General features: G+C 43.7%; 2 protein-coding genes across 4 annotated transcripts; both read left to right on the top strand.

Moving 5' to 3' along the window:
- Positions 1 to 4,558: 4,558 nt before the first annotated feature.
- Positions 4,559 to 5,035, top strand: LOC135213325 (uncharacterized protein K02A2.6-like). The gene has a single exon (XM_064247305.1). It carries the CDS (start codon positions 4,559 to 4,561, stop codon positions 5,033 to 5,035), a length of 477 nt encoding a protein of 158 aa, XP_064103375.1.
- Positions 5,036 to 11,963: 6,928 nt separating this feature from the next.
- Positions 11,964 to 67,203, top strand: LOC135213066 (leucine-zipper-like transcriptional regulator 1). Of its 3 annotated transcripts, none has more exons than XM_064246912.1 (16): positions 11,964 to 12,080; positions 14,345 to 14,523; positions 15,356 to 15,527; positions 16,044 to 16,180; positions 43,590 to 43,704; positions 45,112 to 45,275; positions 52,719 to 52,865; positions 55,205 to 55,370; positions 55,746 to 55,946; positions 56,228 to 56,425; positions 56,731 to 56,862; positions 58,586 to 58,730; positions 59,579 to 59,757; positions 61,561 to 61,710; positions 61,941 to 62,075; positions 65,646 to 67,203. In XM_064246912.1, exons 2-16 carry the CDS (start codon positions 14,381 to 14,383, stop codon positions 65,784 to 65,786), a joined length of 2,325 nt encoding a protein of 774 aa, XP_064102982.1. In that variant the 5' UTR covers positions 11,964 to 12,080; positions 14,345 to 14,380; the 3' UTR covers positions 65,787 to 67,203. The 3 variants fall into 3 exon arrangements, with proteins under 3 accessions (XP_064102982.1, XP_064102984.1, XP_064102983.1); XM_064246913.1 differs by having other exon boundaries at positions 11,987 to 12,084; XM_064246914.1 differs by lacking the exons at positions 61,561 to 61,710; positions 61,941 to 62,075; positions 65,646 to 67,203 and adding an exon at positions 60,737 to 60,833.
- Positions 67,204 to 72,089: the final 4,886 nt, after the last annotated feature.

The raw sequence follows: 72,089 nt of genomic DNA, 5'->3' as shown, positions 1-72,089 counted from the left end.
AACTTGCTCTTAAGCACTGCAGGTTAAATTAAAGACAACTAAGAGCCGATGCAATGTCTAGAAACTTAGAATCTGGTGATGATCCAGTGCTTGGTGTTACACCTAAACTTTTTAAAACCAAACCAAAACTAAAAAGCTATCACAAAGTAGGGGAAGCAGTCGGATACGAGGCTATCGCAAGTATGTGGGGCGATCTCTTCAACAATATCCTGATTTGCATAAATGATCAAGATTCCCGAAGGGAGGTAGATAACTTCCTTACTGACAACATTCACATTCATTTTGCAGACCGTATTACGCCAGGTAACATCAGCGATGCCATAAACAGCTTACCTAATAATAAATCGTCGCCCGGCTGTGATGGTCTTCCCGCAGAGTCTTTCAAATTCTGCCTTCCGATAATTTACATTTTGCTAGCTGCCCTATTCAATGCTTGCATAATTCACCAGTTTCTTCCAGACTCCCTACTCTTAGTTCACTTGATACCATTAATCAAAAACAAGCTAAAGGATGCAGCTGACCCTGGCAACTACCGGCCGATTGCAATCACAACGATCTCATCGAAGATACTTGAGTCGGCTCTTTTAGTGAGACTTCTCCCCTTTCTACACACCACTGACAACCAGTTCGGGTTTAAAGCAAACCACTCAACCGACGCCTGCATCTACATACTGAGAGAATTGATGAACTACTACCTATCATCAGCCACTCCTGTTTTCCTTTGTTTTGTGCATGTGAGAAAAGCATTTGACAGAGTAAACTACCTGAAGCTGCATAAGAGAGGCACACCCGTATATGTAATTGGCATTTTACATTGCTGGTTCTCCACACGGTAATTCTGTGTCAAATGGAGTAACGTATTATCGTACACCTTCGGCTCCTAAACGGGCTTCTGCAAGGGGGCAGTCTCTCTCCATACTTGTTTAATACGTACACAGATGCCTTGAATGTCAGACTGAACTCACTCCCAATCGGATGCACTGTCAATGAAACTATTATAAACAACCTCTGTTACGCCGACGTTATGGTCCTTATTTCCCCATCAGTGCAAGGTCTCCAACGACTCATCGACACTTGCCGCCAATATGCAGAGGAATTTGATATAATTTACAACGAAACCAAGACCCAGTGCATGTCGCTGCTCCCGGGATCGCTTAAGCATATTGCAGAACCACAAATTTTCCTCGGAAACCATCGGCTGGAATTTGTGCACGAATTTCCGTATTTGGGTCACATTATCACCGACAACCTAAAGATACGGCAGACATTGAGCAGAGACGTCGTAAACTATGTGCAACTGGTAACATGATTGCAAGGAGGTTTCCCTTCTGTCACCGAGACGTGAAACTACTGCTCTTCCGCTCGTACTTCTACAGTATCTATGGGTGTTCCCACTGGACGAACTATACCCGAGAGACCATGAGACGTATCACTGTTGTGCACAATGACATTTTGAGATGCCTCACAAACACTCCCCGCTACCACTCCGCCACATAGATGTGCATAGAAAACCACCTGGACAATTTAAAAATTATTGTAAGGCGAACAATGTCCAGTCTGGTAACCCGAGTGAGGAACAGCAGCAACTCGCTCATACAAAGCATCCTAAGGAGTGAAGGGAGAAGTAAGATCTAAATTGTGGGAAAGATGGGAAATGAAGCCTTGTCCCCGAAAGGACTTAACCTCTGTATTGGCAAGATGTCATCTGCAGATTCTGTCATTTTTATTATATTTATTGCTGATATATTACTTTTTCATTATTACGGTGAATACTATCACCTTAAAGTTTTTTACATTAAATTTTCGTATTTAGCCCTCTGGACCTGACAACTGTAAACCACCTAAGGTCTCTAGTTGAAATTTAAGTTATATAATCTGTGCACTAACTGTTATAACTCTCAATGCATTTTTTTCTCACCAATATAATTACTGTTATTACCAGTATTGTGTTTACTATCTTTTATGCTACCTCAGCTATTTTGTGGATAAGTTGCGACTATTAATTTTTTTATCATGTCTCATGTATCTAGATTGTGTATGTTACTGTTTGTATTTCGTATATTCCGTGTATATGGCCTTGAGCTGAAGTAAAGGATATTATTATTATTATTATTATTATTATTATTATTATTATTATCACTGAAGGTTCTTTGCGGCGTGCCTTCGGACCCTATCTGCCACTCCTTTCATTACTTTTCCTGTACCTCCTTTCATATTCTTTCTTCCATCCTACTTTCCACCCTCTTCTAACAATTGATTTATAATGCAATTGCGAGGTTTTTGTTATGTATGCAAGACGTATGTAACGAGCGCGGGAAATCTTAGCTCCCGCAGACACGTTCAGTTCAGAGCTATTGCACTATGTGCATAATGCGTAAATGTTATAAGTATAACCAAGTATTATTATGTTAGTATCGAGTCCGATACAGAGGCTTCGATCTTATAAATTCTACCTCATGTATGCAGGATATGATTCCTTATTGTGTATAGAGCGTCGATGCTCATATTTTGTTTTTATATGATTCTATTATATACGCTTATTGTATTTTGTATATTCAACTACCCGCCTTCTTTAATGTAGTTTAAGCCAATAAACACAAGCAGGAAGATATTGCTTTATTATCGCCCTTCATCCCGGAACCTCGGCGACGAGAAATGAATATTACATCCAATACTAAAACACCATCTTTCCCTCTACCTACAGGTAAGAGTGAAGAATTGTCGTATGGTCATACTAAAAGCAAGACCCAAAATAATGACGACGGCAGGACCAAAATAATGAACCACAAAACATTGGCGACGCAGGTGACGAAACTCGTAGCAGCCAAATGGAGCCTATAGCCTACGCCTAATCTCCTAGCCAAGAAGCGGAAGACGACGACCCCAAACGGATGAAGTCTACCCGAAAACGAAGAATCTCAATTACCTAGATGCCTTCATCACACTCAAACCAAACAGCGCTGTGCCAAGTCAGGAGCGTCAACACAATAAAAAAGAAAAAAGGGTTGGTTTAGAGAGTAAAAGTGCAACAGGTATGTCTATGCAAGTGTAGCCCTACAGGTAGAAAAAAAAAAGAAGAAAACTTCCAAATTCCTAGCCTAGCCTAAACTTCTTAGTATCACAGCAAAAAAATGCCGATAGATGTCCAAAAGTTAGACAGCTTTAGCATCGGTGATGATCCTAAATCAGTGGTACAAGATGGAAAAAGTGGATAGGCAGCTTCCAAATTTATTTAGAAGCACTAGGGAAAATAAACGAAAAGCAGCAGAAGGCTTTGTTACTTCCTACTGCAGGTTTAGAAGTTCAGGTAGTATTCAATACTTTGAATCTAACAGGTGATTCATTGCAGGACGCAATTGGAGGGCTTACAAATTATTTTGCTCCTCAAGCAAATAAATACTTTGAACGTTATCAGTTCATAGAAGCATCACAGGAATCAGGTGAGACAATAGATTCTTTTGTAACAAAGTTAAAGAAAGAAATTCTTCAACTTGTGAATTTGGAGATCTAGAAGACAGGTTAATAGAGCAAATTATAGTAAGGAGTAACTCGCAAGAGCTTAGAAAGAAGTTACTGCAAGAAAAGAAGTTAAATTTGCAAAAGTTCTGGAAATAGCAAGAGCAATAGAAACAGCTAATTACCAGTCCAATGTCATCGTAGGTAAGACTCATAATAACATCAGTAGTCAGGTAAACATCAATAGCCTATAAAAGGAGTTACCCAACATGCAAAGAAAAGGCAAGCAAATGCAACGAGTAAGCCTAGCCCAGGTATATCCAAGTATAACAAAGGTAAACCTAATGCATACTCGCAGAAAAGTCAAAGTCACATAGGGACACAAAACCAAAAAGAAATCGTGCTTTAGATGTGGTAAACAAGATCATTATAGCAATGATTGGGATAAGTGCCCAGCGTCATGTCAGACGTGCAATAACTGCAGGAAGCGAGGTCATTAACAAGTCAGTGTAAATTTGCTAAGCAAAAGACCACAAAACAGATCAATAGAACCGTAAATTCAAACAAATGACGGCTCTAGCTCAAATGAAGAAAGTGTACACAAGACCACAGAAGTAGAACAATTTGCATTTCACATTAATTCTGTGAACAAAGATGCACAAGAACGTCTTATGGCTCAAATAGAAATAAATGGGAAACTCACAACCTGCAAATAGACACAACTGCAGATGTTGACAATCATTTCTGAAAGAGTAGCACAAAACTATACCTAACCTAGTGATAAGACCTTCAGACGAGGTGCTCAAAAGTTATAATGTTACAAACATAGAAGTAGTTGGTTCATCACGTGAAAGTTCAGTACAAAGATCAAGAGATAGGTAAGTTACCATTGACAGTAGTCAAGGGTCAAGGACAGACATTATTAGATTAGATTGGTTTAAGATGCATAAAATTAGATTGGCCTAGTATGCTAAGGGTTACAGGTACAAACAAGAACCAGCAGAAAGAAATTTCATTAATCTTCTATCAGATTACAAAGAAGTATTTGAAGACAGAGTAGGAACAGTAAAGAATGCACAAGCAGTCTTAGTTTTAAAGGAGAATGCTACTCCTAGATTTTCTGCTCCAAGACCAGTTCCCATATGCATTGAAAACAAGCTGTGGAACTGAAATTAGAAGGTTAGAAAGTGAAGGTTCATGGGAAAAGGTAGACTATTCAGATTGGTCTACACCATTAGTTCCAATTGTTAAGGACAACGGTCAAGTTAGGTTATGTGGAGATTACAAGGTGACATTAAATCCACAATTGCAAGTAGCACAACATCCATTGCCAAATCCTAAAGATATGTTCGCAACTTTGTCAGGATGCTCAGTATTTTCTAAGATAGATCTTAGACAAGCATTTCAACAACTATCCATGGATGAAAATTCCAAAAGCTTATGTACTGTAAACACACATTTAGGGCTGTATCGTCCAAAAAGACTTCCCTATGGTGTTGCTAGCAGTCCAGCAATATGCAGCAAACATGGACAAAATATTTGCAGGATGTCAGAGTATTCATTTTCATTGATGACATAATTAGTAGCTGCAAAAACAAAAAAGAACATAGAGAAAGGTTACGTGCAGTTCTAAAGAAACTAAAGGAACACAATATCAAGGTCAACCAGAGTAAATGTATTTTAGAAGTTGACGCGGTTGAGTATTTAGGCTTTATTGTAAATGGTAAAGGTATTCATAAGACTCAGATAGGTAATGCAGTGCAGTCAGCAAAGTTACCAGAAAATGTCAAGGAATTGCAATCATTTTTAGGTTTAGTAACATTCTATGGTAGTTTCATTCAAAACTTAGCAACAATTGCACACACATTGTACAATTTGCTGAACAAAGATGTAACATGGAATTGGACAAAGGAATGTCAAAAATCTTTTTGAAAGAATCAAAGCAGAAGTGACATCACCCACATTCTTAGTACATTATCAAATGGATTTGCCAGTAAAGTTGGTTTGTGACGCCTCAAACATAGGATTAGGTGCAGTACTAGCACATGTAATGCCAGATGGTACAGAAAAAACCAATAGCTTTTGCCTCTAGGGTATTGAACAAAGCAGAGAGAAATTACTCACAAATAGAAAAGGAAGCATTAGCACTAGTGTATGGAGTGAAAAAGTTCCATATGTATCTGTATGGCAGGAAAAGGTTCACATTAGTTACAGACCACAAACCATTATTGATGATTTTAGGTCCAAAGGCAAGTTTACCGACGTTAGTAGCTGCAAGACTACAACGTTGGGCAATCATATTAGCGGCATATGTTACAACATAGAATATAGACCAACTCTAAGATGGGGTAATGCAGACGCTTTGGTCGAGATTGCCTGTAGACAAAGCACCAGAGCAACATGAGGAAAGTATTCTTTTGATTTCTGCATATAATTTGTACCTATTACAGCTAAGGAAATAGCACAAGGTACAAAGAAAGACCCAGTACTTTCAAAAGTAGTGCAGAGTCTAATAACCGGCAGAGATATTTGTGAAGAAGATGCCAATTGTAACCATACAAAGAAATTTGGAATGAATTGAGTGTAGCACAAGAATGTATTTTGAGAGGATCAAGAGTAGTGATTCCAAATGCATTAAGGAATAGAGTTCTATCAGAAATACATGCAGACCACCAAGGTATTGTCAGATCAAAGTCAATTGCTAGAACTTATGTTTGGTGGCCAGGTGTTGATAGGGACATTGAAAATTTGGTTAAGAAGTGTATGAATTGTGCATTACAACAAAATAATCCAAAACTAACACGAATGCACCCATGGGAATTACCCAGATACCCGTGGCAACGTGTACATGTAGATTTTGCAGGTCCATTTTTAGGATACTCATATCTAATATTAGTAGATGCATATAGTAAGTGGCCAGAAGTTATACCAATGCAAACAACTTCATCGGTAGCAACTATAAATCACTCATGCAAATCTTTGCAACGCATGGTTTGCCAGAAAGAATAGTGACAGACAATGGCCCACAGTTTACTTCACAGGAGTTTAAGGAATTTCTGAATGTAAATGGTATACACATACATTATCAGCAACTTATCATCCATCCACGAATGGTGAAGCAGAAAGGTTTGTTCAACTTTCAAACATAATATGAAGTGTAGACAAGCAATTCTGGTAATGTAGCATTCTCACTTGCAAAGTTCCTAGTTATCCTATAAGAACAACCGTGCATAATACTACGGGTGTAACACCCCATCTTATTGTTGATGGGGAGGAGGATCATGAATAAGTTAGGTCTAATGTATCCAAGCTTGCAGAGTCAGTTAGAACAGAAAGGTTATGATCAAGTAAGTAAGCTTCCCAATGTAAGACATTTCGCTCCTTCAGGTTATGTCATGGTAAGGTCATACAATACACCAGAAAAATGGGTACAAGGAGAAATTGTCAGGAAGATAGGTAATTTACATTATGATGTTAATGTCGGTGGAAAGATTGTAAAACGTCATGTTGATCAGTTGCAGTCATTTGGTACAAATAATACAGAAGTACAGTTTCAAATACCTCAGACTTACATAACTCAGATGTGCAAACTGCTCACCAAGATGTTCAAAATCATGCAACAGCTCAGAACACACCTATAGTACTCCTAACAGAATGAGTAGAGGAAAACCTCCTGAAAGATTAGATTTGTAAATGTGAGGAACAGTTGTTTCTTAGTCACAGTAAAGGGGGATGGAGACTGTTATGTATGCAAGACGTTATGTAACGAGCGCGGGAAATCTTAGCTCCGCAGACACGTTCAGTTCAGAGCTATTGCACTATGTTGCATAATGCGTAAATGTTATAAGTATAACCAAGTATTATTATGTTAGTATCGAGTCCTATACAGAGGCTTCGATCTTATTAAAATTCTACCTCATGTATGCAGGATATGATTCCTTATTGTGTATAGAGCGTCGATGCTCATATGTTTGTTATGATATTCTATTATATACGCTTATTGTATTTTGTATATTCAACTACCCCCGCCTTCTTTAATGTAGTTTAAGCCAATAAACACAAGCAGGAAGATATTGCTTTTATTATCGCCCTTCATCCCGGAACCTCGGCGACGAGAAATGGAATATTACATCCAATACTAAAACACCATCTTTCCCTCTACCTACAGGTAAGAGTGAAGAATTGTCGTATGGTCATAACTAACAAAGCAGACCCAAAATAATGACGACAAAACAGTTTTCCTCCTGTTACACCTTTCAAACAGTGTTACAAAGTCAATCGGTTATCTGTAGCCAGTTATCCCTACGCAGAATGTGAAATGTCCCTATGTTTCTAGGGATTTTCAGAAGAATGTCCCTACGTTTTTCTTTGTTTGTTTGTTTGTATGGTGTTTTTACGTTGCATGGAACCAGTGGTTATTCGGCAACGGGACCAACGGCTTTACGTGACTTCTGTGAGGAATTCCTCTCACAACGATTTTATTTTCTAATATTTTTGTGTATTCACTTGTTTCCATGCTATTTTTTTTTATTAAAGTTAATAGTGTCTGGCCCATAAGGAAATTATTTATTGATTTTCACTGCATATTGCCGTCTGTCAGGTAATCGACAGACAGGAATATGTTACTGTATTTGTATTCATGTGAAAACCAAATATATTCGCATGCCCATATATTTTGTAAAGATATGTACGTCTACATTGCATGACATGATAAGGGTGAAAGAACCACATCTATTCGAGAATGACACTCTTAACGTTATTTTATCTGATTTTGCTATGTTCTAGTACGTAGTATCTGGGGTGCGCTTAGCACCGAAAAGATGGTTTTACACAAAGACGAAGTCTTTTTGACATAAACGTCAGTAGACGTTTTAGTAACGAAGTATAATTACTGTTTTAGTTATGATAATTCATTTGTCTTTATATATTTGAAATTGTTCTTGGTGAATGTATTGCGCATATTACGTATGGTAAGAGTTGGTGTCATTGGGTCTTGTTTGTGCCTCTCGCCAGAGAAGCCATTAGGGGAGGTCAAAAGATCACGAGGGGAAGGGAAGGGTAGTAATTCGCCCCTCTGATCGCTCCTTTGCATGCCCCTCTAAGGGTGCGTATGCTTATGTACGTAGTACACTGTATGGGCATGATATCGCCCAAAATTGTATTGACACCACCAATTAATTCACTACATTTAATAAATATGTTGAAGTTGCACACTATTATATTTGGAATTTATTTTTGACAACGAAGTGACAATTATTGTAGAGTTTTTTATGTTCATGAAAACATTGTACGTCAGTTCTACATTCGTGGTAATTGTATAACTTATCTCTTTTTCCCCCAACAAAACCCGAATGCAGGACGGAATGAACAGCTTCTTGGCTCAACTTTTGAGGTGACCTGTTATCTAGTGTTGTGTAGTGATGTGTGTGTGGATTTAGAAAGGGCGATTGCCCTGATTTGTTAAATTTTGTCGTAATTTGTTTCATTTGAGTGCCATTGATTTACAATTCCCCTTGAGTGATTAATTTCATTTGTCACTTATATGTTATTACTCTGATATGTTTAACTTTTAGTTATTAAATTAATTTTAACTTTACATTTATCAAATGTTTCAATATCCCTCGATTTTATTTCATTTTTCTTATGTTTCAGTTTTGTGGATGGTGAATATAAATTGATCTGATAAACCTTTATTGTGTTCATACTTTAAGGTTATGCAAATAACTTAGAAACGAGATAACACAGCGGTCCTCTAAGGTCTGTAAATCAACCCGTGAGTACTCGCAACATTTAGAGAGAGAGAGAGGCGTACCTCTCGTGGTATGTCGTATAACGATTTATGATCTGAGTTCATGTCTACAAGGACTGCTCAGTAAGTGAAAGTACTTAATTGTGGTACTATTCATTAATGATATTGATGTGTTATCCTCGTTAATAATGAATTGGGTTGAGAGATATCTCCCCGTAATTTAGAAACCGCAAAGGGAGTTTTGTGGAGTTGTTACGTAAGGCTTTTAGCGGTTTTTGACCAAGTAACAACGTTAAGCATATAATACAGTCCACTATAAGTCCATCTTTTTCGCCACAACTTCCGAACCACGCCGAGAGTGAACGTCTATTACCAGAAATACACATCTCTCACTCCTCAATGCAATGGCCGAGAATCGAACCCGCGACCACCGAGGTGAGAAGCAAACACCAAACCAACCACGCCACTGAGACGCTACGTTTTTCTATGGCATAATCGACCAAAAACATTAGTAGAAACAATTGAAAAAGTAATGTGTCGAAAAATATATTCTCATACTGACAAAAGAATGGTATTATCTTATTTTCACTTGTACTACATAAACAAATTCACAGAAAAGAAAAATAATGAAATTCCAGATCTGAAATGCTAAGTAAACACATACTGCAAAAGTAAACATGTATACGCTCTCATTTTGAAATGTTAGAAACTTGGTATGAACCACACACACACACACACACACACACACATATGATTGACTAGATGTGAAATTTCTACTTGTCGAAATCCTGTTTTCTTGGAAGAGATTTTTACCTTTCGAAAGTTATCCTCTTTTTGGCTGCTTTTTCTTACGATTACTTGGCTCAGCTTCAGTCATTGTAACATAGGATCTTAACAAAGTTGCTTTAAGAACCGTGTAAGAGGCCGAGTATTAAGCCAACTACACACACAAGAACTTCGACATAAATCACTGATAAGCACACATTTCCATTATAACAGCAAATGAAATCAGCTCAAGTCATCTTTTACTATATCTCGTTCCATACAAGTAATAATGCGACATTGCTTTTTTATGTATGCAATACGCGAGCGTATCAAACTTTTCAGTACACTGACATTAAGCTTTCCTGGTAAAAGAAACGTTCAGGAATAGATCGCTCATTTATGAGCGTAAACGGTAAAAATTGGTATTCCTGTTTGATTCTTGTTCTGTGTAATAATTTCTATTGAAGATTGAAAAACGTCTCTGGTACTATGGCTACGTTACTGGCACAGTAAAGGCCACAAGATATCTTTTAGAGTGGCTATTATTATATATATTACAAAATTGGGAACTTGGCTAATGTCCCTACGTTTTTGCCACAATTTATTTGGGCGTCCATACGCTGCAAATATTTGTCCCAATGTCCTACGCGTAGGGATATGTCCCTACACTTGGCAACACTGCTTTCAAACCTTTTACCCTCAATTTCTGTTTCAGAGCTGAATGACCTCATAGGTCCCAGTGCTTGGCCTTTGGCTTAGATACTATATTAAATCCAATATTAAAACATTTAAATAACGAATTTGAGGTGTATATTAATTTGGAATGATATTCAGTAAGTGTGAACTAAATGGGTGATGATTAACATCTCTAATCCACAGAAAATAGAATGCAGCGCATGAATGAGATTGATTAGAATTAAATCAAGGGACTTGATTAGACAAAGTTAACGCACTGCAGAATTACAGATTAATTAATGATAAATTCGGAGACAAAAAAAAAAAAAATTCCTGATTCTTTCAAAATGAAGTTTATATGGAATGAGTAAAATAGGTGGTTTGCGAGTGCTAAAAAGTACAACACACTGAAATGAAGCAGTTCCTCCCATCATTAAAAGGTATGATTAGTTATATTGCTTCTCAAAAGTGTGTCATCAACTGCCAATTAAGAGAGTGGACGGAGAGGAATCTCCGCGCTATTCTAATTTATACATTAAACCACAATGAGTTCTCTTTGAATTTTACTTATTTCACATTAATCAAGGGCTATTTATACCACGTTGAATAAAACATTTCCACAAGGAAAATTTTTGAAAGTAAATTACAGTAATGCGATGTTCCATTTAAGTATTTTAATAACAAACGTTGCAACAAGGTTCTACTGTTTACCGCCTATTTTTATGTTTTACAGTTTGCACCTTGATGTGTCATTTACATGGCTGACCATATTACAGCTATTGGAAATATATATTAAAATAAAAAGTGTTTACTTCTCTGCTTTTGTTGGCAACATAGCAAACTCGTGAATTTGCTTAATCTACGTATATCCAAAATTTAGGTAGTCTTTCTTTTCGCCGATGAAATCTAGTCTTATGCCGCGTTCTTGTTGTGTTACTGAATGTACAAGACTCATTGTTGATTTATAAAGCGTTTTTGTCTTACAGATAAGCCTGACATGATCCATTTCTTATTATAAGAGCACTATTTATTTTCTTGGGTGCTCTCTCCCACTCGCCCCCTTTTATTTCATTCACAAAAAAAAGCTGGCCAATCTGCAGTATTACCAAACTAAATGGTTTAAAGATCGTCTACTGAGACCAGCAGGGTCCTCTCATTGTTCTGATATTCTGAGGAACCTTTTTATGTGTTTTGTTAGCTGAAAACGTATGAAATATATCGTATTGAATGCTAGTAACTTTTACGATGATTGTCTTCTCTTAGAAAATAAACTCAACACCGGAAGAATTACTCTAACTAATACCCATTTAATCTTGATATTATGGCAATACTGCATTACCATGGCTCTTCTATTTCTCTAGTAAACAAATCATGGCTGTTGACGAAAACGAACGATATATTTAATCTGAATGCTGCTAAGGATCACCTTAAGTTGGTTGGTATGATTGGCATGGAGCTACATGGAATCAGTGTTTTGAGTATTTAATTTTAATCATAAGATCATATACCAGACGCACTAGCCAACTTAAGCTGTAGCTATTTTTCCTGCTGCTTAGCCTAGGCTAGTTATCTTTTGTAGGCATGTCCACTTTTTTGTCATTATAAATGTTTATTTTATTGCCCAAAGAATTTCCCTAAAACTATTATACCCTAACCTATCATCTTTTAACCTAACCTTACTCAGGGCATTGTACCCCCGACCGGGACTGGGTGCCCTCTCGCACTCCCCCCCCCCCCCGTTTCTAGCTAAACTTAGGCTAGCTAACAAGTTTAGTCAATAGTATTTTCTGGCATGTCTGAGGTAGCTTATTAACCCCTCCCCCCTTCTGTAGTTAGCCCGTGAACAATTTTAAGATAATCATCAAAATCACAGTAACCAGTACCTACCTAGTAGGGTAAAAAACCGCGTGGTACAGGGGTGGACCATGTACGATCAATGTGTACAACCCCAAGAAAAGTACATTATAACGCGTCCTGACACTGGAGAAGAGGTCTTTAGCTCCGTTTCTCACCAACAACAAGTCGTGTCTGATGCCCATCTCCGATGTCAGGACGCGTAATAATGTACTTTTTTTGGGGTTGTACACATTGATTGTACATGGTCCATCCCTGTACCATGCAGTTTTTTACCCTATACAATTATGAAAATTGTGTGATAGGTACTACCTACTAGCCTATGGCTTACCCTAGAATAGGCTAGCCTACTAGCTATAGCTAGCCTATTAATGTAACCCTGTAAAACTAACTTTAGATATTAGGTCTTGTAAATGGTCTATATACAGTTAGCCTATACAGAAATTGTAAAACGGGGATTATGGTTTTGGTAAATCTACAGAGCTCCTCAAGGGGGATATCATACCTGTATTAATAGATTTTTTGAGTGAACAATATACCTAGCTAGGAAATGGTATGTTTACTTCAGTACGGGTGAGGTCACATGAAAAATTTACTTAGATAATTTTAGAAATTTACTATTTTATATATATATATATATATAGTACTATATATATATATATATATATATCTATATATATATATATATATATATATATATATATATATATATATATATATATATATTATATATATATGTGTGTGTATAGATATATATATATATGTATATATATATATTCATACCTGAGGGGCTGTACTAAACCATGGCATCCAGCAAAGTGTCTCAGTAGCATTACTGTGATTCTGACAAAGGTTAATCCCTCCACACACTCCTCATATCAGCATGAAACTTGAGTTCTTACTGGGTTACACATATTTGTAAAGTAGGGGGAAAAGCAAAAACAAGAATAAGACATGGATGTAAAGTAACATTACTTAACTTAGGATACCTTGTCCTACTTGAGCTTAAAGATACGGTCTCATCACTTTGTCAGCCAAATGTATTTGACAGAAATTAGTAGTATGTAGTTGTTGGAATCACTACAGAAATGGTCATAGAAACCACATCTTGGCATTTTAGAATGTTGGTTTTGTTATAAAGTATAGAATAATGTGCTTTATGACTGTGAATATATACAGCTCTTTGTAGATTTAGAAGAAAAATTTATAACTTTTTTAACACTTCTCAGCACATGGTAAAATAGTGACTAATTACCTAAACTAGAAAAAATTTCCTTATTCATCAAAACACACAAGAATTAACAATAATTTTGACAACACAGTAAATGAAAAAGAATATAAGTATGACACTGGGCTACTGATGTCATATTTTACACCAGGTAGTAAAGTATGAGCAATTATGAAATATCATAGTAAAAATAAAGATATTGTCAGTAAAAAAAAATTCCCATAGGACTGTCTCAGTCATGACTCTTCCAAAGATTTATATGCCAAAAAACTCAGTAGATTGTATAGCATAGATATCCGGTATAACTATATTATTGAGTTTTCCTTTATTTACTAGTCTGTAATCAAGCAGCTGTATATAATATTAAAAGTAAAATGAAGAGATAATTTTGCTGTCCAGATTGTAAGTTGATGAGTTGAAGTACACTATTCTCGATGTAATGTTATATTCAGACTTTAGCTAGGTATCACCTTCCAAGTGTTATTCTTAATATCCCCAGAAGTGTTTTATTATAAGTACTATTTGTTTTGTTTAATAATTATACTCTAAACCACAATTGGTTTTAAAATCTGCAACTCACTTCTGTTGCTTAGTGGTAATATGTTGAATTCTTTCAGAGGGTGTGTTCCGGAAAAGAGAATTGAAATACAGTGATGGCCATAGCTGGACCTCCGGGACTAGAGTTTGACCACAACTGGCCTGAGTCGGCAGAGTGTCTGACTTTGGATTTTGGCCCTTTTGAAACTGTTCATCGCTGGAAATGCATGCCAGAGTGTGATGAATTTGTTGGTGCCAGGTAATGTCTCTTGGACATTGGTAATAATTTTTTACATATTACGTATATTCATATGTATTGTAGACATTAGTAATAATTTTGTTTTACATTACTTATGTATTTTGTAGATTACAAACCATTAACATATTAAATCCCACCATTTGAGTATGAAGGAATGACTGACAAAACAGTAATTGAGTTCCTGTACTCCTTGGGGTAGAGAGATCTCCTCAAGTAAAGTAAATGCTATATCTATGATTATTTCTGAATATCTCATGTTTGCTGTCATTTTATTCTTGTTTCTTAGTTTTCCAAAGATATTGGTGTTTTTCCTCCAAACCAATTCAGTACCTTTGTACTATGAGATTATTTCTATGATTTCTCCTTGATCATATTTTTTTTGCGGTATGGTGTCCTACGAGGGCCTTGTTTACTTGTGTCAGACTTAACTTTTTTCCCCCCCCTCCTTTTTACCCTCATTTCAGATTCCTGAATGAATAAAAAATAGTATATTTTTAAAATATAGTCCATCATGTGTCTGTTTTTCTGGCTACTGAGGCATGCACATGCCATACCTAATGAGATTCGTACACTTCTTTGTGGGATGCTCATACATAAAAGGTTCTTTATATACTTATAAATATTCAGATTGTTTAAAACAAACAGTAGTATTAAATCTTTAACAGCAACTGTGTGCAAAAGCTTCTCATACTATACTATTTGATACCAATAGGCTCTTAAAGTACGTAAAATAAGTCGCATTAATAAATTAATTAAAAAAAGCTCAATAGTTTTTTTGTAAAAAAAAAAAAAATGGAAGTGCCTAATAGTCAAGAATCTGAATCTTTTTCAGGAGGAGCAAACACACAGTAGTGGCCTTCAAGGATGCTATATATGTCTTTGGAGGGGATAACGGGAAGTGGATGTTAAATGATCTCCTACGCTTTGATGTTAAGGAGAAATCCTGGGGTCGAGCTTTTTCCACTGGCACTCCTCCAGCCCCTCGGTACCACCACTCGGCTGTGGTAAGTTAATTTGAAAAATTTTTCTGTATGTAACTACATCTCTCTCTCTCTCTCTCTCTCTCTCTCTCTCTCTCTCTCTCTCTCTCTCTCTCTCTCTCTCATTAATCGATGTTGTAAGATAACATGTAGTATAATTCCTTAAGGTAGCCAGGGTATTAGGATTTTACAATTTTTTTCAAAGAAAATTAGCTCTATCTTGGTCTATATGTAGATGTTTATTTGTATTTTCTTGATTGGCATGGGTTTGAAGAATACATTTAAAAAGGTATATGTAATTTATGATTGTTACATACTATTAGTATTCCATACACTTTATTGTGTATTATGGTTTTTTTTTGTGATACCTATCATGTTTAATTGTATGCTTATTCAGTAGGAAAACTTGTCAAGACAGTTAGTTATTGATACTCCATTAGTAAATTTCCAAAATAGTAGTCATAGAGGATTAATCATAGGTGGTTTATACTTGGAACCATGTAATTTAACTTTTAATTTTACTTTGTTTATCCCTTCTAGGTTTATGAATCTTCTATGTTCGTATTTGGGGGCTTCACAGGGGACATTCATAGCAACAGCAACTTGAAAAATCAGAATGACCTGTTTGAATATCGTTTCCAAACAGGACAATGGACTGAGTGGAAATTTACAGGAAGGTAGGCTTAATTTGTCTCATTTTCAAGTTATATTGTATGTTGTATTGGGTTGGAGGATCTTGATAAAGTTTTATATATTTTCACACCTGTTTAATTTTGGTAATACATAAGTGCAGATGTGGTTATCCAAATAATTTTTTTGTATTAGATGTAGTACTGTATTACCTTGTTATTCTTTTGGGGGATAACAGGAAGAAAATATTCCCTAGAGATTGTAGGCTATTGTGTATTTTTTTCTGATTGGAATAATAATACTAGTCTGGATTACCAAATCTGTCACTGGCTTTAAATTATCATTCATCTGGTTTCATATTAGGTACCATGTATCCTGGAGTCAAAGGTGCTCTGACCTCGAAGATGTACCACAATTTTTACTAGCAAAATTATAAAAAATAAACAAAAATAAAGGTTGAACCACTTTCATTAGTTGCTGGCATTGTTTTAAATGGTGTACTGCATTCATTTGACTGCCTCGGTGCATTGAAGGATCATGGCTTTGGCTGGCAATATTTATATATTTTTTGCAGAGGTCATATACATGAGTTCTGATTACTGTTTAGCAAAGATAACCTTCTTTTGGGGTTAGGGTAAGCCTATGAAAGATTTAACCTCAGCCTCTAGGAGGCATACTAAATTTCAGAGGTGTATTTTAGGAAAAATATAGTGCCTCTGATACCAGGAAGTACAGAAGGTCCCACTATCACAGACTATTTCTGTTAGTATTCTTAATCTATACAAAATATGCATTCCCTTTTGTTCTGATACGTATACAAACTCTCGGTCCTTTAAGAATAGGAAGGTACTTAGTGGCAGCTGAACCGGTCGTAAGCTTCGAACTAGGGGGTTCAGTAGTTAACTGCTTGTCCGGCAGTTGGCGGTCAGCTCGACTGCGAGGAGAGGAGTTACTTTGCTTTCGGCCGCATTGGTGGATGGACGTGTTGCTCGCCTCTCTGCCCGCTTCAGTCGTATGCTCTGTTTTTTTCACTTTGTGAAGGCTGTTTCTCTTTTTCTTTTACTCGGTGTGATTGTACTAAGCCTGCGTAAGTACGTATCTGTGTTTTGTATTTCATTCTCAGTGAATTTTGCAAGTGATTATGGATTCCCAAGAGCCGGAGAGACCCCCTCGCCCCCCCATCAGCCGCAGATTGTGCCCTGGTGTGGAGGGCCATAAGTGTGGGGCCTCTGTAGAGGTTGATCCTCACGAATTTTGTACTCGGTGTCGAGGGCGTGAATGCTCTCGCACCGAGCCATGTGGTGTATGTGTTATGTGGTCGGAGGAGCAGTGGGAGTGCTATGGGGGGAGGGAGAAGCCGCGTAAGCTGGCCAAGGAGTCATTGGAGTGTTCTCCGGCTACTCCCTTGGTCATGGACACGTCTTCTTCTTTCTTCCCTCCATCTCAGCTCCCTCGTATGGCTCCTTCCCCTTCGTGGGAGGTATCACACTCCTTCTCCTCTCTCGATCAGTCAAGCGTTGAGGGGGTGGGCGAGGTACCCCGACATCCAGTTGTATTCGGGGTCTTCTGTTCGCTCGGGGTGGGATCTGTCCCCCCCCCTGGGCAAAGGGAAACCCTCCCCCCCCCCCCCCCCCCACACTGACTCACCCGACTTTTCCTTCCTCAGATCTGCTTGCCACGGGGGAACGATCTCAGACGGGCCTGGTACTCGCTGGGGCTCCAAGGGACACCGACGGTTCAGTGGCTGCTGAGTTACCTGGCGAGGGGGGCCATGCCGGTAACCCACGGCCCGACCACCACAACAACCACGACGGTTTCCACGCCTGGCTATGCTGCTCCGCCGCACCTGGTGTACACCCAGCACGTAGCCACGGTGACCCCGACAGCTGCTGTGCAGGCGCCGCTGCCGAAGGTGATGATGCCCGCTGTGACGCTGCCACCTGGTTTTGCTGCTCTTGCTTCAGCCCCTGACTTCCGGTGTCCCAAGAGCTCTCCCCTGGACCTGCCTCCTGTGCAGAAGATGCCGCTGGTTCCTGCCCCGCCTCCTGTTCCTGAATATGCTGCCGCTCCAGTGCCGGTACCAGTTCCTGCCGCTGTCGTTCCTGCCCGTGGTGTTGCTGCGCCCACCCCAGGTCCTTCCAGACAGGTGCAGTCGGGCCCTGTTGCTTGGGCAACTGCCCCAGCTCCGTCCTAGATGGAAGACCTGACAGTGGTCCTGAGGAAGGTGACGAAGAAGAAGAAGGGGAGGAAGGTGTCGTCATCATCTTCATCGTCGTCTTCGTCGTCGTCGCCTGCCGCCGCTTCCCCTTCGACTTCTAAGGCCCCACAGCCGAAGAAGAAGAAGGTAGCCTCCTCCCCCCCTAAGAAGGCTCGTCCTGAGACTTCTAAGTGTCCGACCCACTCCAGTGGGACAGTTGCGACTTCCGCTGGTCCTCCTGTTTCTTCGGGAACGGGGCCCGTCTCTCCTTCCGCAAGGAAGAAGAAGACTGGGACCGGAGGAGCGCCGGCTAACAGCGGTACCTCCTTGCCTGGCACCAGAGGTTCTGCCTCGACGCCAGGTACCGTCTTGGCCTCTCGTTCGCGAGAGGTACCAAGTGTACGGTCACCTGCGGGTGACCGTACAGACAAGACCCAGGCAACCGAGTTCGCTCGGTGCCAGGATCCAGGCACGGAGCAGAAGACTGGCAGGGGTCACTCAGGTGACTCCCACCAGAACAGCGATCGCTCTCGTGGCGATACGCTGGTACCCAGGGCTGACGCGATGGTCCCAGACCAGTCGCAGGCTGAGGCGAGGAAGCGGTCCCCTCGGTTGCCTGAACTAGCCTCGTCTGGTCCAAGCCCCATGGTGCGCCGTGAGGACAGGCCTCACTCCCACCGCGACAGCGGACTCTGCAGGTCCCCTGACCACCGCTCCTACCGGGACCGGGCGGAGAGGGGGACCAGCAGTAGCTCTTCTGACGCCCGGGACCGTCGCTGCTGTTCTCGGTCCAGCCACTCTCCCCGGGAGAGCCACTCTACCAGGCACTCTACCAGGCCTGCAGCTCGGTCGCCACCATTGGTTGGCGATCGCCTGCAGCCCCCTCAGCACACCGGTTCTGCCGGTGGGCGCGGGGGGGAGTGTCAGGTCTTCTTCTCGTATCCCTTCAACTTCCTCAGGCTACACCAGGAAGACCAAGGCGATCAGGAGTGATCGCGAGGAGCCCCTCGCGATCCCGCCACGACGCCCTACGAACCTGGCGCAGTCCTAGGACCGACCAGATCGTATGTGCAAGTGGCAGGAGGAGACCATGAGGGGTCTGTTGTGGTTCCTCCTGTGAAGGAGGAGGGTCTCGGGAGGCGTTCTCGCTGGATGGGCTTGACGGTCCATCTCCGCAAGATGCAGTCACTCCTGAGATTCAGAGGTCGTTCACGGGAACCTCGTAGGAGGAGTGCCTCTTCGCACTCCCCCCCCCACCGATGTTGCTGTTCTCAGACGCATCGACCGAGGGATGGGGCACACACTTGGAGGAGTTGCTGACTGCAGGTGTGTGGGACCATCACGACAAGCACCTTCACATCAATGTCCTGGAGCTCAAGGCAGCGTTTCTTGCTCTCCAAGAGTTCCAAGTTCGTCTGGTGGGACACTCGGTGGTGTTGATGAGTAACACCACCACGGTAGTGGCGTACGTCAACAAACAGGGAGGCCTAGTGTCCCTCCTGTTGCACCAGTTGACATTGCAGGTGCACGAGTGGGCCGTGGCACACTCGGTAGAGCTGTCAGCCCGCTACATTCCAGGCAAGAGAAATGTGGTAGCCGACAAGCTCAGCCGTCGGGATCAGGTGATAGGAACCGAGTGGTCCCTCCACCCAGACCTGGCGGAAAGGCTCTTCAACCTGTGGGGGCGTCCAGTCATGAATCTGTTCGCCACCCGGCACAACAGAAAACTCCAGGTTTTCTACTCAGTTGTGCCAGACCCATGGGCAGCTACAGAGGACGCTCTTCAACACCCGTGGGACAACATCTTCGTATACACCTTTCCCCCGTTCTGTCTGATTCGCAAAGTGATCAGCAGGGCGCTGATCATCGCGAATCTTCAGATGATCCTGGAGGCACCCGGTACCCGGACCTGCTGGCTCTGCTCGCCGAAGCACTGAGATTCCCCCCTGGCACCTCCTGTGCCAGCCACACATAGAACGGTACCACCGGTCCGTCGAGTCCCTGTGTCTTCACGGCTGGCTGTTATCCACCATCTCTTGCGAGCGAGAGGCTTTTCTCGCAGCGCAGCAACAGAGATGGCTGGGTACCTCAGACAGTCCTCTGCAGCTGTCTACCAGGGGAAGTGGTCCGTCTTCTGTGGTTGGTGTCGTGGACAGGGCCTCTCTCCTCTCAGAGCCACTCTTCAGCAGGTAGCGGATTTCCTCGTCTTCCTTCGCCGAGAGAAGCTCCTCTCTGTCTCTGCAGTTAAAGGATACAGAGCAGCCCTGACCCTAGTCCTTAAACTGCGAGGTGTGGATATCTCCTCCTCTTTCGAGATCTCCCTCCTGATGAAGAGCTTGGAGAGGTCTTGCCCACCCAGGGAACTCAGGCCCCAGGGGTGGGATGTGACTCTCGTCCTTAGGAGTTTGACTCGCAGACCCTTCAAGCCACTCCGAGAGTCGTCAGACAGGGATCTGACCCTCAAGACCCTCTTCCTGTTGGCCCTGGCATCAGCGAAGTGAGTAGGCGAACTTCATGGTCTTTCCTTCGACATCAAGCATTCCAGGGGATGGGGGTCTGTGATGCTCGATTTCGTCTTGAACTTCATAGCGAAGACTCAGAATCCTTTGGTCCCTGACGACCGGTTCGAGTCTTTCACGATCCCCTCCCTGAAGGAATTCACCGACAATGATGCGGATGAGATGCTGCTTTGTCCTGTGAGGGCGCTACGGCGCTATCTGAAGAGAACTTGGCACCTCAGGCCTAAGTGTCGACGCCTCTTCATTAGCACTGGGGTTACCAAGAAAGAAGTTTCCAAGAACACTTTCTTTCTGGCTGTGTGAGGTGATCAGGAGGGCGTATGACACGGATGGTAGTGACAACACCCGTACCCTTTGTCCGAGAGCCCACGAAGTCAGAGGTATTGGTCGAACCCTTGCGTTCCACAAGAACTTCTCCCTGGCGCAGGTTCTGAAGGCAGGGGTTTGGGCCAACCAGACCACCTTCACTTTATTCTACCTTCGGAATATTACCCACAGGGCCTTGGACACTTTTTCCTTGGGACCCGTGGTGGCTGCTCAACAAGTTGTGTAGTCTACCCAGCACCTGAGCGGACAGAACTGCATCGGATCCTTGTGTGACTGCATGAATGGATGAGTGAAAGAGAGTGTGACTGGCTTCTCTTCCTCCTCTACCTGTGGGCAGAGGGCCGCGGTCGTCACTACACTGAACAGGAGGCCGATGCAGGTAAGCTACTCAACTGAACTCCATCCTATCCCTTTCAGTAGTGATAGGAGTATTTATCCGCCACTCCCCAACAAGGGTGGGGGGGGAGTGGAAGCCAACAAGAGACAAACCCATGACTTCGTTTTGGCTCTTGAAGTAGGAACTAGTTCCTGCCTTTTGCTATTTATAAGAGGTATGCTGGCCTCCATCTTATAAATTTGGTCCAGAAGTCTGACCACTGATCCTGCGGTGCACACCCCGATCAGCTGGGCAGAGGCTAGGATCCCTCCCTCTGCTCTTACGACCAGGGAGGGAACCAAGGTAGGACGAACACCAGTCTGTTCATAAGGCTCAGATTCCACCCACCAATAAGTGAGTCTTCCTATTGTTAAAGGACCGAGGGTTTGTATAGGTATCGGAACAAATAACAATTTGTCGAAAATTGTATTTTTCCTAACTATACAAACCTGAGGTCCTTTACACAATGTCCCACCTCATGCCACCTCTCACTCTGCATATCCTGGCCCTAAAGCAAAGTGACTCCTCTCGTCGCAGTCGAGCTGACCGCCAACTGCCGGACAAGTAGTTAACTACCGAACCCCCTTGTTCGAAGCTTACGACCAGTTCAGCTGCCGCTAAGTACCGTCATATTGTTAAAGGACCTCAGGTTTGTATAGTTAGGAAAAATACAATTTTCGACAAATTGTTATTTTTGTCATAGTAACATTTGATCACCAGAATGACTAATGTATGTCTGGTGTGCAAATTGAGTATTTTTAGTTGTCAAGGCAATTTCAATAAATTTACCAAACATTTATCTAGCAAAGAGAGATGTATATCTTAGTTTTACCAGACCACTGCGCTGATTAACAGCTTTCCTATGGCTGTCCTGAAGGATTAGATATTTTTATTTGGCTAGAAACCCATTGGTTACCTAGCAACGGGACCTACAGCTTATTGTGGTATCCGAACCACATTAAATCGAAATGAATTTCTATCACCAGAAATAAATTCCTCTAGTTCCGCGCTAGCCGAGCAGAGAATCGAACTTTGGACTACTAGATTGGTAGGCGAGCGCGAAATTCACTCGTCCGACGAGGATTATTAGCAAAGAGAGAATTTTACAAATTTATCAAAGGAAGAATTGCACATTTATACTACTTGATTGAGCTGGTAGCCTCATTCTTTATTATGTCACTTGTGTGAGAGTTTCTCTTCTCAGAGCAGTGCTGGTGTAAGGAATTTTTCTCTGATAATTTGTGATCTGTTGCTGAATTGTTGTTTTGTTCATGAAACTTACCTGTCAGATATATATATAGCTGTATTTTCTGACGTCCGACAGAATTTCAAAACTCGCGGCACACCTAGTGGGCGGCCAGGTGGTAGTACCCATTCCCGCCGCTGGGAGGCGGATATCAGGAACCATTCCCATTTTCTATTCATATTTTTTCTGTCACCGGTGCTGGAAACAACTGTTTGCAGTACCTCCGTCTAGGATTTTTGATTTATCTCGCTTTAAATTATCTGGATTGACTTTTGGTATCGACTTCTGGATTGTTGGATTGGCACGCGTAATAGTGGATTGGTTGTTGATTTTGGATTGGCTTTTCTGTGTACATGATGTCGGGATCAAGTACAGGGAGTTTCAGAGTGTGTGTGAGGAGTGAATGTAAGGTGAGGCTTCTTAAACCTTCAGTTGATCCTCACACAGTTTGTATGGAATGCAGGGGGCATGTTTGCTTGGTTGATGATCGGTGCAATGAATGCAAGGATTTGTCAGATGATAAATGGAAGATGTATGAGACCTATTGACGTAAATTGGAGCGCGATAGAGTCAGGAGGTCTTCCTCCAAGAGCAGTTCTACAAAAGGTAAGGAATGTAATATTTCTCCTCCTCTAACACCGGTAGATTTTGTTCAACCTAATCCTGTTTTGTTGCCTTCGGGCCCTATTGCTGTGTCTGGAGAAGGTAACGCCCTTTCTCTGATTCTCGAGTCTATTCGCGCTCTTGAATCGAAAGTGTTGGCCTTAGAAACTGGCCCTGTGAAAGTTTGTGATAGTGCCCCTAGTGTTGTGGAGGGGGCGTCAGATCGGCCCCATAATGCCTCTAGGCCTAGACCTCTATCGGACTCCCAGGACTTAGGGAGTGGGTATGCCAAAAGCCGCAAGAGGGTTACGGGGGCTCCCCACCGATCTGGCGTCCCTTCGGCAGGCCTTGTTGCTAAGTCCCAGGCTGCCAAGGAGCGCGCACGAGCGTGCATCCTGAAGGATTGCTTTTCGTCCTCCGAAGCGTCCTCCCCGCGCAAGGGGTGGAGCGCTCGGAGAGACTCGCGTCCGTTTGAAAAGGACTTTTTCGTTTTGAGGACGCTTCACGTCCTATGTCACCACTTTCGTCAGAGGACGCGTTATGACGCTTTTCCTCCTCAGAAGAGAGGTAGAGTCTCAACCGACGAGGACGTTGGGTTGCGCGCACAGGCGTGTTCACCTGAGATGCAGGTAGCTGTACCTGCGAGAAGGAAGGAGGCGTCCCCTCGCCTTCTCGCAGGGTCAGTCCTGCCCCTTCTTCTGCTTCTTCGTCACCTACGAAGAATATCCTTGTGTCCCTTCAGGACCAGATTTCGTCTCTCATGGCTCAAAGGACTCGCCCAGCAGCAGTCGAGCCTAAGCGGAGAAAGGACGTTAGGCTGCCCGTCAAGAGGACGAAGCAGTCTCATTCTCTCTCGTCTCGTTCGTCTCTCTCTCCGCCTCCGGATCGTCACCATTCGGCTTTCTCCTCGAGTAGATCTTTCGCACACGCTTTGGAGGACGCTCGGCAGGACGCTCGCCGTTCGAAGCAGGACGCTTTGCGCTCTCGGCAGGGCGCTTTTGAGGACGCTCGGCAGGACGCTCGCCGTTCGAAGCAGGACGCTTTGCGCTCTTGGCAGGACGCTTTTGAGGACGCTCGGCAGGACGCTCGCTGTTCGAAGCAGGACGCTTTTCGGACGAGGCAGGACGCTTTTGAGGACGCTCAGCAGGACGCTTGCTTGGCTAAGCAGGACGCTTTTGGCGCCTCTCGTCAGGAAGCTCGCGCTTCCTCTCGTAGGGACGTGTCTGGTAAGACAGTTCCCGTTGCTTCAAAGGACGCGCTACGTTCACAGGATGTCCGTCCTTCAAAGGATCGTCGTAAGGGCGAGTCCGTACCTGAAGCGGTGACTTCCAATCAGCGGAAGTCTTTGTTCAGGCCTAAGCCTGCTGGACGTACGCCCTCTCCAGATGGACGTTCTCCAGTTCCTCTTAGAGAGGAAGGGGAACTTAGTAGTCCAGGGAGTTCAGTCGAAGAAGAACCTCCTGTAGCTTCGGCTGTCTCAGACTATAAGGTTCTTGTGCGGCTGTTACGTTCGTCCTTCGGGGATAAGTTTCAGCCGGCAGCCCCTAGGTCTCCTCCCTCTCAACTTTCGTCTTCTAAGTCAGTCAAGACTCCTGAGTTCGTCGAAATGAAGACGTCGCTTTCGACCAAGAGGGCTTTCAAGAAGCTACAAGATTTTATGTCTCGAAGGAAGGACCAGGGCAAGACCACTTTCGCCCTTCCTCCCTCTAGACTCTCCGGGAAAGGAGGAATTTGGTATGAAACCAAGGAGGACGTGGGGGTAAAGGTTCCTTCGTCCGCTCTTGGGGACTTCTCCAGTTTAGTGGACGCTCAGAGGAGGTCCCTCTTATCTTCTGCAAAGGTGTCCTGGACTCCTGTGGAGACGGACCACCACTTGAAGGGGCTGCTGCGCACTTTGAGTGTCTTTAATTTTCTTAGACTGGTGCTTGGGAGTTTTGACCTTCAGTCTAAGAAGCCCTGATTCTCTCTCTCAGTCTGGGGGAGCTGTCCAGCGTGTTGTCATGTATGGACAAGGCCGTCAGGGATGGTTCGGAAGAGCTGGTTTCTCATTTTGGAACGGCTTTCCTGAAGAAAAGAGCTCTTTTATGTAATTTTACCGCGAAGTCGGTTTCTCCCGCTCAGAAAGCGGAATTGCTCTTTGCACCTCTTTCGGACCATCTCTTCCCCCCAGGCTATGGTAAAGATCTTGCAACGAGTTTGCAGGAGAAGGCGACCCAGGACCTCTTGGCACAGTCTTCAAGACGCCCAGCAGTTCCTTCCACATCTTCATTTCGTTAAACCCCGAAGAAGTCAAACCCTTTCGCGGGGCACCCCCCTGGAGAGCAGCTCCTCGAGGGAGAGGTTTTTCGAGAGGAAGAGCTTCATTTAAACCAAAATCCACCAAATGAAGATCTTGTCCTTCAGACGCCAGTCGGGGCCAGACTGAAGTTCTTTGCAGAGGCATGGAGGCAGAGAGGGGCGGACCCTTGGACTCTCAAGATCGTAGAGCAGGGGTACAAGATCCCCTTTTTACATCCTCCTCCTTTAACATCAACTCCCAGAGACCTCTCTCCGTCTTATCAGGGAGAGAAGAAAAGTATCCTTTTCGATCTTTTAGACCAGATGGTCGAAATAAGAGCGGTGGAGCAAGTCTTGGACCTGGGGTCACCGGGCTTCTACAACAGGATTTTCCTGGTGCCGAAGCAGTCGTCGGGTTGGCGCCCAGTCCTGGATGTGAGCAGGCTCAATCTTTTTGTGGAGAAGAACAAGTTCAAAATGGAGACACCTCAGTCGGTGCTTGGAGCCTTGAGACCTGGCGACTGGATGGTGTCTCTGGACCTGCAGGACGCGTACTTTCACGTCCCCGTCCACCCTCTTTCAAGGAAGTACCTGAGATTCGTCTTAGACAACAGGGTTTGGCAATTCAGAGCCCTTTGTTTCGGTCTCAGCTCGGCCCCGATGGTTTTTACAGTTATAATGAAGAATGTAGCGAAGTGGCTCCATTCTTCAGGGATCAGGATATCCCTCTACCTCGACGATTGGCTGATCAGAGCGTCGTCGAGACGAAAATGTCTGAAGGACCTTCAGTCGACGTTAGCCCTAGCAAAGTCCCTGGGTCTTTTGGTCAACGCCGAAAAGTCGCATCTGACCCCGACACAGTCCATCGTGTATCTGGGGATTCAGATGGATTCAGTGGCTTTTCGGGCGTTTCCATCCCAGGAACGTCAGCGGCTGGGTTTAGAGAAAGTCGCAGCCTTCCTAGGGAGAGAAGCTTGTTCGGCGAGGGAGTGGATGAGTCTGCTGGGCACCATTTCCTCGCTGGAAAAGTTTGTCTCGCTGGGAAGACTGCACCTCAGGCCTCTTCAACTTTTCCTTGCGGAAGAATGGAAGTCGAAGGAGGACCTGAATGCGATCCTAAGGATCTCAAACAAAGTGAAAGACCACTTATGATGGTGGCTTGACCCTCAGAAGTTGCGAGAGGGCTTCTCCCTAAATCTTCTGAACCCCGACCTAGTGTTGTTCTCAGACGCTACCATTTCCAGTTGGGGAGCAACACTAGGGGGGGAGGAAGTGTCAGGCTCCTGGAGAGGGGAACAGGTAGCCTGGCCATCAATGTAAAGAACTGGCAGCGCTATTCCTGTCGCTGCAGTTCTTCGAAGACAAACTGTCAGGCAAGGTCATTCAAGTCAACTCAGACAGTACCACAGCCCTTGCATATCTAAAGAATCAGGGAGGAACTCACTCCAGATCCCTTTTTCTCCTTGCGAGGGAAGTTCTGCTATGGGCAGACGCAAGGCACATCAAGATCCTGATGAGATTCGTGGCAGGGGTACAGAATGTCAGGGCGGACCTTCTCAGTCATCGAAATCAGATTCTGCCAACAGAGTGGACCTTGCACCAGGAAGTCTGTCAGCAATTATGGAGATTGTGGGGACGTCCTCTAGTCGACCTGTTCGCTACGTCGAGGACGAAGAGGCTGGTTCCTCTTGTATTGCTCCCCGGTTCTGGATCCAGGGGCAGTTGCGGTGGACGCGTTGCTCTGGAGCTGGACAGACCTAGATCTTTACGCCTTTCCCCCATTTCAGATCATGGGGGAGGTCATGAGGAAGTTCGCAGCTTCAGAAGGGACAAGGTTGACTCTGATTGCCCCGATGTGGCCAGCAAGAGAGTGGTTCACAGAGGTCATGACTTTCCTTGTGGACTTCCCAAGAACGTTGCCCTAGAGGAGAGATCTACTCAGACAGCCTCAACTTCAAAAGGTATCACAAAACCTCTCTGCTCTGGCTCTGACTGCGTTCAGACTATCGAAAAGTTGGCAGAGCGAGAGGCTTTTCAAAGGCAGCTGCGAGAGCAATCGCTAATGCTCGAAAGAGCCTCTTCAAGAGCTGTCAACCAGTCTAAGTGGGCCTCCTTCAGGGCATGGTGCAAAAGGAAGGAATTTCCTCTTCCACGACCTCTGTGAACCAGATAGCAGATTTCTTGCTCTATTTAAGAAATGTTGCAGAAAACAATTGGCAGTTCCTACAATTAAAGGTTATAGGAGTATGTGTCTGCCGTTTTTCGCCACAGAGGACTGGACCTCTCCGACAATAAGGATCTACACGATCTCTTAAGGTCGTTTCGAAACCTCCAAGATTCCACAGGCAAGACCACCCTCTCATGGAATCTCGATGTGGTTCTGAAACATCTAATGCTAAGTCCCTTTGAGCCTCTCCACGAAGCTTCTCTACGGGACTTGACGAGGAAGCGCTTTTCCTAGCTTCTCTGGCGACGGCGAAGAGAGTTGTGAAATCCAAGCGTTCAGTAGCCTAGTGGGCTTCAAGGGGGACAACGCTGTCTGCTCGTTGAGCCCGTCTTTTCTTGGCAAAAAACGAGAACCCGTCTAATCCTGGCCGAGGAGCTTTGAAATCAAAGAGTATGTCGGGTCTCTGTGGGTCAAAACCAGAGAGAGCCCTGTGCCCTGTCAGGGCTCTCAAGTTCTATGTTAATAGAACTAAAGAGATAAGAGGTCCCTCAGGTAATCTCTGGTGCTCGGTGAAGAGACCAGTTGTTCCGACACGGCATACAAACCTTCGGTCCTTTTACAATAGGAAGGTACTAGCGGCAGCTGGATAGGTCGTAAGCTTTCGAACAAGGGGTTCGGTAGTTAACTGCTTGTCCGACAGGCGCGCGCGCGCGACTGGAGGTAAACAAATCACTTTTGCTTTCGGCCTCACAGCGAGTGGACGTGTGTGTTCGACGCTCTCTGCCCGCTTCTCGTCGTTTGCTTCTTAAGTATTTGGTGTTGTGTATGAAAGAGTTCATTGTAAGTACAATCATTCTCTCTTTTCATATTAATTCAACTAAATTTGATAATGATGGAATCTCCTCGCCTCGCTACCCCACGGAGACTATGCCCGGGTACCGAAGGGTCGACGTAAATGCGGGAAGTTCCGCTCTTTCCCGGAGATAGACCCTCATATTTGTGTGCTCGGTGTCGGGGCGCGAATGCACCCGAGCCGAGCCTTGTGATGTTTTTGTAATGATTGGTTACGGAGGCGCAGTGGACTTTGTATGGGGAGGGCAGGAAGAAGCGAAGGCCTGCAAAGGAGTCGTCGGTAAAGCTCTCCCGCGACTCCTTTGGTGACGGACACTTCGTCTTCTTTCCTGCCGCCCGCTACAACTTCCATGTCTCGCGCCTTCCCCTTCGGGGGGGGTGGGGGGTGTCTAGGTCCTTCTCTTCTCCTGACTTGTCGAGTGTGGAGGAGGGCGCTAGATACCCTGACGTCCAGTTGTACTCTGGGTCCTCTATCCGTTCGTCTTCGCGCGAGCGGGTAGAGGATCCCCCTAATCACCCGACTTTTGCCTCCTCAGGTGCGGTTGCCGCGAAGGATGACCTCGGACAGGTGTGGGCATCGTTGGGGTTGCAGGGCGTGCCGAGTGTCCAGGGCTGCTCTACCATCTCGCTGGCGCTGTGGCGGTCACCCATGCAACGGTCACGACCACCACCACGACCCTTACAACACCCGGCTACGCTTCACCTCCTCACCTGGTGTACACCCAGCACGCGGTCTCTGTGACACCCACTACATCGGTGCAGGGGCCAGTCGCCGTAACTCGGGGGAGTGTGATGCCGCCACCTGGTTGCCGTGCTGCCGCGACCGGACTTCGTGTGCCCGAAGACTCGCCCCTGGACCTCCCACCGGTACCTAGGATGTCTGTGCCGCTGGTCCGCCCCATCTGGACCGCCTACACAGTCTGCCGTACCTGCCGTGACCACTGCTGCCGTTCCTGTACCTGCTCCTGCTGTCTCTTCTGCCGTTCCTGTGATGCCTGCACCTGCTGATGTTGTTCCTGTTCCTGGCGCCGCTGCTCCCGATGCTGATCTGTTCGACAGGTGCGTCCGGGCCCTGTTGCTTCGGCAACAGCAGCCCCGCTCCGTCCTGGATGACAGATCTGACGTCGTCCTGAGAAGGTTGACGAAGAAGAGAAGAAGAGGAGGAAGGTGTCGTCGTCGTCATCGTCGTATTCTTCGTCGGTCGTCGTCTGCCGCCTCTTCCCCTTCGTCTTCTAAGGCTCCCCCGCCGAAGAAGAAGAAGGTCGCCTCCCCCCCCCCTAAGAAGTCTCCTTCGGGAAACTTCTAAGGGCCCGTCTCGCTCTGGTGAGACGGGGGGTTCTTCCGCTGGTCACCCTGCTCCTTCGGGGGCAGGACCCGTCTCTTCTTCCGCAAGGAAGAAGACTACGGGGGACCAGAGGAGTGCCGGCTAACACGGCACTTCCTCACCTGCTGTCAGTGGTTCGGCCACAGCAGCAGGGTCCGTCTCGGCCGCTCGTTCGCGAGAGGTACTGGAGTGTACGGTCGCCTACCAGCGACCGTGCAGCCAGGAACCAGACCTCTGAGTCCCGCTCAGCGTCAGGTTCACGGCACGGAGCGGAAGATGGTGACAGCCGCTCACGCGACTCTCACCAGACCAGCTCTCGCTCGCGGCGAGCAGCTGGCTACCCGGGCGGACGTGACGGTCCATGATCCGGCCACGGGATGAGGCTGGGAAGAGGTCCCCCGTACGCCGGCACCAGCCACGGCTGGTACCAGCGAACTGACGCACCGTGAGGATACGCACCGATCTCACCGTGACAGTGGAGCTCGCCGGTCGCCTGACCGTCACTCTCACAGAGAGCGATCGGGTACGGCGACCAGCACCAGCTCCTCTGACACACGAGACCGGGGCCGCTGTTCTCGGTCCAGCCGTTCCTCCACAGCGAGGACGGCTCGACTAGGTCTGCAGCTCGATCGCCACCGCGGGTTGGCGATCGCCTGCAGTCTTCCAAGCCCGCTGGTTCTTGCCAGCGAGCGAGGAGGGAGCAGTCAGGTCTTCCTCTCCCATACCTTCAACCTCTCGGTTACACCGGGAGGGGCGAGGTATTGAGGAGTGATGGCGTGAGGGGGGTGCGCCCGTCAGGATCCCACCACGTCGTCGTACGTACCAGGCTCGGTTCTCGGACCAGCCAGGTCGTACGCACAGGTGGTTGGAGGAGACCGAGAGGGGTCTGTCGCTGCTCCTCTCCTTGAGGGAGGAGGGTCTCGGGAGGTGCTCCTGTTTGAGGGACTGGACGGTCCGACTCCGCAGGACGCAGTCACTCCTGAGATCCAGAGGAACTTTGCCGAGGTTATTGCGCTGATTCGTCAGCACAACGACCTCGCGGAAGGATCGCCGCTCCCACCATCCGAGCCCACGTCCCGGCTCGAGTCGTTCTGGGGCCCGAAGAGGGAACCCAGACCGACGGTGGGTTTGCCGCGTTCTGAGCTTGCGGACTCAGTACTGGACCAGGTTGAATCGCTTGTCTCCGGACAAGACGGTTCTCTCAAGTCTGGCAGGTCAAGCAAGCTGCTTCCACCTCCTCTGCTGCGACAGCGGCGTTTTTTTTTACGTGCCATCTGAAGACCCTATGCCGCCCAACAGGTGAACCCGGAGTTAGCCAGGCTAACTCCGGGTGTGTCTCTGCAGCAGACTCCTGTCCGAGAACCTGTGGTTCTCGCAGCAAGAGGCACTCGGCCTGGAATCTACCGCCATGGCAGCTTTCCAGGCCGTCTCCTGGCTAGATCTGTGGTCCCTCACAGTATCTAAGGTCGCAGCCAACTCCGGGGAATTTCTCCCGAAGATTGACTCGGCCTTCAGGAGACTTTGCCAGTCTGGGGGAAGAGCCATCTCCTTCCTTGCCCACCTAGACGGTTGAACCTGTGGGCCAACCTGGTTCTCCGACGCAAGGGACGCTGTCCTTACTCGGGTTTCCAGGGCGGCTGGGCGTGAAGCGGCGTTGGGACTTCGCAACGGACCTTTACGGAGTTCCACGTCTCTCTTCCCAGGAGAGATGGTGGACGCTGCGGTGGACAGACGGCGCACTGACGACAGTGACCGGCTGGTTCACCAGGCGGTCTCGAAGGCTTCTGGGCAGCCTCGGACTGCGGCCAAGTCTAAGAGCTCGGCTAGCGCTTCCTCGGTGGCTAAGACGGTAGCTGCGTCGAAGCCCCGGGGAATGACTCTGTCTTCTTCGACTTCTGGCAAGGGGAGCCTATAACCAGCCCTCCTCCCAGCCCTCCTCCTCCCGTGGAGGCTCTGGGAAGAAGTCGAAGAAAGGGGGGAAACGCTAGGGACGGCGTTCCCCCTCACCTGCTGCGGAAGTGTGCCTGGCCAGCCATTGGGCAACTTGGCAGCGCTACGGCGCCGAGACCTGGATTGTAGATGTCCTTCGGGAGGGATATCTATTACCCCTTCGAATCTCGGCCACCCCTCACCTCCAACCCGGTCCAACAGCAGTCGTACGTTCCAGGGTCATCGAAGGACGTAGCACTGAGACAGGAGATCAAGACCATGCTGAGCAAGAGAGCTGTAGAAATCGTCACGGATTCAGTCACCGGGCTTTTACAGTCGACTCTTCCTGGTGGAAAAAGTCTACGGGGGGGGAGGCTGGCGCCCGGTGATAGATCTCTCTCCCCTGAAACCGGTTTGTTCGCCAGACCCGGTTCACGATGGAGACGGCACGCTCAGTGCTCGACTCCATCAGGGAGAACGATTTCATGCTTTCAGTGGACTTGAAGGATGCGGTATTTCCAAATACCCATTCATCAGTCCTCCAGAAAGTACCTCCGCTTCATCCTCGACGGGACGGTGTACCAGTTCAGGGCACTTTGCTTCGGTCTCATCAACCGCCCACAGGTGTTCACGCGAGTTGTTCACTCTGGTGTCTGCTTGGGCCCATTCGCACGGGATACGTCTGATGAGGTATCTCGACGATTGGTTAGTCCTGGCGAGCTCCCGCTCGCAGTTGCTACAGGACAGGGATCGACTGCTCGAGGTCTGTCGCGATCTGGGGATCGTTGTGAAACTTCGAAAAGTCCGATCTCGAGCCCAAGCAGAGGATGAAGTACCTGGGTATGCTGATCGACACGGTAGCAGGGCGAGTCTTCCCCGCAGACTCGCGGATCAGCAGATTCAGGGAGGCAGCCAACCAGTTCCTGTCTCGGCAGGAACAGGCAGCTCAGCGATGGCAAGTCGTGATCGGACACCTGTCGTCACTCGAGAAGTTAGTCCCTCACGGGCGTCTTCACCTGCGGTCTCTTCAGTGGAGACTAAAGGAGAGTTGGTCACAGGCGACGGATCCCCAAGCTTTCCAGTGTCACTGACACAGGAGGTGAGGCAGGACCTAGCCTGGTGGCTGGACGACAGGAACCTCTTAAGAGGCGTGCCCCGCCTGCGCACTCCCCCCCCGGACATGCAGCTGTTCTCAGACGCATCGACCGAGGGATGGGGCGCACACCTCGAGGAGTTGCTGACTTCAGGAGTGTGGGACGAGAACGACAAGCACCTTCACATCAATGTACTGGAACTCAAGGCAGCGTTCCTCGCTCTCCAAGAGTTTCAGGACCGCTTGATGGGACACTCAGTGGTGTTGATGTGCGACAACACCACGGTGGTGGCTTACGTCAAACAAACAGGGGGGACTAGTGTCTCTCCCGTTGTACCAGTTGACTCGGCAGGTGCACGAGTGGGCCGAGGCACACTCAATAGAGCTGTCGGCACGCTACATTCCAGGGAAGAGGAATGTAGTAGCAGACACGCTCAGCCGTCGGGATCAGGTGATAGGAACCAGAATGGTCTCTACACCAGGACGTGGCGGAAAGGCTCTTCGACCTGTCGGGGCGACCAGTCGTGGATCTGTTCGCCACCCGGCACAACAGGAAGCTCCATGTGTTCTTCTCGGCCGTGCCGGACCCACATGGGCAGCTGCAGAGGACGCTCTTCAACACCCGTGGGACAACCTCTTCGCCTATGCCTTTTCCCCCGTTCAGCCTGATTCGCAAGGTGATCAGTCGAGCACTGGTCACCCCGAATCTCAGGATGATCCTGGTGGCTCCCAAATGGCCACAGGCCATTTGGTATCCGGACCTGCTGGCTCTTCTCGCAGGAGAACCGAGAGAGATTCCCCCTTGGCACAACCTTCTCGCCCAGCCACACGTCGAGCGGTACCACCGAGCAGTCCAGTCTCTACGTCTTCACGGCTGGCTGTTATCCACCATCTCTTGCGAACGAGAGGCTTTTCTCGTAGCGCAGCAACAGAGATGGCTGGAAACGTCCGTCAGTCCTCTGCAGCTGTGTACCAGGGGAAGTGGGCCGTCTTCTGTGGTTGGTGTCGTAGACGGGGTCTATCTCCTCTCAGAGCCACTCTTCAGCAGGTAGCGGATTTCCTCGTTTTTCTTTCGCCGAGAGAAGCTCCTCTCAGTCCCCACAGTCAAAGGATACAGAGCCGCCTTGGCGCTCGTCCTGAAACTGAGGGGATTGGACATCTCGAACTCGTTCGAGATCTCCTTGCTTATGAGGAGCTTCGAAAGGTCTTGCCCACCCAGGGAACTCAGGCCCCCTGCGTGGGATGTGACTCTCGTCCTTAGGAGTCTGACTCGAACGCCGTTCGAGCCACTCCGAGAGTCGTCAGACAGGGATCTGACCCTCAAGACCCTCTTCTTGCTGGCCCTGGCATCGGCGAAGAGAGTAGGGGAACTTCATGGTCTTTCCTATGATGTACGACTACTCCAGGGGATGGGGATCTGTGACGCTCGATTCGTCCCGAACTTCGTTGCGAAGACTCAGAAACCGTCGATCCCTGACGACAGGTTCGAGTCATTCACGATTCCCTCCCTATTGGACTTCACCGATAATGATGCGGATGAGATGCTGCTTTGTCCTGTGAGGGCGCTACGGCGCTATCTGAAGAGAACTCGACACCTCAGGCCTGAGTGTCGACGCCTCTTCGTTAGCACCGGGGTGCACCAAGAAAGAAGTATCCAAGAACACTCTTTCATTCTGGCTGCGTGAGGTCATCAGGAGGGCGTATGAGGCTGATGGTAGTGACGACATCCGTACGTCCCGTCCGAGAGCTCACGAAGTCAGAAGTATTGGCCCCTCGTTGGCGTTTCGTAAGAACTTCTCCGTGGCGCAGGTCCTGAAGGCAGGGGTCTGGTCTAACCAGACTACCTTTACGTCCTTCTACCTTCGGGATATTGCCCACAGGTCCTTGGATACCTTTTCCTTGGGGGGACCCGTGGTGGCTGCTCAACAAGTTGTGTAGCTAACCCAGACCCTCGCAGGCTGAACAGCATCGAGTCCTGGTGTGACTGTGTGGATGGATGTGTGAGTGAGTGAGTGACTGGCTCTCTTCCCATCTTTTCCTCCTCCTCTACCTGTGGGCAGAGGGCCCCACGGTCGTCACTACGCTGGATGAGAACGAGATGCAGGTGAGCTATATGACAGAGCCCCATCCTATCCCCTTCACTAGGGATAGGAGCAGAATATCCACCACTTCCTTCTACAAGAGGGGGAAGTGGATGCCTACAAGAGTCAAACCCATGACTTTATATTTGCTCCTGTACAGGAACAAGTTCTTACATTGCTGTACGAAGAGATACGCATGCCTCTCTCTTAGTACTCGGTCCAGAGGTCTGACCATTGATCCTGCGGTGCACACCCGATCAATCGGACAGAGGCTTGGATCCCTCCTCGCTCTTACGACCAGGGAGGCTTCCAAGGTTGGGCGAACACCAGTCTGTTCACAAAAGACTCAGATTTCCTCCCACCCAAGTAAGTGAGTCCTTCCTATTGTAAAAGGACCGAAGGTTTGTATGCCGTGTCGGAACAAATGACAATTTGTCTAAAATTGCATTTTTCCTAACTATACAAACCTGAGGTCCTTTTACACATAGCCCCACCTCATGCCACCCCTCACTCTGCAGTTTTTGCTTGGGCCAAAAGCAAAAAGTGATTTGTTTACCTCCCAGTCGCGCGCTGCGCGCCTGTCGGACAAGCAGTTAACTACCGAACCCCTTGTTCGAAAGCTTACGACCTATCCAGCTGCCGCTAGTACCTTCCTGTAAAAGGACCTCAGGTTTTTATAGTTAGTAGGAAAAATGCAATTTTTTAGACAAATTGTCATATGTGCCGTTGTCGAAGAATGCTGTGGCTTTCTTTTTGAGGGACGTCATTAAAGAGGCTCATTCATCTTGCCAGAAGACTGATTTGAGTCTCTTTAAAGTGAAAGCTCACGAAGTCAGAGCCGTAGCTACTTCTCTTGCCTTCCAAAGGAATATGTCTATCAAAGATATCCTTGATAGCACCTTTTGGAGACAATTCCGTATTCGCCTCACATTACCTCCGGATGTGAGAACGATTTACGAGAACTTGTAGTTCTTTGGGGCCTTACATTTCGGCAGACACAGTTTTGGGGCTGAAGGTAGCTCTCTCCCTATCCCTTAGCTTAGTTTAGGTTAGTTTTTTATTGTGTTTTTGGTTGGATGGTGAGATCTTCTGAAATCTCCCATTCTTTAGTTTAACTGTCAGGGGTTTTTTGGTTAGTTGGTCAGGTGGTGGTCGTTGCTGTGTTACTCCCATATGTTTGGCTAGATGGTCTTGTCACATTGATGGTCACGTCCCCGTTGACAGAGCATCCAGAGTGCACCAGCACTACAGGTCTACACCTGGCTGGCAACTCTGATAAAAGCAGAAGCAGGCTTAAGTGACAGTAATCACAGAGTCTACTTTGCTAACAGGTAAGGAACCAAGAAGTAAATCTTTTACTTAATTTAAGTTTCCTAAAAATCCTATTCTGTCTCTACCCACCATCCGAAGGTGGGATTCAGCTATATATATATCTGACAGGTAAGTTTCATGAACAAAATGTTATTGTTATAATACAATTAAGTTTTATGCATGACACTTACCTGGCAGGTATATATATAGCTGTATTTTCTGAAGTCCGACAGAATTAAAAACTTCCGACACACGCAGTGGTTCTTGGCCAGGTGGTTAGTACCCATTCCCGCCGCTGGGAGGCGGGTATCAGGAACCATTCCCATTTTCTATTCATAAAATTTTCTGTCGCCGGTACTGAAAACACCTGTTTTCAGTACCTCCGGCTTAGGATTTTGGAAACTTCATTTGCCGCTAAGTATCCTAATTGTCTTTTAATTTATTTACTTGGATTTGTGGCTAGGCATACGCTATCTTAAATTGATTTGAATTTGATTCATTTTTGCATAAGATACCTGAATCTAGTTAAGCTAGTTTCAGAGGGTGTTGTCTGCAAAGATAGGGTGTGGCTACCGAAAGCTTCGGTAGTTCCGCACTTGGGGGGGCGCAATTAATCAGTAAACATGTCTATTTCCGTAAAGAAAAAGTATGATTCGTATGTACGCAATTAATCAGTAAACGTGTCTAATTCCGTAAGGAAAAAGTTTGTTTAGTATGTACGCAATTAATCAATTACGAAAGTCAGGGTAGTGATACTGCTAACCTTCGGTATAGAATTTATTTTGCCTAACGCTGTAGTATGGCCTACGGGTTATGACTATGTCTGCGAGAGGTGATCGCTCTCCTTCATTGTTGTGAAGAGTTCTACTTCTGTTTTTGTTACGCCTAACCCTGTAATGTTGCCTTCGGGCCCTAAAACAGTGTCTGTAGAGGTTATTGCCCTTTCTCTTATACTATTTCGATTCGTAACTTAGAATCGAAAGTGCTTGCTTTTTTAGAGAGCAATAGTGAAGTGGCTAAGTGCAGTGACAGTGCCCCTTGTGTAGTGGAGGGTGCGTCAGATCGGCCTTATAACGCCTCTAGGTCTAGACCTCTGTCGAACTCCCAGAACCAAGGGAGAGGGCATGTCGAAAGCCGAAGGAGGGTTACAGGGAACCCCACCGATCTGGCGTGCCTTCGCAGTTTCTGATGAAAATCCCCAGACTGCCAAAGTGCGTGCACATGCACGAATCCTGAAGGATTGCTTCTCGTCCTCCGAGGCGTCCTCCCCGCACAAGGGTTGGAGCTCTCGGAAGGACTCGCGCCCTCTAAGAAGCTTTATAGAAGAGGACGCTTCACGTCCCCTCTCCCTCGTTATGTGTTTCAGTGAGAAGTAAGAAGGCGAAAGTTGCCTGATCACGTGTACTTCTTTCCAACCAAGAAATATGAAAAAGAAGGCAGTTTCTCTCGCTTGTTTTGACGCCTGTCAGGAGCGTGACGCTTTTCTGCACGCTTATTTGGACGATCGGCTTGAACAGGACGCTCGGATGGACACACTCACCAGTGGACGCCGAGCGTCCTCGCCAGTGGCCGCCGAGCGCGCACCAGGACGCCGAGCGTCCTCACCAGTGGACGCCGAGCGCGCACCAGGACGCCGAGCGTCCTCGCCAGTGGACGCCGAGCGCGCACCAGGACGCCGAGCGTCCTCGCCAGTGGACGCCGAGCGTCCTCGCCAGTGGACGCCGAGCGTCCTCGCCAGTGGACGCCGAATACGCACCAGAACGTTTCTGTTGAACTCTTCAAGCTCTTGTTTAAGATTTGAGCCTCAAGAAAGTGAACAGAACTTCGTCTTCGAAACCCAGCAAGACCTCGGTTTCGTGAATTCAAGAAGTCTCTGTCAATATTATATTGCTTTTCGCAAAGGTGGATGGAGTTAAGGAAAGCTCAAGGGAAGATCTCTGTTTTCTCTACCTCAGTCAAGACTTTGAGATAAGACAGTTACGGGTTATGTAAAGGCTCGACGTCCTGAACGTCAGGATTTTCGGCAACGTTCAGTAGGATTCTTGCAAAGGCACTCATCAAAAGGACGCTCTTCAGGAAAGCGCAAGACAGGACTTCCTTTGCCATACTGCCAATAAATTTAAAGCTTTTTAGACCATCTGAAAGGGTTTTCAGATGATAGATTTTGTTAGTTTCTAGTCGAGACTTCCATGCCGATTGAGCATCGTCGTTCTACCTACCGTAAGCCCAGTCTCTTAACAGGATTCTTGTCCCTTCCTTGTTTGAGACGGGAATCGAAAAATAAAAGGCTCGACTTCCTGGATTACGTTTTGTCAATTCAGTGACTTTCCCCCATTGACAATATACTATCGTTTTGTCAAGTAAGTGGGTCTCCCCTCATTGACAAAATATCTCTCTGTACCGTTAATGGGTTAGTTCTCATTGACAAACATCTCATTAACTTGATATTGCGTAAGCGAATAAGGACAAGGTTCGGAAGAGCTCTCCTTCCTCATTCGCAGACTCGTACAAGAAATAGACTTGTAGACTTCGTCAATGAACGCTTATGTCCAGTATCTTAAGAAGCTTGAGCTGTCTGCTTCGATTCTCTAAGTTTTGTTCATGAAACTTGCCTGTCAGATATGTATGTAGCTGTATTTCCGAATTCAGCTATATATATGTCTGCCAGGTAAGTATGAACAAACTTTATTGTGATATAATAAAATTTTTTTGCCTTGCGTTATTTTACTACTGGTTGGTTCAAGTCATACACGCTTGCTGTAGTTTACCTCTTCGGATGGCAACCGAGAGGTCTATTGTCTACTATTTTAAGGACATTTAATCGTCACTCCCTGCAGCCTTCCAGGAGGTTTCCGATTTATCTTTTACCGTTGTATGTAGTGTTCTGACGACACAAACGCATCTATATATTTAGCGTTTTCTGTTTCGCTTAAATATACCAGCTTGAGAGTCTCTTTTTGTTCAAAAAATAACGGACCTATTTCTTCGTAGAATAGGGTAGCTGGCAACCCAGACATAAAGTTAAGAGACGACGTTCGTAAGCTGCTGGCTGCTGCTGTGTCTGACTGTCCAAGTTCCAACCGAGCCAGTAACAGATCGTGCGCTGTCATGCGCGGTAGGTTACGTCTCTCTCTCCTGTGGGATTGACTGACTAACCGTATCTCTGTGCTGGCGGTTACGTCTCTCCTGCGGGATTGACTGACTAACTGTATCTCTGTCCTACAATCACGGACTTTAGCCTAAGATTGAGGGGATTTCTTACGTGAATGAATAAAACGTTGCATTAGTTTTGCCTTACTATGTTCAACAGAGTTATCTCTTAATCCTTTCGGTGCTCGTTACCGCACGGTATAGAACTACGAGTCTACCGCAACATTGCACTTTTATATGCTCTCCTGCTTAGGCAAAGCGCAGCCTTATAGGGAAGTAAGCATACTCGGGGAGGGAATGGATGAGCTTGCTGGGGACCATTTCCTTCCTGAAGAAGTTTGTTTCCCCGAATAGACTGCAATTCAGACCACAGTTTTTTCCTACCGGGAAACTGAAATATTATTCAAGATCTAGGAATTATGCTGAACATCTCTCAGTGCGTCATGATAGAAGAAGGTGCCGGACATCTGGATAGTGTTTCAGATGTCCTGGATCTTAATCTGAAAGAAGTAAATGCAATTGGTCGTCATCCCCTCCAGTCCTCGAAACGAGTTTTTGGAAACCAGTGGTCCCACATCAACTCTGATATTCCACAGCTCTCTACATATCTTAAGAAGTATCTTCTCTCGGTCCCTGCTCGAGTTTACGAGAAAGAGCCTATTATAACAACAGGCGTAGAATGTAACGATCATCTAGAGGTTCGTTACAGGATTGCAAAAGTCCGTACGAATCGTCTCGATCGACGGCAGCAACGATAGATTACTAACATGCTAGGTATTTAATTAAGTGGTGTTCTTTTTATGGTTGTCTGAGAGGGTTATTTCCTCTTCAGTATGTGAAGTGTAATGTGTTACGTTAGCTTTGTGTGTGGTTCAGGTGGTCTAACTTATTCTAGCATGAATGCCCCTGGTAAGAGAGGGCTAGGGTTTCCTGTCAACAAATTGTCCCGTCCAGTTGTCAGACCCTTGTTGTTAGCTTTCTTAACAAACAGGTCACATCCTAGTTGAGAGCTACTAAGGTTTAGCAGGCTAAGAGGCAGGACCTACGAAGTCAGCTACCTTAGCAGGTAAGGAACTTAATAAATAATTTTAAAAATTAGTTAATTTTTGATTATGACGATGTTGCTGTCTGTGACCCACCTCCAAATGTGTCAATCAGCTATATATATACCTGCCAGGTAAGTGTCATGCATAAAAATGATATTGTTATGATACAATAAAGTTTTATGCATACTTACCTGGCAGGTATATATAATTAAATTCCCACCCTCCTCCCCTCAGGAGACAGGGTTCAGAGAAAACAAATCTGAGGAAAACGGGAATAGTTCCAAGTACCAGCGCCACGGGAACGTGGGGGAGATCACCTGAACTACCAGTGGTCTAGCGGTTGCCGAGAGTTTTGAAAATTCTGCCAGTGCGAACAGACAACAGAGAATGTTGTTTGACAGATTTGCATCTGTCAAACAACAAAGACCTTCACGATCATTGAGGTCTGTGGAATCTCGATTCTAGCTCACCATCTACTTTTTGTCTCGCCTGTTTTCTCGGAGTCAGACACTCGTGCGAGATCAGGCGAACATATAGTAGCCCTGAGTTTCTTATTGACGAAGTCGATTGCGGACGACGTTGGGTTGCGTTGATACACCCCAAGGTTTGCTTAGATTGAATCGCCCAGGCAGTCCAGACACTCATCCTTCAGCTAAGAATAGTGCCTTTTGGTCTTCAGGGTACAGCCTTGCTGTCCTTGATTCGTCTGACTGGTCAACTGGTCGTTCACCTGACTTTAGTACAGACTGTGCATTTCCGGATCGAAGCTTTCAATATGGAACTTAGACGTAGTCTGAAGTTCTTGATGTCAAAGCATTCGAACCTCTCCTGCCTGTTAACTTCTTGTATGTTTGATCAGGAAGGCCTTCTTATAACCACCCTAGATACGACAAAGAGGGTTAGTGAGATTTAAGCCATCGTCACAAGTTTTGGCTTTAGAGAACACAAGGAGGTGTGCTCTCTAAGCCTTTTGTTATGGCCTAAGAATGGAAACCCTTTTTGTCCTTGGGCCAGGATCTTGGTGAAGCAATGGATGGCACAAGTTCGTGGGCAGGAGCCAGAGAGAGTCCTGTGCCCTGTCAGGTCTCTCAAGTTTTATCTACTTAAAATCAAGAAGTCGAAGTCAGTCGGCAATCTGCAGTGTTCCGAAAAATAAAAGACCAGACTTGCCCATATCGAAGTACACCCTTTTTTGGTTTTTTAGGGTTAAGGAGTTCTTTCAAAAAATGCTCCTTCATTTGTGTTTGCACAAAGATTTTGAAGCTTTTTATCTGAATGCTCACGAGGTGAGGGCGCGGCCTCGGAAGCATTTCAACAGAGCATGGCACTCGGCAACATCCTGAGTACCATGTTTTAGCGAAGCAACTCTGGGTTCACTTCACACTCCCTGCGAGATGTGAAGATGGCATATGAGATCTGCTGCTCGCTAGGGCCATACGTGTCTGCAGACACAATCTTGGGGGCAAGAAGTACTACTCATCCTATCCTGTAGAAAATGGTTAGGAAGAGCTCTTAATTTAGTTGTGGAGTCGCTGACAACGGCGACTTCTTAACTCTGAAGCCATTAGTTTAACACACATTAACTTTGGCTAGGTGGTCATGTGGTGATATATAATATATATATATATTTATTTTACTTCTTAGCCCTCATGGTATGGTTCAATATGGTCTAGTCACATTGTGGTCACGCCCCCGTTGACAGATCATCTGGAGTGCACCAGCTTTATAGGTCTCTACCTCGTGGCAAACTCTAGTAAAGCAGAAGCAGACTTGGGGGAGCAGTAATCACGAAGTCAGCTATGCTAACAGGTGGAACCAAGATGTAAATCATCTGCATGCATTTGTGTCCCAAAATCCTTCTATTCTGTCCCTTCCCACCTCCAACGGTGGGGTTCAACTATATATATATATCTGACAGGTAAGTTCATGAGCAAAATGATACTGTTATGATACAATAAAGTTTGTTCATACTTAATGGGCAGATATATATATATTCAAGTACCCACCCACCTCCCCTCAGGGGACAGTGGAAATAAAAATTATGAATAGAAAATGGGAATGGTTCCTGATACCCGCCTCCAAGCGGCGGGAATGGGTACTAACCACCTGGCCGACCACTGCGTGTGTCGGAAGTTTTTTAAATTCTGTCGGACTTCAGAAAATACAGCTATATATATACCTGCCAGGTAAGTATGCATAAAACTTTATTGTATCATAACAATATCATTTTGTTCATACTTACCTGGCAGATATATATAATTAGAGTGCCCACCCTCCTCCCCTCAGGAGACAAGGGTCATGAATAAAATATGAATAGAAAATGGGAATGGTTCCTGATATCCGCCTCCCAGCGGCGGGAATGGGTACTACCACCTGGCCGCCCACTACGTGTGCCGCGAGTTTTGAAATTCATGTCGGACGTCAGGAAAATACAGCTATTATATATATCTGCCAGGTAAGTATGAACAAACTTAATTGTATTATAACAATAAAATTTTTAGTGACAATATAATCATCTGAAATTCCAATTAGGATCTGAGCAGCAAAGGATTGCTTGAGTAGATTGTCTAAATTAAAGTGTGATGACCACACACACACACTGAGGATTAAATAGGCCAGACTTGTAATTTAGAAAAATAGATAAAATGAGTGTGAAGATTGCCCATTTGTAAAGAGACAAAAATTAAGACTGACAGGGTGACAATAGCACTTTGTTCTAAAGTTCCTTACAAAGAATAAATATGCATTTGAAAGACTCTGAACACTCTTCCTGAACACTCTTCCTTCATATGGAAAACAATAAATTAAAATTCATTTCACAAACAGTTGTCCGGAATATAACTCATGTGTAAGCAGGGTGGTGTCTATATCCAGTCTTTTTTTATTTTGTTACTTTATTAGTGGAAAGATGTAATGAAGGAAGCCAAAGTCATGATGTTTGTACATTAACTCTTGCAGAGCTCCAGTACCTCGGTCTGCACATGGTGCTGCTGTGTATGAAGGGAAGCTTTGGATATTTGCTGGGTATGATGGAAATTTCAGGCTGAATGATATGTGGACCATACCACTTGTGGTAAGAGTATAATCTTTTTTTTTCATTTTGCCTTAGTTTTCATGCTCTTTTCTTTGTTTTCTCTCCCATTGAAGCCTCAGTTCTCAAGAAGAGTTTTGAAAGTATAAGGGTGATGCTGAAAATTAGTCTTAAGTCTAAACATTTAACTCTTGGATGCTGATCAGTAAGTTGTTCTATTAATATGGAGGTCAGAACTCTTGTCTTGTAATGCAGGTCTCATCCAATTATTGGAAAATTTAAGTATACTGTACTATTTTCGAATGATAAAATTTAAGATAAAATTTATATTTCCATTTTTATTTATTCATAGCAGTGCCTCTTGTTAAGAGTTTTGTTTCAGTTTAAAAATACTTTGTTTCAGTTATTAAATACTAAAAGTGCTTGCAGAGGGGTGATAGATCAGTTTTTGGGAATGTTAATGGAAATAGAAATGAAGCTGGTAGCACTTTGAATTGTTGGGTCGGTATCAGAAGCAATAAGTGGCCAACAGTGCCTAATGCCGTCTATAGTAAAAATCTTCAAGATGAATAAAAAGGTCATTCTATAATAGGGCTTACTTTGCACAAATATCAGTGTGATTAAAAACGGGGATTTGAAGCCAAAGTTCATGAGAAATATGAAGGTAAGCAGTTTTGATAACATAAAATTAACGTAAGTTGAAGGTATATTGCAGTAGTTACAGAGACCAGGCAGTAAATCTTTTGAGGAGTAAACCAATGAATGTCATGATTAGGAACATACATACTACTGCACATCAAATTCTGTTGTTTCACATCCTAGAAAAGCCACTACTCTGTAACAAGTTGAATTCAGCAGCAAAAGGTACCTATCTATCACTTGCAAGCAAAGTGCTCCCCCTAGGACTAATATTACCATTTACAGTGTGCTGTTTGTGGTGCTCTGTAGATGGTACTGAATTCTCCTTAGCTCTCAGCTGCATGCTGTATGGCTTTTACTTTTCATCCATTCCATGAAGTCTCTTTACATAGCATATTAAAACCTATCAGTTGCTTTTATATAAGAGGTTTTTCTTTGAACTACAAGAAAGGCATTTTAGTATTTGTCAGTTCATCATGTAATATTAATCTGTACAAGGTCTTTTAGTGGAAAAAGTCACTTATTATTAACCCATCCTGTCAGAGATTTTAATACACTCAAAAAAATTTTAATGCATTGTAAAAATTATTTTAGTATTTCTTTGACTCTAGTATGTTCATTTATTCATAGCTTATTACTCTTAAGAGGTTTGATGAAAACTTTGAGTATTGAATAGATTTCCATTCAGACATATTGGTCATAGGTCATAAATTTTCTCACTAGAGATTATGAAAGTAGTAATGATTACAATGCATTATTATGCCCCTTTTTTCTGAAATATTATGCAAATCTAAGGCAATATCTAAACAGGGCGAAACAAAAGCATGGGAAGAAATCACTCAGACTGGTGACTGCCCTCCAACATGCTGTAACTTTCCTGTTGCTGTGGCAAGAGATTCCATGTATGTCTTCAGTGGTCAGAGTGGCGCCAAGATAACAAATTCCCTGTTTTACTTTGCCTTCAAAGATAGATGGTAAGTTTATAAATCCTTACCAGTGTTCTTGCTTGCAAATTTCTTGTTGGGAAAACTTTTGCAAAGATATAGGAAATAGTTATGGTGTATGGAAAATAGTTATGGTAAAAATTTGTTTTTATTATCAGTAAGTAACTTGCATAGCAAGCTCCTATAGTAGAATATCTGAATGTGAAAAATAGAAATGGAGGATGAGTAATGAAAAAACTTATTAACAATACATTTGAATTTGTGTGATCGATAGCAAATGGCAGTAAGTATAGTTGTTCATACACGAAACAAACCTTCGGTCTTAACATTAGGATTTACTAGCGCCAAGCTGGAAACCGGTAGAATTAAAATTACACTTGTGAGATCAAGGGACTAATGGCATCTATACCAGGTCACGGGGCATGTATACCCAGAATGCCCACGGCTACCTGTGACCCATCAGTTATTTTCCTACCGCCTTTAAGATAAGACGTGTTACTGTCTATCTCATTTAAAGCCGGTTTTTTCAGTTTGCCCGTTCTTTATCCATTTCATTTTTTAGTTTTTGTCATTCCTTTTCTTTCTCCAAGTGTGATCAGTGTGTGGTAAGAGTGTATACGTGGTATGATGGAGAATTTTGCCTCAACATCGGGATCGTCTACCGTTTCGAAGAGGAGACAAAGGAAATGCCCAGGAGTCAGTGGCTTTCCATGTTCTAGGTTCCTAACTTCGGTGTCGACGGATCCTCATCCAACGTGTAGTAGGTGCAGGGAAAACGTATGTACGGTTACTAATCCGTGTTCTGTTTGTCGCGGTTGGTCGGTGGAACAGTGGAAGAAGTTCTATGGGAAAAGCCAATACAAAAGGAAGGGGGTGACGCCATCTTTGGATGACCAAACCTTACCGGCTTCTTTTGTATCGGTAATAAACCAGGCTGCTCCATATGTTTCTCCACCTGCTTTTGAATTGTCTCATACCCCTTCGGTTTCTCCTAGCGGTTCTGTATCGGAAACGTCAGGAGGGGCCTTGGGTAATTTTATGAATAATTTGCACTCTCCTTTGTTCCCAGCAAGTAGAGTGGGAGATCCGCCATCTTTGTTCCAGGCTCCTGCTACTCAAGCGCATAGGTTAGATGGTACGTGGTCAGCGCTAGGCCTACCAGGCGTACCAACCTTGGATGGTCTGCTTGCGCATTATATGACGTCACGGTTCCAGCAGGGTCCGGCAGCGCTGAATGTTCCTCATCCCCCGGGCTTGCAATTTATGGGAATTAATGCCGCGGCTTCACCATCCCACTCAGTATTTACAGCGATGCAGAACGTGGGAGGTAGTTTGGCAGCAAACGTGCGGTTGCCAGCAGAAACCTCTCAGTCTCTCCCTACGAGAGGGATGACGTCACAACATACGTCACACTCTGATATGGCAGGCGTGATGACGTCACAGACCGATTCTCGGCCTTTTTCGCTGCACCCAGATGCTGATACGCCTTCTGAACTGTCAATGCAAGCTGTAATGCAGAAATTACAGGATATAGAGAAGAGAATGAATAAGAGAGACAAAAAGAAAAAGTGTGATTCGCCTTCTTCGTCTTCTTCCTCTAGTTCGGCGTCATCGCTAAGTCCGATAATGGCACGGCGAGCGCCAGTCAAGCGTTGGAGGAGGATTCGGGAGTTCCTGGCGGATCCTCGGGCTAAGAGGAGAAGAATCAATTCTTCCTCTTCTTCGGACCAAGACTGTCATTTCCAAGTCAGCAAGAAGGTCGGAAAATCAGTGGCTATTAAGCACAAGGTTGGCAGACGAAGCCGTTCGCAAGAATCCGAACAAGCGAGAGAGGTGACGGCCGGCGAGCTAGCGGCCGAGGCGGAGTTGCCAGTTCGGATCGCAAAAACTGCGATACCTCTGCTAAAATCGACGTTGGCGGCGAACGGTGCAGCAGAGGATGGAATGCAGGTCCCAGTTTCGCCCGTAAGGCCGTTCAAGATACGTACGAAGGACGATAAGGCTCCTATTAAAAGTACGAAAAAATAGAGAGTTGGCAACCTCGGCGGATACGTTCGTGGAAGGCAGTGTCCGTCTGGATAGAAGGTCGAGGCCGGGCTCGCCGACGCTCGAAAACGATGCCAATGCTAATAGAGATGAACTTATCTCTGTCTTAAGGGAGCCTTCATCTTGGAGATCTAGACGAGATTCTCGCTCTAGATCCGTGAGCAGAGAAAGAGTGAGACGTTCTCGTTACCCCTGCTGACTATCCGGGATCGAGCCAACAGCGGCCAGCAAAGATCAAAGAGACCGCGGCCATAGGGGCAGGCGGCCGTGGAATTCCGGGCCGTCTGTCAGAAGATAGAGGCGAGACAACATCCCTTGTGACGGAGAGTGGTACACTAGAGCCGGAGGAAGGAGAAAACCAAGAGTTTCTGGCCTCGTATGCAGAGGTTATTGATTTGATTCGTCAATTCAATAGCCTTTCGGAGAAGACAGAAACACCGGCCAGTATGCTTCCTCCTGGAATTGACATGGCGTTTGGACTAAAGAGGGATACCAAGGTGTCGTATGAATTGCCTTGTTCGAGTCATGCGGAATCGGTCTTGCAACACGTAAACGCAAAGATTGCAGGGAGGGATAATTCCTTAAGATCTAATAGATCATTTAAATTTATTCCCCCTCCAATGATAAAGCAAAGGAAATATTATACGACACCGAAGGTCCCTTTGCTGTCTAGACAAATGAACCCTAATGTTGTAAGGTTAAGGCCTGGATTAACCTTGGATCAGGTTAAAATGGAGTGCCCTTCGATGACGTACCAAGAGGCTGCTACGTTAGAAGCAACAGCTTCTTCTGTCTTTCAGGCTGCTTCCTGGTTAGACCTTTGGTCAACAGCAGTGGCGAAAATTGCATCCTCGGAAGCAACAAGGAAAGTAGTAGATGAACCATTGTTCATTAGATTACTACAGTCAGGTTCCAAGGCAATTGCGTACCTGACAAACGTAAGTGCCAATGTCTGGGCAAACATCCTGCTAATGAGGAGAGATGCAGCATTGGCTAGACTAAGCCGCAATGTGGATTTGGATTCCCTGTTAGCAATGAGGAATGGGGATATCTTGGAATCGCAACTGCTGTTGCCAGAGGTCATACTAGAAGAGGCGATAGATAGAAGAAGGATGGACACTAACGATAGGTTGGTGCAACAGGCAGTTAGGAAAACGTCTAACAGTCAAACTACTCCTTTGGAGGGAAGACAACAGCAGATGTCTCGGAAGAAGACAGTGAGACATAGCATCCCTAATAGAGTCACAAGACCCTCTTCCCCAAAGAGGATAACTCATCGGCCCTTTCACAATAGAAACAACAGAGGAAGGGGCAATAGGGGAAGAGGGAGAGGCTCAAGAAGATAGGATGGGCGCCTCCCATCACTCGGCCACACCAGTGGGGGGTTGCCTGGCAAATCACTGGAAGGTGTGGCAGGAACTAGGGGCAGAGCAGTGGGTGGTGGATGTTCTCAGGATCGGGTATTTGATTCCGTTCGAGGTAACCCCGCCCCTGACAGGTCAACCATTACCCCACGTCACTTATGCCCACAAATCTCAGAAGGCCACTATTCTGCAGGACGAAGTGAAGAAGATGATGGAAAAAGGAGCTGTGCAACAAGTATGCAGTCCGACAAAAGGCTTCTACAGCAGGATTTTTCCTGGTACCCAAAGCCAACGGGGAGTGGAGGACAGTAATAGACCTGTCAACGCTGAATCTGTTTATAAGGAAAACCAGTTTCAAGATGGAAACTCCGAAAACGGTTCTACAAGCAGTCAGAATCGGAGACTTTATGCTGACAGTCGATCTAAAGGACGCATACTTTCAGATACCAGTCCATCACTCTTCAAGGAAATTTCTCCGCTTCAGTCTTGCAGGGAAAGCTTTCGAATTCAAGGTCCTGTGCTTCGGATTGACAACGTCTCCTCAAGTTTTTACAAGAGTGTTCACCCTCGTGTCAGCGTGGGCGCATACTCAGGGGATCAGGCTAATAAGATATCTGGACGATTGGCTGGTGATAGCAAAGTCCAGGGAGAAATTACTCAGGGACAGGGCGGCCCTCCTGCAGCTTTGTCACAGCCTAAGTATTGTGGTGAATCAGCAGAAGTCGCAGTTGGATCCAAGTCAACGTTTGGAATATCTGGGAATGGTGATAGACACAACACAAGCCAAAGTATTTCCGACAGACCAAAGAGTAGAGAAATGCAAACAAGTGGTGAATGCCTTTCTGGGAAAGCAGACACAGCCAGCAAGACAGTGGCAGGTGGTGCTGGGAATCCTAACCTCCCTGGAGAAGCTAGTACCACAAGGAAGGCTACACCTTCGGTCCCTACAATGGAGGATGAAGGAGTTTTGGTCACCAACAGTAGATCACCCGTACGAGCAAATTCCCTTGTCGGCAGAAGTGAGGAAAGACTTGCTGTGGTGGGTGAACGACGACAATCTGACAGTGGGTGTCCCCCTTCAACAATCCTCCCCAGACCTCTTGCTGTTCTCGGATGCGTCACTAGAAGGCTGGGGAGCCCATATGGAGGAGTTGATGGTGTCAGCAAAATGGAGTTGCAAGGACAGAGAACTCCATATAAACGTGCTGGAGTTGAAAGCAGCTTTTCTGGCTCTACAAGAATTCAGGGAGAGAGTAAAGGGACACGCAGTGGTATTGATGTCAGACAACACCACAGTAGTAGCTTATATAAACAAGCAAGGAGGCCTAGTTTCTCGGCAGTTACATGTGATGACAGTTCAACTTCACCAGTGGGCTATAGAGAACCTGGTAGACATCAAGGCCAGGTATATTCCGGGAAAAAGAAACATAGTGGCCGACAAGTTGAGCCGCTGGGATCAGATTCTGGGAACGGAGTGGTCCCTACACCAACAGGTAGTGGACAGGATGCTCATGTTGTGGGAAGGACCGATCATAGACCTATTCGCAACCAGGTACAACAAAAAGTTGGAAGTGTATTGTTCAGTAGTCCCGGACGCAGAGGCAGTAGCAGAAGATGCGCTACAACACCCCTGGGACAATCTGGACGTGTACGCATTTCCTCCATTTTGTCTAATCCGTCAGGTTCTGAAACAGGGTAATGCGGTCTCAGAACCTCAAGATGACCCTGGTAGCCCCGTTATGGCCGAAAGCAGAGTGGTTTCCAGACCTACTGGAACTCCTAGTAGATGTGCCAAGAGAGTTACCTCCATGGAGCAACCTTCTGTGTCAGCCTCACGTGGAGAGGTACCACCAGTCGGTGAAGTCCCTATCGCTTCACAGGTGGAGACTGTCAAGTATCTCCTCCGAGAGCGAGGGTTTTCGCAGAAAGCAGCAACTCAGATGGCAGGTAATATCAGAAAATCATCTGCGACAGTATACCAAGGGAAGTGGTCAGCATACTGTGATTGGTGTCGTAGGGGGAACGTGTCTCCACTCGGTACCACTATTCAGCAGTTAGCAGACTTTCTGATATATCTCAGAACAGAAAAACATATGTCTGTATCTGCAGTGAAGGGGTACAGGGCGGCTCTAGCCTCAGTCTTACGAATGAAAGGAGTGGACATATCGTCTTCATGGGAGTTGGCCATGCTGATGAGGAGCTTTGAACAGTCATGCCCACCAAAGGAGCTAAAAGCCCCAGATTGGAATCTGACCAAGGTACTGAGTAGTCTGACAAAACCCCCCTACGAACCACTAAGGCAGTCCACGGATAGGAGCCTGACCCTGAAGACAGTCTTCTTATTTGCCCTGGCTTCAACCAAAAGGGTGGGGGAGCTACATGGCCTCTCATATCTCATAAAGCACTCGAGAGGTTGGAGATCAATGGTATGTGAGTTTGTCCCAGAATTCGTGGCCAAGACCCAAAATCCAACAATAGTAGACGGCAGATTCGACTCCTTTACCATACCTTCCTTGGCAGACTTTGTAGACAACGACAAAGCTGAGATGCTCCTGTGCCCCGTCAGGGCACTAAGGGAGTACTTAAAGAGAACAAGGCACCTCAGGCCGGGGTGCCAGAGGTTGTTCGTAAGTACAGGACGGAACAAGAAGGAAGTGTCCAAGAATACAATATCATTTTGGCTAAGGAGACGATCAGAGATGCTTATACGGCAGAAGACAGAGGGTCAGATAGCCAGGTGGGAGCTAGAGCTCATGACATCAGGGGTGTGAGTGCTTCCCTGGCGGCATTTAAGAAGAACATGTCTGTGGATAAAATTCTGAAAGCTGGTGTGTGGAAGCGCCAAACAACTTTCACCTCATTTTATTTGAAAGATGTTGCCCATAGATCCTTGGACACCTTTTCCTTGGGTCCAGTGGTGGCGGCCCAACAAGTGATATAGTTCATCCAGTGCCCCTGGCGGGTCAGTTTGCGTCTAGTCTAAGATGAAGGTATGAAAGTAGAATGAATGGGATGATGGTCTTTTTTCTTTACTACTTTCTTCCTACTCCTTTAACTACGGGCAATATGAAGGAGAGTACCGTCATGTGCTGGAACGGACTAGATGCAGGTGAGATGGTCAGCCATACTGTGAAGCTATCTTAGCTGATGATATACTTTCAGTAGCAACACACCCCTCTGGATAATAGGGAAAGAGGGGTGAAGGTTGGATCCAGTTGCAAGGGACAAGAGTAAACAGTAGAATGGTATCTACACCCAGTGGGAGAAAACCAATAGATCCGCTTATATCTTTGGTCCTAGGTTCATTGTCCATTCTCTTAGAATTTCCCTATATATTCGGAAATGGATAAGGTGGCAAACTCCCAGTCAGTTGTAGAGACTTACCTCCCTCCAATAGTAAGTCTATCCTAATGTTGAGACCGAAGGTTTGTTTCGTGTATGAACAAATACCAAATTTGTAACTAATTTGTATTTTTCATAACTAACAAACCTGAGGTCTTAACAGTTAAAGGCCCACCTCGAACCACCCCTCTAGCAGTCTAAACTGGGTTAGAAATATAACTGATGGGTCACAGGTAGCCGTGGGCATTCTGGGTATACATGCCCCGTGACCTGGTATAGATGCCATTAGTCCCTGGATCTCACAAGTGTAATTTTAATTCTACCGGTTTCCAGCTTGGCGCTAGTAAATCCTAATGTTAAGACCTCAGGTTTGTTAGTTATGAAAAATACAAATTAGTTACAAATTTGGTATTTTAAGGATGTGTGATGCAAACAAATTCTGTAAATAAAAAGTGTATAAACTAAAGCTGGAAAAATAAATATTAAATAAATAGGTATTGCTTGAGGGTACCCCCAAGTAAGGGAAGTGGAACCAAAGACTGGAATGTAAATGCTTAGAGGCCGTTGTGCAGCCCTAGATGTGAACATTAGAAAATTCTGATCTCCAAATTTTCCACCAAATTTTCCATGATATGCCTGCCACAGGATATTTGTCAAAACATCATAGGCTTGTTCTTTTTTAATATGGTATTTCTTCCATTTATTTTTCATTACTTTGCAGTTGGACCCGTATTTCAACAGAGCACATTTTACGTGGTGCCCCTCCACCACCAACGCGGCGATATGGCCACACAATGGTAGCCTTTGATCGTCATTTATATGTATTTGGTGGTGCTGCTGATTCTACTCTTCCAAATGACTTACACTGGTAAGCACATACTGTTTTCATGTTAGTGATTCACTTGGCATTGATTTAATAGTTCTTTTGCTATTAATAGCAAAATTCACTTACAGTTAGCTGGTTTTTTAAATGCATATGTATTCCCATTTTCTTATTCAACCAAAGCTCCTGTCATTTTTAAACATCACTTTGGTCATCTTATAATATCAGATAGTACTTCTGTACCTTATTTGTAGTTCCATAACAACTTTAGAATGAAATATTTTCTTTCCTATACAGTTGGAAAATACATTACGTAGAAATTCATCATATTTTCTGTAGTTCAGGGTCAATTAACTTGAAATGATAAACTGTTATCTAACCAATTCAAGGTATTTTTACCTTTTCACATTAGCAGACAATATCAGGAAAACTAAACTTGAATGTCACACATAGCATGTTGGTTAATGAGGCCACTACTATAACAACAATCAAGTACCCCGGGTTACAACGGTCTCGGCTTACGACGTTCCGAGGTTACAACGCTTTTCAATTATATTCATCAGGCATTATTTCCAGGGTTACGACGCATGTTCCAGGGTTAAGACGCCTACAACGCTCATCTGGCAGATGACATATGACACCAAAAATGCAAAATAATCAATATTTGAATTTTTTTTTATGAAAAATGCCATAAGAATGCAGTTTACATAGTTTTCAATGCACCCAAAGCATTAAAAGTAAGGTTTTCTTAGGATTTTTTTGATGTTCTGGCTTTCAACGATTTTCGGCTTACGGGGACTGCCTGTACATATGCCATATGCCACCTAAAACTTCTTTCCTCCTTATATCACCTCTCCTCACCAGCACTACAGCTCCTCTTTGACCCTCTGTCTCTGAAGATGAAGACGAAGGCTATTGGCACTTCATTCTTAGCCATTTATTTTGCATTGGTATACATCACACTTCACAGTGTTAGAGTTATGTAAAAAGGGTCTTCATTTATTCTCTAACCTCCTTGTATTTCTTCATACAATATTTCCTTTGAATCTGGCTTTTATCCATTATTTTAGGTTGGTGTATTCAGTTGAAGTGTATTTTACATACATATGGGTATAGTATTTGTTGTCAGAATTTTCCCCATTCATATTCACTTGAAGTGTAATTTACATATATGGGTATATTTGTTGTCAGAATTTTCCCCATTCAGGACCTACGCAATTATCCCATGTGTATCCCAATTGTCTTTCTCAAAAAGACACTGAAAAATGTTACATATCTAGAGCTGCTTTGTATAGATGGGGCATCAATGAATACAGTACTGTATTATAAAATGTTCACCACATTAATGCTCTTCAAACGGTAACCTAAAGGTAATGTGGTCAACCACCAGAGTATGATTATCTATCCTCATATTTGGTCCTAACTTTACCATGGTACATGGCTACCTGTCCTGAATAAATAAACTGTAAGCCATTAAAACTGATAAAGTATAAGAAGCAAGAATTCATCATTTGTTTTTCCAAATATGGCCTAATTACATTTTTGTACGGCTCAGGCAAGTCAAATAAATCCTGGAAAAGAAGACAGAGGTATTTGAAAAAAATAATGAGAGGCAAAACAATGAAACGGAAAGTAAAATTATTTTAACTCCAACCAGGTCACACATTTCAGTGTTACAAACATGTGAAAGGAAAATTTTATTTAAAAAATCTATGAAGGCTCAGCCTAACTGTGATATTACTTGAAACTGTAACTGTAACATAACCAATATGATTACTGTTCTGGCATGTGAGATTGAGGGTAAAGCTAACCACAGGAGTTATGACTCTGTTGTACTCATAATAATTGTAAATAGATTGCATTCACTGAGGTAGCACCTTTTGGAGATTTTATCTCTGCATGTTTGCTATTTGGTCTCTTTCATAGTTTTCAGCTTCTTTAATTTTAACTCATTCCAGTTTTAACTTTCATTGAAGAACACATTTTTGATAAGTCCTGTTAGGGTGCAAAAATGTAGGTAAGTGGTCTCAGTAAACTACTACATATGTATATCTAATTATACTAATAATGAAGCTTGTATCAAGCACTTTTACCATGACCAAAATGATGATATTCTGAGCTGATAGAGAATGCTTTTCTTCGCTGATTTTTGTCACTGACAAGGAATAATTTACATCTTGAAAATGTGACCATGCAGTAGTATAATGAGGTTTTTAGAAAATTTTCTTCTCTGACTCATGTTGAGAAAATTTAAAATGGCTTTACACAATTCCTGATTTTCACAAAAGTGGGAAGTTAATACAGTATTTCAAGTTATGAAAGGTGCCATGGATCTCTACATATACATTTTGTTGAGTTATCAAGCTGTTTTCTATTGTTGACAGCTTTGATCTGGACAACCAGACCTGGTCTGTAGTAACCCCAGCACTGGACTCTCAGATTCCCAGTGGGCGTCTTTTTCATGCTGCAGCTGTTGTTGCAGATGCCATGTACGTGTTTGGTGGCACTGTAGATAATAACGTACGGAGTGGCGAGATGTATCGGTTTCAAGTGAGTGCTTTTAAATTTAGATACAATATAAAAGGCTATAGTGCTAGGAGACTTCCAGATTGTGTGCTTTGAAAATATATCATGACTGAAGTAATAGATTTTTAGTAGATGTTAATCTATGATTGGCATTTTCAATTTACTGATTAGTGACCACTCCTGTGAATGTGGTTTAATAGAAATATAAAATACTGTGTAGTGCTGTAAGAATTCCAGATTTTGTTGCTTTAAAAAGATCATGACTAATGTAAGACAGATTTTTTGTACTAGATGTGTATTGATTATCTTTCAGTGTACTGATTAGTTGACATTTATTTTTACAGTATATTTTCATTTAAAAGGAAAATGGCTGCTCATATGACATTCTCTCTTTTACAGTTCTCATCATACCCAAAGTGTACCCTCCATGATGATTTTGGAAAGCTCCTCGAGAGTCAACAGTTCACTGATGTTGATTTTATTGTGGGGTCGGAGGAGCAGAGAATTTCTGGCCACATTGTGTTTGTTGCTGCTCGTTCCCAGTACCTCAGAAATCGAATACGTCAAGCCATGGAGGCTAGAGAAAAGCATTTAGAAAAGGTGGTGATGTGAATTTTATTGTTATTTCTGAATATATGTACAATATAATATTTAAAGTCTATTTTAATGTCTCAGTTTTCATAGTAATTTCAATTAAATTGAAGAAATAGGATTGGATTTGGTTTTTTTTTTGTTAACACAAACTATTAAAAGATGCATATGAAAGAGTGTGAGTCTATATATTCATGAATTTTCTTGTATTTTTACAATTAGTAAAGTTTCTTTCTCTAAATAATGAGATACAGTATAATAATGATTTTGGTGATATGATTTGTTACCAGCTCTTTGGAACAGCACCCATTCCACCACAAGAAATCCCTCCATTGGAGGTCAAGCTTCCAGATGCTGTCCCTGAAGCCTTTGAAATGGTGCTCAATTATATATACACAGATCGCATAGATCCATACCATTGCAAGAAGGATCAGAGCCCCAACAAAGTGGTACTCATCATGATGGATGTGTATCGCTTGGCTGTCCAGGTACTATTAAGAAGTTGGTTGCATATAATTCAAGCTATTTTATTAAACTATTACAGTTGTTGATCGTGTTATTTCTTTACTTTTATGAATAGTTGGAGTTTTTAACTACTTTACATTAAAACTTAACTGTTTTGGACAAAGAACTAACTTACTCTGTTATTTGTTATACTTTCAGCAGTTATATTTGAAGCTCATTGGGATCTGTCTTACAGTGATAATTAACTTTTATAGGCTTTTGACATTACTAGTATGTAATGTATTGTTTTTCATATAAATAATGTAACATTATGGAATCTGTTTTCTAGTATCACATGCAGCGTCTAGAATTAGTATGTATCCAGTATTTAGAAGCAACTATCAACCATCGCAATGTATTGGTGGCTCTCTGCAATGCTGCTAACTTGAAACTGTATTTCATCAAAGAATTCTGTCTCAAGGTACGTTCCTCCGGAGGCACTCATATCTGCTAACCAGGTGATTTTCATTCATCCCAAAAACTTGTATAAACAAAATTTATGTTAATGCATAAGAAAACAAGTAGTGACTACAATGAAAGGTCTTTATTCAAATTATGAAGATCATGGAACCTAATTCTTGCAACATAAAAACACCAAACAAACAAACAAACAAACTATTTCTTTTAATTTCCACATTTTTTCAATTGACCACATTTAAAAAAGTTTAAATATTATACTTTCAATCAAATATGAATAATTTTTTATGGAGCAGTAACTTTAGGTGAAAAAAAAAAATGTTTTACTGAAAAATAGTTAATTTTTGGTACAAACCCATACTTTTACAAATCATCTGGGTGCATAACTTCCTGCTCCATACACACTCAGTAGAAAAGAACTTGTTCATCTGCACATCCAGACTGCAAGGTTCCTTGAGCATTGGAAAACAGTCATTCCAAGTGTTTCCTGACCAATCTGTAAGCCATGTAGGGACATTTAGGCGGCATTGTAGTGTTTAAAGTGAGGATTTGCTCCAAAAAGTCAGTTTTGTTTTATGTTATGACAAACATCTTGTGCCTTTCAAATTCTAGAGTAGCCTTTTATTTGGTAGGAATTTTGCTGCTTTCCAGAAGTCCAAAAGTTCTGAAGACCAACAAGGGACCATTAAATGAGCTAGTACGTACCTTGTTAGTAAAACTATAGGTTGTACTGAGGGGCTGGTCCAAGAGAAAATGAAAGCAGTTAATCTCTCTATGTTGTATAGAAAACAAGATCACACTGCATGAATGGTGACCAAGATTAGAAGGGAGAGGAATCAAGTCAAGAGCCCCAGTATAGAATGAATCAAAGGATTTGTATGTTAGATCACATAGGAAAAATGTGTTAGGTCACATAAGAAAAATGTACAAAGATATTAGTGGCCCTCCATGAGGAAAAATTGATAATGGGGCTAATCTCCATATTCCTTTGAAAAGGCAGAAAAGTAGATACAGCCCTAATTTTATGATCTCTTGATTTAATAACGCTGTTAGCTTGATGTTGGATCTATTTGTAGAAGCCCCTAAGATGACTTTTCTAAGTCAGAATGAGAGAAAATTTTTGGACACTTCCATATGCTCTAGTATACAAAGACAAGTGTCTCCTCCCCCCCAACCCTTTTTGAAAGCTTTGGTCTTCCAAATATAAATCCAAAGATGTATACAGCAATAGGCTATATGTGGGCTATGGTTAATATTTAGTACTAATTACAGTGTAAGATTTAATTTTAAGTATATTTCTTTGGATATAAAACACTGACAGCTGAGCTAGTGGTATCTACAAAACAGAAAGTATCTTTCATTGTAGCTCAAGATATGAGTAGAAAAAATCCACCTATACATAGATAAGAAGTTATAATTTCCATAGACACAATCAGAAAGTTTTGCTTAAGACATTTGCCATCTTATGGTGTGGTACAATCAAAAACTAAATTATTGAAGGTTTCAATTCAGTATTTAGTCTTTTTAGAAGAGTAATAATTTATTTGATGTATGCATACTGATTTAATGAAGTATTAAAGTTGTAAAAAAAATTTTCTACAGTTCATTGTGAGGGAGAGTAATTACAATCAATTCAGTATTTAGTCTTTTTAGAAGAGTAATCATTTATTTGATGTATGCATACTGATTTAATGAAGTGTTAAAGTTGTAAAATATTTTTTCTACAGTTCATTGTGAGGGAGAGTAATTACAATCAGATCGTCATGTCTAAAGAGTTTGAAATGCTTGATAAGTTGCTCATGGTTGAAATCATCCGGCGAAAGCAGCTGCCTCAAATAAGATCCCTGCAAGAACCTCAGTTTGAATCATCAGGTTGGTTTCCATTTAGTTAGAATTTTCTGGTTTCTTTTAATTTTTTTCTTGTAATGCTTTATTCCTTGTATACAACACAGTTGATAATTCTGTTGGTTTTTTAATATTACTTGGACAAAATTTGTTAAGTTATGATAGGCTGGACTGTTTTTTCTATGAAAGGTCATTTGTAACATCCATTTGGTGCCAGCTGCATTGCTTTGTGCAATTTAGCTTTTGTTGGCTTCTACTAAGCTGTCCAGCTTATTTAAAAGTTGTTATTCGAACGTTTTATATTCTATTTTCTTGCATTATTCTAATGTTTAATGTGTATGTTTGTGAACAATAAACTAAGTTATTTTTGGGAAGAAACATTACAAAAAGTTAAATATGTAAGTATATGCATTACATGGTATGTTAAAGGGATGATGAGGCAGTTAAACTTGGACTCTTCTGGTGCCAGTAGTGTTAATTTAGTGAAGTTGAACCTATACTATTGTGATATTTTTGAACTTGCAGTAAGACTTATGCATTTTGTTTTCTGTGTCTTGTGGGTCTTTTCACTGCACAAAGTTAAGCCCTTGAAAATGAATTATTGTTTTTCCTGCAACCATTTTTATGTGAAATACTGGTAGAAGAGAATTATATTTGAGTTAAATGATATCTTGAATTATTTTTAGAGAATTGATTAACAGTATTCTGCAATGAATCACAAAAGATTTAATTGACCCATGTATTGTCGTTAGTATATTTGGTTTAGTCAGTTTTAAAGATTGAAACGAAGATAATCATGTTGCAGGGATTGCTTAGTTAATGAAAGTTACATGGTATTCTGCATAATGTTATATGATAGAAAATTATTGCTTCAGGAACAACTCTTGAGAATGATATGGCTCAGTTACTGAAAAATGTGGGTCAAGATTTTTGCGACATAACGCTGATGTTGGACGGAGCACCTATCAGAGCGCACAAAGCTGTCCTTGCAGCAAGATGTTCCTACTTTGAGGCTATGTTCCGATCTTTCATGCCAGAAAATAGTATTGTTCAGGTAGGTGTACAAGTCATGAAGCCTTAACAGCAACATTGGCAATGACAAAAAAGTATTTTCAGTAATATGTTTCTTAACCCTTATGGATGAATACCCTCATATGAGTAGGTTTTGGATGGTAGAGGAATTCACTCATGGTGAGCATCAAAATCAGTTCCCATCGATTTGAAGGAATCAGGCAGGAAAGAGGTTCCAATACTTCTATAGCCCATAAATTCACTAATGGCAACTTTAGTTGGTTGTCGTTGTTTTGCAAAGAAAACTGCAAAGAAATATTAAAAAGAACATTTATAGTCCAAAAAAGTTATTGCATCTTCAATCTCAGTAAATTTATGTAAATATTTTACAACAAATATACTCAGAATTTGTTACGGATTTTAGTTCTTGTCTGTTTTGATGTTACATGAGTTGTAATTACTATAATTTACATAATAAAATAGAATTATTTATCAGAAAAAACATGTATTTAACTTGATAAAATGTACAATTGTCTTGTAAGTGAGGCCTCTCAATGGGTTGTAAATAGTCATTTTCAACTTCTTTTAAAAGGCAGGGAAAATTTGTGGAATTTTTTTTTTTTTACACCTTTTGTATTTGCATATCTTCCTCTTTCCACTGATGTATTTTTTTTCTTTTAATTGGCCAACCTCAAAGTTTTCCTTTGGGTGATTGCGCTGGGGGTAGTAACCTCAGCATAACTATGTTAGCTTTTTCTCTGGTATATAATAGAGCTATTTATACTGGGAAAAATGAATAACAGGGATTTTTCATAGGGCGACACAGGTCTTCCCCCAGAAATAGATTTTTCCTACGTCAAAATCCCTTTTTTAGACCGGCTCTTAAGGGTTAAGGAAAGTAAAAAGATTCAAAGGTTGTTGTCTAAAAGTATTGTAATTATATAAAGAATTATTAAGATATTTATTTCACAACAAACCCATCATTTACATTGGCCCACATTTGTGATCTTCATATATTCTAGACACTTCATTCCCAATTTAAAGAAAGAAAGTGATACTCGGCCATCTGGACAGCCATATTTGCCCATGCCCCATAGTTCCTGGGTTTCAGACAGGTAAGAACCCTTTGTCTCATGCATGTGGTTTGTTGACAACAATCTGTTTGTAGAATTAATAGATTTCATTATTTAAACCTATATAGATACTATAATGAGAAAACAATTACTTTCTAATGAAAACACTTTGTTGCTTACAAAAAGTAATTTTCTCCAGTTTTCCCATGGTACTAGTATTTAACTCTGGACTTTGGCAAGTTAATGATTGCCAATTTTCAAGTTAGTACTCTAAAATTTTTTGCACTATGAAAGAGTATGCTGCTGTCAGCAGGAATCTAGCAACAGAAGTTTACATATATCCCACCTTGAAACATACTGCTCGCAATTTAAACTGCACTGCTGACTGGAGCTGCTCTACAGACTGGGCTGTGCTGCAGAGGTGCCTGTGTACTTGCATCTCGTAATTAGACTCCCAACCCAAGTGACTACTCAGAGCTATAATGTTGTAGACTGCACAGAGAAGTGAGACTATTACCTGCATGGAACTCAGAACCCATGGGATGCCTGCCGTTTTAAATTGGTATTGGAGTGTCAGTGTTTTGTAAGGAACCTCTTAATAGGTTAATATAAATGATTGGTTTTATATTTATTTTATAAAAAATAATGTTATTTGTCATTTTGTTTGTGTTCTTGCATTTCTCATTAACTTTCAGAGTTTGTGCTGAGTAATCTATTGTTAACTTTGAAGGTTTTATTGGTCTGTTGTACATCATGTTTTGTTATTTTTACAGATTGCTATTGGAGAAATTATTCCTTCACCTCAGTCCTTTGACTCCTTGCTAAGATATATATATTATGGTGATGTTGATATGCCACCAGAAGACTCCCTCTACTTGTTTTCTGCCCCTTATTTTTACGGGTTTACAAATAACAGACTCCAGGTGAGATATTTGACTCAGGTTATTAGTTTTGCTGAAATTTTCTTTAATCCTATATTATGGAGTGCAATTTTTGTAATTTTTTATACAGCCTTCTCATTTAGAGCTTTAGCAACCTTACAGAGAAGGAAAATTGGATGAAGTATATAAAAAAGGCACTTTCATTTTCCAATATCCATACACTCATAGCTATTGCTCAAGATATTAAACTTGATAATTATTCTTCTCACCAGGCTTTTTGCAAGCAGAATCTGGAGATGAATGTAACATTTGAAAATGTCATTCAGATCTTAGAAGCCGCTGACCGCATTCAAGCATCAGACATGAAGAAATACGCTTTGAACCTTATTGTTCATCACTTTCCAAAGGTGCTGTGTTTTTCTTTTTTTGCAAAGCTATTGTCTTATTTTTCTTATGCCTATTTAACTTGTTGCTCATTTTACATCTGATCCCTGCATATTTTAGTTTAGGTACCAGGACTTCTTGAACCCAATGTGTTGTTAAAACTGCATTGTTGTATTCCATGATCCTGTAACATTGTCGGTAAAGCATATCGTTTTACTATGGTGTTTGATGTGTGGTATACCCAAATGGCATACTGAAGTGGAAAGTCTGTAAATTTTTTATGCTCTTTTAAGAAACCATGTATTTTATTGTAAGTGGTACAGGATTTGCTGCAATATTGTGTAAAGGAAAAATTACAGTTTTCTTTCTCATGATGCATCATTTTTCACAATGGGATTGACAGTAACATGGTCACCAGTAATGATTATTGAAAACATGCCACCAGAGAAATTTGTCATTTTATGTGACTGTTGAAGTGCTGTAGAACCACTTGAATATTGTTCCCATGAAAGTCCCTAGGTTGAGCCACCTAGGTTTTCAGTCCACTTGCTGTATGAGGTTGGCGTAAACGTTGAAATATGTTGGATTCCTTTACATGCAGCCAAAGCTGCAATTGGTGACTTGTTAACAATAGTAGTATGCTGCTTCTGACAGTGAATTTTTTATTACTGTGTAAAACATATCTTTAGTAAATGGCAGTTAAGGCATAATGAATCTGGAGATGAATTATAAGATAAAAAAAAAAATAATATAACTTGATGGAATTCATTCCAAAATGAATGCCACTTATTTTATGAATAACCCACATGGTCCAATCCCATAATGCAGGCAATGCAAAACAACATATGCAATCCAACTTATTTATTAGGATTGCCTAATTTTCATTCCCCATCCCATATCAAGTGCAGTATTGAAACTAAATCTTCAAAAGAAATATTGTATGTTGACCTAGTCACTGAATTTTTAAGAAACAATATGTTACATAGTAAGCTCTTGGGATATTCATGAAGAACAAACCCTTCAGATCAGCTTTATAAGAGTTAAGACTGTGAACTCAGTGGTTTGGTTAAACCGTTTATTTATGATATTGATGATATTGATACTCAATATTGATACTCTATCTTAAAACACAAATGAGAATTTTAGGTTACAATTTTTATACAGTGCACTATTCCAGTACTACTGTATTCATATTTCCCATTATTATATGCTTTCTTAAAATTTATTTATTGCAGTTTATATTAATTGTGTAATTTTGTGATAGTCACTTTAAAATGACAGATAAATTATTACACATGCAAACACATGCCAGCGACATTCTCTCTCTCTCTCTCTCTCTCTCTCTCTCTCTCTCTCTCTCTCTCTCTCTCTCTCTCTCTCTCTCTCTTGCTAAGAATTAGAATAAACTTTCTCTTTTATTTCTCTAATTTGAGCAGTGATTTTCATAAATAATTAGAAATTTGTGTATGCTTTTTAAGCCAATGTACAGTAATATGCAATAGCTGGGGTACTGAGCAATAAACTGTATGTTACAGGAAAGACAATTTAACAGTTTTGCAGGGTGCCTAACAAAGTTAATTTATCTATAGCCATCTTTTACCATTTTTTAACACACTGTAATTATGTAAGTATTCTTTTTCGAAAACAAGGAAAGTATCACAAAGCACTATGCAGGCCACTTGAGTCAAAGCTTTTTTTTTTATTGAATCATAAGAAATTGTGCTTCCTTTGCCTTATGCTTTATTGTGCATTAGCTGGCTTATATACTAATATACTGTATATACTAATTGAAAAGACAATTAATCATGATAGTGCATGATGTAAAAATATTTATTTAATGATAACCTCTTATCTGCATTTCTTCCATCCACACAATGCCTTTAAGTGCACTCTTTTTGGTATGAAAGATTATATACATTGATTTGTACAAAATTACTAATGTGTGAATCAAGCTGCATACTGTGCAGATGTCTCAAGATTGAATGCAGAGCAAACTCTGCATGCTCTAGTATGGAAGGAAAAAATACTGTTGTAATAACCCTTGCTCATCTAATGAAGCTCTACTTATTGCGAATTATGCCAACTCATAGGCTTTTTGATGTTGATTAGGTTGGGGGAAGGTATAAGTAACATGACAGCTCTTGTGTGGAAGGAACACAATGAGTTTGCCTCAATCCCATTGTCCCTCTTGGTAATGAGGTGTGCAGTCTAACTTTTAGCACATGCAAACTGTATTTAAGAAGTGTAGATGATGTTGGTGTTTAATTTCATCTGTGGACTTTTTATTGGAGCTATTTGTAAGAGTTTTGATAAGACAGTGTAGTACTATTAAGTAGTATTAATGAGAAGAGAAGGCCTAATCGTTATAGAGTGCAGTCATTGTTGAGTGTCTTGTATGCAACTTGTGAGTTCATGTCTTCCCATGTGTACATACTGGGTGTAGTACAAACATACATACTTTTCATACACTGTGCAGTTGCTGTTGATGAGTCCACTCCAGTATTGGATCAGTAAGCACTACTGTAAAATGGTATGAAATGGCAAGTCCTTTCCTCAGGCTATTTAAACAGACTTACATCACTACAAAAATCATTCGATGAATAACTGATCATTCACACACTATGAAATATGTCTGTTATTTTTGTAAATTCCATTATTCGTTTTCATTTATAAACCCAAAAGGAATTATACTATCATTATTTTTTTGGGTTCAAGATAATTTCATGTACGTAACCTATTTCATTGCAAGCCATACTTTTTAAAACTGTTACTAGATACAAAAGTTTTTTTAGCTTAGTGCTCAGTCATGTGTTCATTACACCCACATGGGTGATGCAATTACATGAGGACTCTACCACCTAGTGGAAAAACTCTTTGAGTCCTGTTTACCTCCTCACCCAACCATGCTTCACTTCATTAATAACTTTTTCTCCTTTCCTTTTCTATTTCATCTTGTAACTTTTTTTCTTTTGTTAATTTTACGTTTTATTGACAAGGTTAGGTATGTGTACATGTACTGCAAAATAGGTGCTTAGTGGTAGGCTGGGGGTCTCTTCAGTTTTATTATTTTGAAAGGAATATATCCCAGATGGTCAGATCCCAATGATGTAATAAAAGTTTCAGTAGCAACTAGTTCCTACAACCAACTTGTTTTTTTTTTTTTTATTATTTCAGTCAGTCAGATTGCTAAAGAGCCATTACATTCCCCCACCTAAGTAATGGCTTTGTATAAATGAAGTAGAGTAATAGGCTTTTATATTTTACAAAAGAACAAAATTTTTGTTAATGGTTTCTATACCCTAATGATTTTGATCTTCAGTAGGCCATATTCGAAAGCGCTAACATTAGTCCCACCTTTTTAACTTGTTTTATTTTATTTTTCATATGGAAGGATTATGCAAACCCTTCTCATAAGAATTACTATCACCGTGCTAGCCAGAGGTATATATGAAATACAAAAATTATTTATTATTGTATTTTCACTGGTTAAAAAAAAAAAAAAAAAAAAAAAAAAAAAAAGAAAAAAAAAAAAAAAAAAAGTCTTCAATTTTCATAGTGACAGAATACTTGAATAATTATCTTCCGACTTGCAGGTTGCACAGTTGCCAAAGTTGCGCTGCCTGAGCCGTGATCTCCTCTTGGACATCCTGGAGGCACTTGCAGAAGACATGTCTGACTCTAAACTTTGCCATGACATGAGTTCGATTTCACTTAGCACCACTGACTCGGGATGAACCCTAATTAAGCTGGGTGGTCTGGTGAATACCTTACCTGAGACATAAAGGTTCTCAAGATTTTTACATATACAGTATTTGTCATTGTTAAGCAGGGAGTAACAGCTTGAGTGATTTTGATCACTGCTGTGACTAAGGCTTATATGCTTTTGATTGGTTGTAAGGTGTATAAAGTGGAAGTGTCAATTGTTTTGTGTATTACATTTGTTGACATAATATATTAAGCTTAAGCTATAGAGAAGCTTAGAGGGCATATGACAAGAAGAGTGACAAATCTTGCCAAATTTGTCTGGCAGAGAACATCAAATTTTAAAGATGATATGAATTCAAACTTTATAGACTGTTGCTTTGCTGTTATGCATAGAATGACTGAAAAAGCCATGTTGCATGAAAATGACTTGGATGTATCATATTTTAAAACTAAAACGAAACAGATGTTCAGCTGTATGATAATAAGCGTTTCATCTCTCAGTTATTGCATACGCATAATCACTATTACAGTATCTGGTTAGTACATAAATCATTAGTACTAGGGGATTCTTTATTTGAGGGACCACTGAGAGTGGGAAGTGAGTATGAGCAATAGTTTTAGCTGGAAAACAGACAAAGCAAATGACAACTAGGAAGATAGACTTACATATTTTTACTTTATGTAGCCATGGTTTGAATAATGAATCCTAAGTAAGGGTATAGAGTTCTTACTTGGGGTTATGCTAAATTACAGCAAAAAATATTAAACTATCCATAAGTGACTGATGTTAGGTGAGAAAATGGAATTACTTTTGAGAGTGGATTTGGGTATTATTATTTACTCAGTAATTTGTGAAGTGAGGTTGCCAACAAATGTAAATTAGTAAGGACTTTAATTTTTACGAATTATTTCTAGTCTTTGAGGGCATTTTTCATGGGAGGCAGAATATTTTAATTTGTCAGGTTTGGGCAAAAGGTTCTCAATACCAGAGCACCGTGCTCACACTTAATTCATTAGTTGTGAAGGGTTTCGATTGTGTCATATGTCTTAAGACTTATTTATTTATTTTTTTTTTTAATCCTTGCAACTTTCTCTTTGACTGAATCTTAAAACTTGAGTTGGCCAGTTGTGCTAATATGCAGATGCAGATGTAAACTATGTATATGTACTATAGTAATAGTTTACTCAGTCTTTTAATTAAAATCTAAAAGTAAGTGTCAGCAGTGTAATTGGTATGGATGGCTGAATTATTTATTGTCAAATTATGCAAAATTTGAGATTGGAAGAATGTTTCCAAAGTTGTCGAATTCTGGAAGGACCCATGAAAACAAACAATTACGTACATACCTTGTTTTTGACTGTACACTTTTAACAGGTTTAGCATTCTTTTTGTTACATGTACTGTCATATTGGCTATGACTTGGTAATTTACATCATCTAAAATTATGTTGTTTTTTTTTTTCATACCATACAAAAATAAGGAATTTTTTATGGAAATATTGCTCATCAGTTACCTGTACTATTAAATTCATATCTGTTTTATGTTACGTACTTTTCTCCAGTTTTTTCAAAAGCATTATTAGATTGCTTTCCAGTTGGAAATAGTCGTTTTCATTTTATGGCTAATGCCTAGGAAGTCCGTACATTTCAAGAATTTTAAATGATCACATTATTTCTCAGTTATTCACAAGAAAGTGTTTCCTGAAACTATGAGTAAAATAATTTTTTTGGTATTTCTAGAACCAGTAATTATGTTCAAAACTTAGTAGAATTTCCTACTGATATGAGTATTCTGACCATGAAATGATGTTCCACTATAAGAACTTATATTGAAAAGCATTAAGTGCTTTATATTTGTTCCGATACGTATACAAACCCTTGGTCCTTTAACAATAGGAAGGTAACTTAGTGGCAGCTGAACCGGTCGTAAGCTTCGAACAAGGGGGTTCGGTAGGTAACTACTTGTCCGGCAGTTGGCAGTCACCTCGACTGCGAGGAGAGGAGTCACTTTGCTTTCGGCTGCGCTGGTGGAGGGACGTATTGCTCGCCTCTCTGCCCGCTGTTTCATCGTATGCTGGGTTTGCTTTATATCGTGAAGATATTTTGCCTTTCTCTTTATCTAGTGTGCTTGTGCAAAACAAACATGAGTACTTGGTTGTGTTTTGTATTTTCATACTGTGTTTTTGTTGGAATTATGGATTCCTGAGAGCCGGAAAGACCCCTTCGCCCCCCCATCAACCGCAGATTGTGCCCTGGTGTGGAGGGCCGTAAGTGTGGGGCCTTTCGGTCCATTATCGAGGTAGACCCTCTTGAATTTTGCTCTTGGTGCCGAGGGTGCGAATGCTCTCGCGCCAAGCCATGTGAAATTTGTATTGTTTGGTTGGAGGAGCAGTGGGAGCGCTATGAAGGGAGGAAGAAGCCGCATAAGCTGGCCAAGGAGTCATCGGAGGGTTCTCCTGTTACTCCCTTGGTTACGGACACGTCTTTTTCTTTTCTCCCTCCATCTCAGCTTCCTCTTATGGCTCCTTCCCCTTCAGGGGGGTTATCTCACTCCTTCTCTTCCGTCGATCAGTCGAGTGTAGAGGAGGGGGCGAGATACCCCGATGTGCAGTTGTATTCGGGGTCGTCCGTTCACTCAGGGTGGGAACTGTCCCCCCCCGGGCGAGGGGAAACCCCCCTCCCCCCATTAACCCGACTACCCTTTCTTCCTCAGATTTGCCTGCCACGGGGGACGATCTCGGCCGGGTCTGGTACTCGCTGGGCCTCCAGGGGACACCGAGTGTTCAGGGGCTGCTTAGTCATCTGTGTAGAGGGACCAGGCCGGTAACTCATGGCCCGATCACGACCATGACCATGACAGTATCCATGCCAGGCTACACTGCTCCGCCGCACCTGGTCTACACCCAGCACGTTGCCATGGTTACCCCAACAGCTGCTGTTCAGGCGCCACAGCCGGATGTGAAGAGGTTTATCGTGACGCCACCGCCTGGTTTTGCCGCTCTTGCTCCAGCCCATGACTTCCGGTGTCCCAAGAGCTCTCCCTTAGACCTGCCGCCAGTACAGAGGATGCCGCTGGTTCCTGCCCCGCCTCCTGTTCCTGTGATCGCCGCCGCTCCAGCACCAGTTCCTGCTGCTGTTGTTCCTGCCTGTGGTGTTGCTGCCCCCACCCCAGGTCTTTCCGGACAGGTGCAGCTGGGCCCTGTTGCTTCTGCAACTGCCCCGGCTCTGTCCTGGATGGAAGACCTGACGGTGGTCCTGAGGGAGCTGACGAAGAAGAAGAAGAAGAAGAGGAAGGTGTCGTCGTCGTCTGCTGCCGCCGCTTCCCCTTCGACTTCTAAGGCCCCACAGCCGAAGAAGAAGAAGGTAGCCTCCTCCCCCCCCTAAGAAGTCTCGCTCTGAGACCTCTAAGGGTCCGTCCCACCGGAGTGGGACAGTTGGGACTTACGCTGGTCCTCCTGTTCCTTCCGCAAGGAAGAAGAAGATGGGGACCGGAGGAGTGCCGGCTAACACAGGTACCTCCTCTCCTGGCGCCAGAGGTTCTGCCTAGATGCCAGGTACCATCTTGGCCTCTCGTTCGCGAGAGGTACCGAGTGTACGGTTGCCCGCGGGTGACCATGCAGCCAAGACCCAGGCAACCGAGTTCGCTCGGCACCAGGATCCAGGCATGGAGCGGAAGACTGGCGGGAGTCGCCCAGGTGACTCCCACCAGGCCAGCGATCACTTTCGTGGTGATCCACCGGTACCCAGGGTTGACGCGACTGTCCCAGACTGGCCACTGGCTGAGGCGAGGAAGCGGTCCCCTTGACCAGCCTCGGCTGGTTCAAGCAGCGTGACACGCCGTGAGGACAGGCCTCGCTCCCACCGGGACAGCGGAATCTGCCGGTCCCCTGACCGCCGCTCCCACCGGGACCGGGCAGAGAGGGGGACCAGCAGCAGCTCTTCTGACGCTCGGGACTGTCGCTGCTGTTCTTGGTCCAGCCGCTCGACCAGGCCTGCAGCTGGATCGCCACCGCGGGTTGGCGAGTGTCTGCAGCCCCCCCAGCATGCCGGTTCTGCTGGTGGGCGAGGGGGGAGCATCAGGTCTGCCTCTCCTATCCCTTCAACTTCCTCGGGCTGCACCGGGAAGAACAAGGCGATCAGGAGTGATCGCGAGGGGCGCACTCCTCGTGATCCCGCCGCGATGCCCTACGAACCTGGCACGGTCCTAGGACCGACCAGATCGTACATGCAAGTGGCAGGAGGAGACCAGGAGGGGTCTGTGGTGGTTTCTCCTGTGGAATGAGGAGGGTCTCGGGAGGCATTCTCGCTGGACGGTCCGTCTCCACAAGACGCAGTCACTCCTGAGATTCAGAGTTTCGTTCGCGGAGGTTATTGCGCTGATTCGTCAGCACAACGACCTAGGGGAAGGATCGCCGCGCCCACCTTCCGAGCCTACATCCAGGTTGGAGTCGTTCTGGGGCCCCAAAAAGGAACCCAGGACGACGGTGGGTCTGCCGCGATCAGCCTTGGCCGACAGTGTGCTGAACCAGGTGGACTCTCTTGTCTCTGGACAGGAGGGTTTGCTACAGTCCGGCAGGTCATCCAAGCTCCTTCCCCCATCTCTACCACGACAGAGGCGCTTCTACGTGCCAACGGAGGACCCTTTGCCCCCCAAGCAGGTTAACCCAGAGCTGGCTAGGCTAACTCCGGGGGTGTCTCTGCAGCAGCTGCTGTCTGAGAACCTCTGGTTCTTGCACCAAGAGGCACTTGCCTTGGAATAGACTGCCATGGCAGCATTCCAAGCAGTCTCCTGGATAGACCTGTGGTCCCTCACAGTGTCTAAGGTCACAGCCTCTTCGGGAAATATGACTCCTGAAGGGGACCCGGCTTTCATGAGACTGTGCCAGTCTGGAGGTAGGGCCATCTCCTACCTGGCCCACCAGATGGCAAACCTGTGGGTCAACCTGGTACTGAGGCGTAGGACCGGTGCGAAGTTCCTCCTCTCTCTTTCCCAGAGAGATGGTGGACGCTGTGGTGGAACAATGGCGCACTGACGAGAGTGACCGTTTAGTCCACCAGGCAGTCTCGAAGGCGGCTTGGCAGCCTCGAATGACTGCGGCTAAGCCTAAGAGTTTAGGTAGCGCTTCCTCAGCAGCTAAGACGATTGCTTCGTCGAAGCCGAGAGGAAAGACTGCCTTCGACTTCAACTGTAAGGAACGACCATAACCAGCCCTCCTCCTGGAAGAAGAAGTCGAAGAGAGGAGGGAAACGTTAGGGACGGCGTTCCCCCTCACCTGCTGCCAGAAGTGGGGGGTTGCCTGGCGAGCCACTGGGCAACTTGGCAGCACTACGGAGCAGAGACCTGGATAGTAAATGTCCTTCGGGAGGGATATCTACTACCCTTCGAGTCTCGGCCACCCCTCACCTCCAACCCGGTCCATCTACAAATGTACGTTCCTGGTTTGGCCAAGGATGTGGCGCTTCAGCAGGAAGTAGAAGCCATGCTGAGCAAACGAGCTGTGGAGATCATATGGGATCAGTAACCGGGCTTCTACAGTCGACTTTTCCTGGTGGAGAAGTCCTCGGGGGGGCTGGCGCCCAGTGATAGATCTCTCTCTCTTGAACCGATTCGCTTGCCAGACTCGGTTCATGATAGAAACAGCACGATCAGTGCTCGAGTCCATCAGGGAGAATGACTTCATGCTTTCTGTGGACCTGAAGGATGCGTATTCCCAGATACCCATCCATCAGTCCTCCAGGAAGTACCTCCGCTTCATCCTCGACGGAACGGTGTACCAATTCAGGGCACTTTGTTTCGGTCTCTCAACCACCCCACAGGTGTTCACGCGAGTGTTCACTCTGGTGTTGGCTTCGGCCCATTCGGTAGGGATACGTCTTTGAATTTTGGCCTAGCCTAACTCCTTTCTTTCTCTATAAAAATGAATAATCTACCCACCTGTACGCTTTCTCCATCACCAGTACACTCCAGAAATCACCTTAAAACACCAGCACCACAAGACTTACGACCCAAAAAACAACTCCTACCAGACAGAGAGCTCTCCCCCTACCAACCACACACCACCACACGTGCTTTCTCCTGCCCCGTGTTATTGTTTACATCCTGCCGACGCCGCCGCCATCTTGTCTATGACGTCACAGCCTATGACGTCACAACACAACTTAAAGTACATCAACAGACACCTTCTAGAATCTACACATGTTGTCTATATATAGGACACCCACCATATTTCAACAATGCATAAAATACCCATAACAATTATACAATATATAATCACACTTATCTCTTTCTCCCTCCCCTCCGACTGTTTCCTAACCTAGTATTCCCCTCTTAA

This window comes from Macrobrachium nipponense, chromosome 42 (assembly GCF_015104395.2).
Source record: "Macrobrachium nipponense isolate FS-2020 chromosome 42, ASM1510439v2, whole genome shotgun sequence".
NCBI lineage: Eukaryota > Metazoa > Arthropoda > Malacostraca > Decapoda > Palaemonidae > Macrobrachium > Macrobrachium nipponense.
The sequence above is the reverse complement of the archived record's forward strand: the minus strand, read 5'-3'. Positions and strand labels throughout refer to the sequence as shown.

Excerpts from the sequence above, each read along its gene's own strand:
- LOC135213066 (XM_064246912.1), top strand. The coding sequence starts at position 14,381 with ATGGCCATAGCTGGACCTCCGGGACTAGAGTTTGACCACAACTGGCCT. Across the intron at positions 56,426-56,730 it reads TGTATCGCTTGGCTGTCCAG|TATCACATGCAGCGTCTAGA; the intron begins GTACTATTAAGA and ends TCTGTTTTCTAG. Across the intron at positions 56,863-58,585 it reads TCAAAGAATTCTGTCTCAAG|TTCATTGTGAGGGAGAGTAA; the intron begins GTACGTTCCTCC and ends TTTTTTCTACAG.
- LOC135213325 (XM_064247305.1), top strand. The coding sequence starts at position 4,559 with ATGCTACTCCTAGATTTTCTGCTCCAAGACCAGTTCCCATATGCATTG.